The 68623-nt window shown below is 51.7% G+C and overlaps 6 protein-coding genes across 11 annotated transcripts in view; 3 read left to right on the top strand and 3 right to left on the bottom strand.

Moving 5' to 3' along the window:
* Window positions 1–1914: 1914 nt before the first annotated feature.
* LOC122373210 (serine--tRNA ligase, mitochondrial-like) lies at window positions 1915–6939 on the top strand. The gene is made up of 6 exons (XM_043351059.1): window positions 1915–2109; window positions 3006–3521; window positions 3915–4073; window positions 4996–5180; window positions 5546–5703; window positions 6007–6939. The coding sequence occupies exons 2-6, from the start codon at window positions 3009–3011 to the stop codon at window positions 6339–6341; spliced, it is 1350 nt and encodes a 449-aa protein (XP_043206994.1). The 5' UTR covers window positions 1915–2109; window positions 3006–3008; the 3' UTR covers window positions 6342–6939.
* A 182-nt stretch (window positions 6940–7121) lies between these two features.
* Window positions 7122–17308, bottom strand: LOC122373204 (ralBP1-associated Eps domain-containing protein 1-like). The gene is made up of 12 exons (XM_043351047.1): window positions 17226–17308; window positions 16665–16803; window positions 15562–15796; window positions 15185–15314; window positions 14642–14722; window positions 14419–14511; window positions 14207–14305; window positions 14125–14155; window positions 13345–13562; window positions 11908–12037; window positions 8385–8586; window positions 7122–7963 (listed from the first exon to the last, which is right to left on the bottom strand). The coding sequence occupies exons 1-12, from the start codon at window positions 17295–17297 to the stop codon at window positions 7798–7800; spliced, it is 1596 nt and encodes a 531-aa protein (XP_043206982.1). The 5' UTR covers window positions 17298–17308; the 3' UTR covers window positions 7122–7797.
* A 16763-nt stretch (window positions 17309–34071) lies between these two features.
* LOC122373212 (BEN domain-containing protein 5-like) lies at window positions 34072–42236 on the bottom strand. The gene is made up of 7 exons (XM_043351060.1): window positions 41912–42236; window positions 40450–40568; window positions 37048–37235; window positions 36139–36308; window positions 35809–35954; window positions 34938–35184; window positions 34072–34593 (listed from the first exon to the last, which is right to left on the bottom strand). The coding sequence occupies exons 1-7, from the start codon at window positions 42105–42107 to the stop codon at window positions 34457–34459; spliced, it is 1203 nt and encodes a 400-aa protein (XP_043206995.1). The 5' UTR covers window positions 42108–42236; the 3' UTR covers window positions 34072–34456.
* Window positions 42237–42671: 435 nt separating this feature from the next.
* Window positions 42672–48925, top strand: LOC122373208. The gene is made up of 3 exons (XM_043351054.1): window positions 42672–42918; window positions 44094–44283; window positions 46365–48925. Exons 1-3 carry the CDS (start codon window positions 42725–42727, stop codon window positions 48564–48566), a joined length of 2586 nt encoding a protein of 861 aa, XP_043206989.1. The 5' UTR covers window positions 42672–42724; the 3' UTR covers window positions 48567–48925.
* An 8272-nt stretch (window positions 48926–57197) lies between these two features.
* On the bottom strand, window positions 57198–67753 carry LOC122373209 (protein Son-like). 5 transcript variants are annotated; one of them, XR_006255000.1, is made up of 14 exons: window positions 66014–67213; window positions 65479–65670; window positions 64916–65105; window positions 64456–64584; window positions 63895–64178; window positions 63432–63571; window positions 63096–63201; window positions 62691–62902; window positions 62197–62310; window positions 60832–60945; window positions 60331–60395; window positions 59877–60102; window positions 58602–58717; window positions 57198–58082 (listed from the first exon to the last, which is right to left on the bottom strand). XR_006255000.1 is itself a non-coding variant. In XM_043351057.1 (14 exons), the coding sequence occupies exons 2-14, from the start codon at window positions 67143–67145 to the stop codon at window positions 57963–57965; spliced, it is 3075 nt and encodes a 1024-aa protein (XP_043206992.1). In that variant the 5' UTR covers window positions 67146–67213; window positions 67636–67753; the 3' UTR covers window positions 57198–57962. The 5 variants fall into 5 exon arrangements, 4 of the variants coding, with proteins under 4 accessions (XP_043206992.1, XP_043206991.1, XP_043206990.1 ...); XM_043351057.1 differs by lacking the exon at window positions 60331–60395 and adding an exon at window positions 67636–67753; XM_043351056.1 differs by lacking the exon at window positions 60331–60395 and adding an exon at window positions 67566–67597.
* Window positions 67754–67973: 220 nt separating this feature from the next.
* The window catches only part of LOC122373205 (unconventional myosin-IXAa-like), a 63702-nt gene continuing 63052 nt past the window's right edge, over window positions 67974–68623 (top strand). Inside the window, exons 1-2 of one of the 2 annotated variants that reach the window (XM_043351048.1) lie at window positions 67974–67987; window positions 68018–68130. The gene's annotated coding sequence lies outside the window, so the exon portion shown is untranslated. The other variant, XM_043351049.1, reaches the window with a different exon arrangement.

Below are 68623 nucleotides of genomic sequence, written 5' to 3' on the forward strand. Positions count from 1 at the left end.
TGTCTCGGACTAACTGGTAGATCCTAAATCAGCCCCACCCTGCCGTCACACTGCTGAGCTGGCCGACAAGAATTACATCATAAAATGGTGAGTGTGTCGGTCGGCGGAGGGCGGCAGTGGTGGGCGGACTGGGCCGCAGAGGACGGGGCGGGAGCCGTGGGCGGACTGGGCCGCGGCGGACAGTGTGGGAGGGGCGGCCGGGTGCAGCCGATCATTAGGCGCACGGCGGAGGGCGCCGCGCGGCAGTCCATCAGCCCGTCTGACACTCACGACCTCCGACACGGCCGAGACCCTCCGGCGGCCCGACACGGCCCGGAACCTCACCTCACCGCGCGAGCAGCTGTCCCGAGAGACCGGACCCCGCGGCGCTGCCACCGTCTGCGGCCTCTGCCGTGTGCGCCCGGTCGGCACCCCACCCCGGCCGCAGCACCCGTATACCTACGTCGCCGGACCCGACCCGGCCACCTTCCAGGCACGGTGACTCAGCGAGCCCCAGATTGTAGGAGAGCTGCGGTCGTCGGACGTTTCGGGAACGCCGCTCATAATTTCTGAGCTCACGTCTCATGTGAGCGGAATGCTCTTTCACAACATTTCCGCCTTTATTCATCACATAATTGCTGAATGTTGAAGTATAATGTAGTGGTGTGGGACATATATTTATTATTTGATGTGAGGCAGTGTAAGAAGATGCAATTTTCTTCTGTTTGACATCCTGGGTTGATAAAGAGCGCCTATAGACATTAGACATGTTGGTCTCCTTATTCTAAAAGGATGATGAACCGCATGCCTACCTACGGTGGATCGACTGGCGGCGTTTCGGTCTCGATCAGTGAAGTTGAGTTATAGGATGACTGTAAAAGCTTCTGTAAGAATCTTGGTTAAAGCAACAACGTCAAGAAGAAGAAGAAGAAGAAGAAGAAGAAGAAGAAGAAGAAGAAGAAGAAGAAGAAGAAGAAGAAGAAGAAGAAGAAGAAGAAGAAGAAGAAGAAGAAGAAGAAGAAGAAGAAGAAGAAGAAGAAGAAGAAGAAGAAGAAGAAGAAGAAAGAAGAAGAAGAAGAAGAAGAAGAAGAAGAAGAAGAAGAAGAAGAAGAAGAAGAAGAAGAAGAAGAAGAAGAAGAAGAAGAAGAAGAAGAAGAAGAAGAAGAAGAAGAAGAAGAAGAAGAAGAAGAAGAAGAAGAAGAAGAAGAAGAAGAAGAAGAAGAAGAAGAAGAAGAAGAAGAAGAAGAAGAAGAAGAAGAGAAGAAGAAGAAGAAGAAGAAGAAGAAGAAGAAGAAGAAGAAGAAGAAGAAGAAGAAGAAGAAGAAGAAGAAGAAGAAGAAGAAGAAGAAGAAGAAGAAGAAGAAGAGAAGAAGAAGAAGAAGAAGAAGAAGAAGAAGAAGAAGAAGAAGAAGAAGAAGAAGAAGAAGAAGAAGAAAGAAGAAGAAGAAGAAGAAGAAGAAGAAGAAGAAGAAGAAGAAGAAGAAGAAGAAGAAGAAGAAGAAGAAGAAGAAGAAGAAGAAGAAGAAGAAGAAGAAGAAGAAGAAGAAAAGAAGAAGAAGAAGAAGAAGAAGAAGAAGAAGAAGAAGAAGAAGAAGAAGAAGAAGAAGAAGAAGAAGAAGAAGAAGAAGAAGAAGAAGAAGAAGAAGAAGAAGAAGAAGAAGAAGAAGAAGAAGAAGAATTCCTGTGTATAATGGCCGCAGAGGTGGTGGTTCAAAAGTTTTCAGTTTTGTCCCTGTATGAATGGATGTTAAAGCGTACCACATTGCTTACTTGCTCTTTACGGCTTAGCAATGCCAAGTAAGTTCACCGCATTGCAATACAGAGACAAATTGAAATGAATAAATGAGCTATTGTAAAATAAACTCCGCCCATTCAAGCGTCTTGCAGTGGAATAGAGCAGAATAGTGCTGCATTTATTGCGCCTATGCTTCAAACATGACGCGATGGCCTTTCTTGCGGGCTGCGCGCCTGCAATTTTTGAGCTTATTTGATTTTTTTAAAGGGATACCATTTTTTTCGTTTTTCAGTTTGAAACTTAACGACACCATTTTCCTGAAAATCGGGTTGAAAAGCAACCAATATTGATATCGCTGCATAAGCTGAGGTTGAGCTGAGGGAACCAGGAAGCAAGTAAGAAAACAATCTGATTATAGTAGGCAACCTTAATTTCAATATTGACATAACAGATCTCCTGTTTCTCTATGTCCTGCTGAACATTTCAGTATTAGTAGAGCAGATGTCACATGAAAGTTTTCTAACCAAGGAGACTACAACCTACGAACCTACAGCGCCTCTTCTCTTCTCATTGGAAAACCTTTGTGTGATGTTTGCTCTACTAATGCCAATATTTCTTAATTCATGGTCACTTTGAGCTGTTAAAATAGACTTAAAGTGCTTAGCTTTTGGCATGCCTACCTATCAATATTTGGTCACATTTCCCATCTGTCCCAGTTCAGACATTACTCACATTAGTGTTAATTCATCTACCTATAGCTATTGTAAATATTTTAATATTTATAGCAAAAATAGTATATCACTTATCAGCAGTTCAGCACACATCAATGTGTTCTTGATTGTACGAAGGCCATTCTGAAATTATGGTAGCCAGGTAAGTATATTTCATGGTAAATATGGAGATATTCAGAGTAGATAAAATCAATATTTGGAGGTAGTGAAAGTGAAGATTGCACGATGTTGAGAGCTGAGACTCGTAATTCATAAACCTTGCTTGGAAAACGCCCAATAAGCATTGGGAATTTTGATGTTCCCTGGCCAGGCGAGGGTTAGATAAAAGATTCTCACTGATGATGCCCACATAAAGACATTATATTCTATGAAACGCTGGAATGGTAGGCAGTTTCCAGATGCTGATCTAAGTCATTTTCCTAAACCATCTGTCCTGCATCTGTGCACCTGACTGTAGTCTGTGGGTGACCTGTCTGGTGGCTCTCCCTGCAGGTGATGACGTGGCTGCACGTGGCGGGGCTGTGGTCTGTGGGTGACCTGTCTGGTGGCTCTCCCTGCAGGTGATGACGTGGCCGCTGCGCTTGGCGGTGCTCCGCCCGCAGGGCCCAGTGCCGGCTGGCTGGCTGGGCCGCCGCTGGTGGCGCCGCTGCTGCACCGCCGCCTCTGCGGCCGCCGCCGACAGCGAGCTGTTCCACCCGGGCGAGCGGCCGGCCGCCGACCTCGACTGGCCCTACCTGCTCTGCGCCCAGAACGCCGCCGCCATCGCCGCCGACGTGCAGCGCCGCAAGGGCGTCGGCGACGTGCGCCGCGTGCAGCAGCTGCACGCGCAGTACCGTGCCGCGCCGCCGGCCGGCCGGGCCGAGCTGCTGCGCCAGCTCAGTGAGGAGGCGCTGCGGCTGCCCAACCACACCCGGCCCGACCGGCCCGGCGCCGAGCCACAGCAGATGGTCCCTGTCAAAACCGTCGGCCAGAAGCCCCACTTCGACTTCCCCGTGAAGGACTTCCGGCACCGCGCCGAGAAGCTCAACATGTTCAGGATGGAGAACCTGGGCCTGCTGACCGGCAGCAGGACGTATGTAAGTGGCAGAGGATGGAAGAGGCGCTGGGAGTAATGAGGTGTTAGGACGACATACATAGATTACATGGGCACATCTTTTGTGCCCTGAGTGTCTTGAGTCAACTGTGCTATCGGGTGTAGATATTCAAGCAGAGCACCTCTTGCATTTGGCACGGTTTAACACACAACTCGTTATTACTTATTGCCAATTATGTATTGGAAAAATCACGATGCCTGGTGGAAAAGCCGGTGTGCAGGCTTCTATCCACTAGGTGAGGACTGAATATGCTCCATCTCGTATTTATTAGGTAACCGTGGAGCACTGAAACAGACACATTAGCCTCGCCTGCCGGCCTCCCTGCGATGACTGTGACAACACCAGGTGACCGAGGTCGTCACCCCCCTCCGGCAGTACCTGAAGCACGAGCTGGCCGAGCTGGAGGCGGCGCTGGTCCGGTTCGCGCTGCGCCGGCTGCTCTCCGCCGGCTTCCAGCTGGTGTCGGTGCCGGACCTGCTCAACAGCTCCGTCCTGGAGGCGTGCGGTGTGTCCGTGCACGGCGACAGGACCATGGTGAGCCCTTCCCCCACGACACCAGATGGCTGTCCTCCCCACACTGACCAAGCAGCTCCGTGCTACCTCGGTGTCTCTGTGCACGGCGATAGGACTATGATAAGCGTTGGCATCCGTCTGAACTCCGAACCAGTTGGCACCATTACTGCTGCAGATTTTCAACCACCACGAACATCGATGTTAACCGTTTTCCCAGCGCCCCCTGTGATGTCTGCCGAGTGGCTGTCGCCATCCCGTATGTCTGCACTCGTCCCGGCAGGCGTACTCTCTGGACGAGCCACAGCACGGCGAGGTGTGTTCCCGATCCACTGACCCCTCTCCCCTTTGTCCCCCTGACCGTCTCCCTCCCCGGCAGGTAATAGGTATGCTCTCTGGACGAGGTGCAGTACGGCGACGTGTCTCCACTCTTCGTGTCACTGACCCCCTCTCCTCCTAATCTGTCCCTCTGACTGTCTCCCTCCCCGGCAGGTAATAGGTATGCTCTCTGGACGAGGTGCAGTACGGCGACGTGTCTCCACTCTTCGTGTCACTGACCCCCTCTCCTCCTAATCTGTCCCTCTGACTGTCTCCCTCCCCGGCAGGTAATAGGTATGCTCTCTGGACGAGGTGCAGTGCGGCGACGTGTCTCCACTCTTCGTGTCACTGACCCCCTCTCCTCCTAATCTGTCCCTCTGACTGTCTCCCTCCCCGGCAGGTAATAGGTATGCTATCTGGACGAGGTGCAGTGCGGCGACGTGTCTCCACTCTTCGTGTCACTGACCCCCTCTCCTCCTAATCTGTCCCTCTGACTGTCTCCCTCCCCGGCAGGTAATAGGTATGCTCTCTGGACGAGTCACATCACGGCGACGTGTGCCTGTGCTCCACTAACCCTCCTCTTCCCCTCCGTTCCACTGACCACACCTTCTCCCCCCCCCCCCGGCAGGTATACTCTCTGGACGAATCACATCACGGCGACGTGTGTCTGTCTGGGACGGCCGAGATGGCGCTGGGCGCTCTGGTGGCCGGCCGCCGACTGCCTGCTGACCGGCTGCCGCTCCGGCTAGCCGCCGTCTCGCGCTGTTTCCGACCAGAGGTCTCCAACCTGGAGAGCGAGTCGGGCATCTACAGGTAACGGCGAGCGCACTGTGAGGCGAGGGCTCTGGAAACCGCACCAACACTGGTCGGCTGTGCTTGCCTTCATATTTTCTGAAGTTCCTCGTATTTTTTTTTTTTTCAGAAAGAGTTGACGGCCACTCTTGATTTACTTTTATTGCTGTTTATTGTATGTCAATATTTTGTTTATTTATTCGTGTCCCATGAGAAGAGGCAAACGCAATTTTTTAAAACTTCCCTTCTTTACATAACTGTTTCGTGCATCAAATTATTTATTTCCTTGCGCTGTTCATTTTCGAGCGCACCACACTGGCGACTCGCCGCTGTGCCAGGCACCTGTGTGTCAGTCTCTGACCGGTGTCCGTCTCTGTGTTCCGCAGGGTCCACCAGTTCACTAAGGTGGAGATGTTCGGCGTGTGCGCGGCAGATACGGCCGTGTCCGGCGCCCTGCTCGACGAGTTTGTCGCCATCCAGGAGAGCATCTTCACCGACCTCGGACTGCACTTTATCGTCTACGATATGCCGCCACACGAACTGGGTTAGTGGTTTCACAGCGGTGATGAATAACGATTCCATGAACGCAGCTTGTAGTTTGCTTTGCAATTGCTGCTGGTTTCATTGAATGTGGTGAGCCCGTTATTGGTTGCCAAACAATCGTGATTGTGAAATTCTTTAGAAAGCCGCTGGTGCTATAACGTCTGACAAGTTTTCGCGGTAACTCACCGTGGACAATCAACACAGGCGTTCACATTTATATTTTAGCAATTGTGCAATTACAATATGTAGTTCCCGTGCAACTCCCTGTCCCTCTGCCACTGACCGACTGATTTTCCTTCTGCAGGCGCGCCGGCCTACCGCAAGTACGACATCGAGGCGTGGATGCCGGGCCGGCGGATGTACGGCGAGGTGAGCAGCGCCAGCGACTGTACCGACTACCAGAGCCGGCGGCTGGCCGTGCGCGACTGCGCCGGCCGCCGGCTGCACACCGTCAACGGCACGGCCTGCGCGGCGCCGCGCACCCTGCTCGCTCTGGTCGAGACCGGACAGCAGCGGGACGGCACGGTGGCCGTGCCGCCGGCCCTGCGGCCCCTCCTCGGCGGGAAAGAGGTGCTGCGACCGCGCGCCGGCCGTGCCCAGTGGCTCAAAGGTCACCAGCTGCGACTGGCCGCCGACTGACGCGTCAGCCCTGACCGGCCGCGCACGGCTCAGTCGCTACCAGCCCACTGGCTGCCCAGTGACGGGTCAGGTCACCGGCCGCGCTCAGTGGCTCCAAGGCCATCAGCTGCGACTGGCCGCCGACTGACATGTCATATCACCGGCCACGTCTGGTCAGCAACCAGCCGCTGAGTGACGGATCAGCTCACCGGCCTTTGACAGGTCAGGTCACTAACTGCGGCTGGTTGCCGAGTGACGGTTCAGGTCACCGGCTGCGCTCAGTGGCTCCAAGGTCACCAGCTGCGACTGGCCGCCAACTGACCAGAGTGATAGGTTAGGTCACCGGCCGCGCTCAGTGGATCAAGGGCCGCCAGTTGCCGGCTGTCGAGCGAGATGCGCTGCGGCACTGGGCAGGGACGGATGAGTGTCTCTAGTTGGCTTGTAATGTTTCGCAATATGATGCATGGATACGCAATGGATGCAATAGTGATGTTTGTGATGTATTCATAGTCACCGTGAGTGATGTGACTGTGATCCTGGCGTGTTTTATGTCCGTTTCTGGCCATGTGGCTTGTTGCCTCAGTACCACGTTATTACGGCATAAAAATTGTATACGGTATGCTAGTGGTTTTTGGACTGTCCCGATACATGCATTTCTGTCACTTTTTCGGAAGCCTTCCGGCTGCTCGTGCATCATTGATACAACGCCTTACGAAGTAAAAGCCAATGTGCGATTGGCTGCGATCGCCTGACATGAAACACACGCCACACGTGTACCAAAGGATGGATCAAACACCGATATCTTGTCATTGTGTATATTTTTCACTTAGCAGCGACGTGGGAACAACTCTAAAAATATTGACCCAGTAGTGTGCAAAGGGTACGTCGCACCCAGGCCACGCACGGCACCACTGACGCTACCACGCATGATATTCACGGCAATCACCGCCGGTACCAGACATATATCGTATTAAATAAAAGCGTCATCTGACAAAATATCCATCATTCGCCGTATAGCTGAATAATGTAGATATATTTGGTTCGACCATATTAACATAGCTGGACGAGCGTCCAAGCGGTAAACAAACGGCGACTGGCGACACGCGGCGAGAGCTCCCGGCGCCAGCCGCGAGCGGCCAACCCTCGGCCGGCCTAGGCGCACCCCGAGGCTGGCTCACCGTCACTGGGCAGCGGCAGTCGACTGCCCACAGCGACCCCACTGAGTCCCACCGGCTGACTGGCCACCACCGCCCGCCCAGGAAGCATCCCGACATGACAACGTCGAATAAACACTCCGAAAAAATGCGCCCACAACAGCCCGCTGTCCTCTCCAGTACACACACATACACCAGCGACACGCAGTCCCCTGCCGCCACTCCGCCTGTCTGGAATGGACCGACGCGTCCCACTGCCGTCGGTCGCTGTCGGGCGGCGCGCCGCGGCCGGCCGGGCCTCCTCAGACGGCGCGGCGGCCCGGTCAGTCATTGTCGGGCCGCATGTGGTCGAGCTGCAGCTCCAGCGAGGTGCGCTCCTCCACCGTCTCTGCCAGCTCCTGATTCAGCTCGGCGGTGACGGCCGCCAGCGTGGCAGTCCGCTCCCGCTGCGCGCGCAGTACCAGCAGCAGAGACTCGCGGCTCCACGAGCTGCGGGGGACGGGAAGGAGGGTCAGAGACACAGCACCGCAGCACCAACGACTCGCGGCTCCACGAGCTGCGGGAGACGGGGCGGGTCAGAGACACAGCACCGCAGCACCAGCACCAGCGCCTCGCGGCTCCACGAGCCTGGGGGGACGGGGCGGGTCAGACCGGTCACTGAGTCGGCAGACCGATAGGATATCACGGGACCAAAACACGGTGGGAACGTGGCAGCAAATAACCGAACTGACGACTTCACGAACACAACCATCAAACTTGACCAAGATAGAGCATAAGAATGTCTGCATGACAATCTAGAGAATCTAAATTAATTTCGGTTCGGCATGTTCAACCGAAAGATTGTGCATCCGACAAATCGTCCAAAAATCCACTGCTACCGAAGAGAGCACTGCCCGATAAGTTTGTTCACCTGACTGCCATCAGCTCCTGCGGCGTCATTTTGGCGAGTCGGCCCGGGCTGATGACGGGCGACTCGAGGTGCGGGTGTGGCGCCGGCCGCGAGGGGCGTGGCTCGGTGGCAGAGGGGGCGTGGTCGCCGCCGGAGCCGTGTCGACTGCCGGCCGGACTGGCGCCGCCCGTCGCCCCCGCCGCCGCCGCTGCTGCTGCTGCCGCTATCGGAGACAGGGCGCCGCACGGTCAGACTCGGGAGGCGTTACGGGGGACTGGACAGTGGACACGTTACGGGGGGCACTTCACAGTCCACGGCACTGGGGGGTAAGTGAGCGGCATGAGTGGGGTGAGACGCGCCACGGATGAGTGTTCAACACAATTATAAGACACGAGGGAGACTGAGAGCGACAAAGCTACCGTCTGTCACACCCCGGATGTGATCCGACACTGCTGCGGTTCGATCATCGACCGGAGCGTGGCTTTCAGTCATCCAAGACCCAGTGGAACTGTCCCGTACCTAATCATTTCACAAAACCTCGATGGACATAAATATGCGACCGTCGAATTAATAAAAAACGATTCCAGAAAAGCAAATAGGGGATTGTTGTTGTTGTTTATTGGGGCTTTAGGGCGCGTCGACTGCAAAGGTCATTTTGCGCCCATAACGCCGCGCTAGTAAAACAAGTGTTTTAAAAGAAGAGACTTTCTAGATATCAAGACTAGAAAGTAAAAGACTTTATAAAAAAGACAGGGTAAAATAAAACAACGCAAGAGCGTGGTAATAGACAACTGACTAGACAAGGAGACTAGAGAGGATTTGGGTCAGGTAGGTCGAGTAAATCGCTTGGAATTTGACTGCACGGATAAAGGAAAAGATGTTGCCAGATAAAACCCAGGGTGACTCGTCACCCAGCAGGTGGCGGACAGTGGTACCCGGAGCGATGCGGCCGAGGTAGCGTGTCCGGTCTGGTTCTAAAAGTGGACAAGATAAGAGCACGTGAGCGACGGTAAGAGGCGCAGAACAGCCGTTGCAAATGGCCTGCTCGTCTCCGCGGAGGAGGTGGCCATGCGTGGCATATGTATGGCCGATTCGGAGCCTGCACAAGATCACCTCGTTGGACCGGTTGTCTTGCAAGCAAGACCTCCATGGCTCCAAAGTCGGCTTCACCTCACGGAGCTTTCCGCCTCCACGTAGGCTCCACTCTGCCTGCCACTCAGAGAGAATGAAAGATCGCACAGCCGAATAAAGGTCACGCGCCGGCAATGGCAGACGTCGAGTGCAGGAGGCTGCGGCCGCGCGCCTCGCGGCCGCATCTGCCAGCTCGTTGCCGTGTATGCCGACGTGGCTGGGAATCCAGCAGAACTGAACAAATTTTCCCGATTGTTCCACAAAGTAATCTTGGTTCCACTGACTGAAGTCGAGCTAAAATGTCTTGAACGATCGGGTCAACTGGATTAAAACTCCGTAACGCCAAAAGGCTACTTAAGGAGTCCGATAAAATCGAGTAAGAAAGGCCGTCCGACACCTCGATAAAACACAGAGCCTTCTCGATGGCGACTAGCTCAGACGAAAACACCGAGGCAAAAGAAGGTAGAGAGAATGAGCGGCTATCGCGACCTGCGATAAAAGCACATCCCACTCCCTCAGGCGTTTTTGATCCGTCTGTAAAAACGGTGTTAAAACCATCGTACGAGACGATGTGTTGCAAGGCCCTGACTCGCGCCTCACAAGGCAGCAGGTCATCCTTCTTAACTTCGGAGAGTGAGAGATCTACTTGAGGTTTTGCGTGTTTCCAAGGCGGAGAGGACGTACCCCAGCTACGTCGTACGACACGTAAACCTATGTTGGCTGCGGAGAAGAGACCTCTCATGCGCGCTCCAAAGCAGAGCGATTGTCGCGCTCTGTCAAGTCGAGTGTAGTAGGTGGAGAAGACGTACGGGTACGTCGGATGCGTCGGGAACTGACGCAGTTTCAGCGCGTAGCGCATCCCAAGCATCTGGCGGCGTAGGGATAGAGGCGGCTCGTGCGCCTCAGCAAGAAGGCTGCTGCTGGGCGAGGTGCGGAATGCTCCGGTGGCGACACGGATTGCAGCATGATGGACTGCGTCGAGGACCTTTTTGCTGGATTGGCTCGCTGAATCGTAGACAAAAGAAGCGTAATCCAGCTTCGACCGAACTATCGATCGGTACAGGAGAAGAAGGGTCCTGCGGTCCGCACCATAAGATGTGCGAGCAACACATTTTAAAACGTTCAGGGATTTAAAACACCGTTCCCGAAGCGTTCTAAAATGTTCCTTATACGTCGAGCGACCGTCAAAATAAATCCCAAGAAATTTCGCCACCGGCCGAGTGGGAATCAACTGTCCGCAGAGCTTGATTCCCAAAGCTAGGTCGTCACAACGTCGGCGGCAAAAGTGCATTGCCACGGTCTTCGCTGTGGAAAAACGAAGACCATTCTTACCGCTCCACCTCTCCAAACGTGTTACGGCGAGCTGCAGCTGTCTAGCCGCGTGTCGAGCGCTTGAAGCAGCAAACCAGATGGCAAAATCGTCGACAAAAAGCGATCTCCCGATGGAGACCGGGAGGTCGTCGACGATGTTATTGATTGCCACCGCGAACAACGCCACACTGAGCACCTCACCCTGGGGAACTCCGTTCTCCTGGGTAAAACTGCTCGAGAAATCACTGCCAACTCGGACTTTAAACCGACGACCCGATAAAAAATTCTTGATAAAGAGGCCCATCCGGCCGCGTATGCCGTACTTATATACTTTGGAAAGTATGCTGTGTCGTAAGACTGTATCATAGGCCGCCTCAATATCAAAGAAAAGTGCTCCAAGGTGCTTCTTTTCAGTAAACAGGTGCGTATCTCGGTGTCAAGGGCTAAAATGTGGTCAACAGGGCTGCGGTGCTTTCTAAAACCGCACTGGGCGTTTGTAAAAACACCATGATGTTCCAGAAACCAGCTAAGACGCACATTGACCATCTTCTCCATCAGCTTTGATAGCGAAGATGTGAGAGAGATGGGCCGATAATGGAGAGGGTCATGTCCCGACTTGCCAGCCTTCAAGATAGGAATGATAGTGGCTTCCCGCCAGGTCTCAGGGAAAGTGCCAGTCTCCCAAAGCGAATTGAAGGTTGCTAGCAGCGCCTCGAGGGCAACTGCTGGGAGATGACGGAGCATGTCGTTGTGGACAGCATCCGGACCTTCTGAGACGCTGCGCAACGAGCTGATGGCAGACGTGAGCTCAGCCATAGAGAAAGGCTCGTTGTACACCAAATTTTCAGCTGTGCTGAAGTCCACGGCGGCTGGTGCAGGTCGTGAGGACGGCTCTCCTCGGCAGCGCTGATAAAGTGCACGGCCTATCGTCTCTGCGACGTCTGAAGGGTGAGATATGTCCGTGTGGCTAGAAAAAGCTCATTCATTTAGCATTAAGTCGGACTGCTTTGTTATAATTGTTATTGCACAAGTAGGCTGTTCTATCCTATGCCTGGCATTTTATTGAGTCCTGGATCAACACATCCCGCCCACGCGCACGGACCTGGCTTTTTGTAGACCTCGAAGGCGCCCTGTCTGACGCGGCTGATGTCGGGCGCTGAGGGCTCCTCGAACTGACTGAAGTCGGCAAACCCTGCCGAAGGGTCGGCTGTGGCCGGCGCCGGCCTCTGGCTGCCCCGCGCCGCCGCCGCCGCCGCCGCCTGCGGGACACACGATACGGGATATCGGGTCAGAATATGTCATAACGCCCCACCATGCTCAGCAACCGTACACCAAGACAGCATAACAACGCAAACAATTGAGCCACTTTTTCATATAAATGCACGATACGTCAGATTAACCCTCGCCCGCACATGGGGGGGGGGGGTGGTTGCCACCCCCCCCCCCCAGGCAGTCTTTCTGCTCTGCACTCAACATTTTTAGAGCTAGAAGGCTGATTTTTCGTATAGCTGCTTGTCTATCCTTTCTTGATGTCCACTGAAAATTTCAAGTTTCTGTGATTTTTGGTTTTGGAGATATGACCTTGTTTTTCAGGTCATGTCATGACCCAAATGGCCAATTCTCAACATCTTGCGTTTGCCATGGGCCTTGTGAGCTTTTGACACCCTGATTTCGGCCTTTTTTGCCAGTCTTACCTCCCACCTATCATGGAACATGTTGTTCGACGATGTACAGGGGTCAAGGTCAGGGTCAAGGTCAACCTAGGTCATCTAAGATAATTGCGTTTTAGGCAAGCTGAATTTACTTTTTGTGAAGTTTTTTGACTGCATTTTTGGTAAAAGCTTCTCAGATCATGATTTCATGTGATATGGACCCAAAAACAATCGGTGCACACATCAGTATACACACAGACACACACAGACATACAAACACATATAATTGACCTTGACCTAACTTGACCTGAAATGACCTCAGCAGCAAAATTCTGGTCGGATAGTGTGACAAAGAGGTTCTAGCTGGCTTGGCACCAGAAAACAGCATCGTCATCGGTATTTGATAAGCAGCGCACTTGATATCCAACGGTGACCCAAAACAGCAACATTTTTTAGTTTGACCTGACCTGGAAGGTCAATGACTGACCTGAGAAGGTAAAACTGGGTATCATTGGATTCGTCTCTTCCCAAAGAATCTTTTTGGTCTTTACTGCTAAGCTCTATCTCCAACAGGAACGAAATGGCGCGGGGGTGGTGGCAACCACCCCCCCCCCCCCCATGTGCGTTCTAGGATGGGAAAATGGCATGTGCGGGCGAGGGTTAAGTGTCCCTGGCATGTAACAATCTTCAACCATACCAGTCAAACCAAATCATGAAACCAAGCGTTTACGGGGCGGACCACAGTGCCTTGGTGGCTGCTCATAAAGGGTTCGATATGAAAAAAAAAACACTTTTGCTGTTCAGTGCTCGCGCTGGTCGATCGACAATGACGACACCCCTCACCACTGCAGACCACCCCGCTATCCCCCCAGTGCGGCACCACTCACGTCGGCCGGTGAGCTACGCGGCGGCACCACGGGCGGCACGCAGCTCAGGTCCAGGGAGCTGCTGCGCGCGTGGCCGGTGTGGCCGGGCCGCGGCGGCGGCGGCGGCGGCGCCGGCTGTGCCAGCCGACTGGGCAGCGTGGGCGCCGTCTGCGCCAGCACCGGCAGACTGGTGGGGCCTGAGGAGGCCGAGTCGCCCAGCGCGTGCGGACCCGAGCTGCCTGCCGACGGACGGACAGCGGGGCAGGGGTCAGTGAGGGTGAATGGGGTCGGGCCGTCGAGCTGGTGAAACGACATAGGGGTGAGCAGCGCACAAGTATCGCTTACTCATAATATAAACACGTCGCTGAATGTAGTGATACAGATATATAAATAAACAAGACGCAATTATAAACACCGTAGACGCGAGGCACCCCATTCGAAAAGCGTGTAGTTTTGCCCAAGTGTCCAATACAGCGGGGCTGTTCCTGAAACAGTACCCCCCTCCCTTGGACGGCCACGCCCGGTGCCGTGTTGGACGGCCATTGACCCAGCTGACCCCTCGGCGACCGACAGACGGACACACACACCGGGCGCCGCCCCCTCGCCGGCCGACCCACGCCATAACGGCCACGGCCGGGCCACCGCTCCGCCCGGGGTCCATCAAACGGCACCTTTAATAGGATAATCAATAACAGTGAGACCTGGGCCGGACGGCCGCTGGCCTGTCTGCACCCTCGACCGTCACTGCCCTGCTCGGCAGTCCCCGCTGACCGCCCGCCAGCCCCTCTGTGCCCCACTCACAGTGTCTGAGCGCCTTCCGCGCGGTGGGCCGCCCGGCGAGCGCGGCCGGCGGCGGCGGGGGCGGCGGCGCCGGGGCGTCTACACCGTCAGAGAGCTCGGAGTCGGAGTCGGCCGTCGGCCGGCCGGCCGGGTGCTCCTCTCGCGTGCCCTTCACCGCCACCGGGTGGAGGATCTGCGGGTTCTGAGGGCACGCGACGGGCGTCAGCGCGGACAGAAACGCAGCACCAACACGAGACCAAACACAGCAGCGGAAAGACGACAACATTGCCAGTGAAAACCACAACACACAAATACCTGCTCGACAGCCGATTTGTGAAAGTCGAAGTTGACAGGCTTGATTCCCGGTGACGAGATGTTGCTCATCGGCGACTCCACAAACTTTGTCCACTGTGAAAAGGAACAGAACGGCGATGGGTCTCTGTCCACGACAAAGTCCGCAAGAGTAAATACAACAGAGGCATTGCGGAGAATATGCACTATGAGAGAGTCAGAGATGCAGCAGATAATGCGTTCTCACCTCCTTGCCCTTTGGTGACGTGAGCTGGCCGGGCGCGGCGGTGGCGACTGGCGGAGGAGGAGCGGCGGCAGGGGCGGCGGGGGCGGCAGGCGCGGGGGCAGGGGCGGGGGCGGGGGCGGTGGTGACGGGCGCGGGCGGAGGCGCCTCGGCTGTCCGCGGGACCGCCGCCACCGCCGCAGCAGCCGGCGATATCTGGCAAATAACCACCGAGTCAGTACACCAGCGGTCACACGCTGGCAGCAAACATGTACAATTGTTCATCGTAGAGTATCGGAAGTTACCGACTTGCGTATGCTTTTGTGAACAATGCATGGCAATGCTTACCACAATACAATTCAACAGCACAACGTTGCTCGACACGACACAAAACATGGCATTATCAATCATCATTGGGCAGAAAGAAATCACAGCACAGTGCACCCCCCCCCCCACTACCATCATTACGGGTGTCCACACACAATGAGACACTGGTGAGAAGCTCGCCTACACAGAACTGGCCACCACAACCTACAGGTGAGCGGGGAGCCTGGAGCTGGGACGGACCTTTGGCACCAGCTGGGGCGGCAGCTGGTCGGGCACCTCGATCCGGTTCCGTCGCAGCACCACCAGGTGCATGGCGGTGACGAACTCCTCCAGACACAGGCAGCCGTCCCGGGTGACGTCCGACAGGTTCCTGAGCAGCCGAGGAGCGGTGGCAAAGGACTGTCAGTGAGGCCAGCGGCGGCAGGGGACAGCTACTGCTGCCCAGTGGCCGCACAGAACCGCGTCAGTGAGCAATGCACGTCTATCGGTAAAGAAAGTGACCAAATTGCCAGACTTTGGCGTCTCTACGTCGCACAGCTAACCAGCCAGCCCAGGCAGTCGCTGGGTGTCGAACCACACCCACCATGCCCTACAGTACACCACGCTCCCCTACACACCATATTTTGCTGAGCGCCGTGACGGGCAGTTTGCTCTTCTCGAAGAAGGCCTTGGCGGTGTGTCCGGGCAGCAGGGCGGTGGTGTCGGGCTGCAGAGTGACGAACTGCTGCACGTAGTACTGGCGCTGCTCGGCTGTCACCGTCCACACGTCCACCTCGTCCTCCTCGTCCTCGGACGAGTGCCGGTCGGACGACTCGCCCTCGGTGGCCAGCAGCTGGCGGTGCTCGTCAGAGTCTGAGGAGTCAGAGGAGGGGGGGGGGGAGGTTACGTCAGAATCTGAGGAGTCAGAGAAGGGGGAGGTTACGTCAGAGTCTGAGGAGTCAGAGAAGGGGGGAGGTTACGTCAGAGTCTGAGGAGTCAGAGAAGGGGGGAGGTTACGTCAGAGTCTGAGGAGTCAGAGAAGGGGGCGGGGAGGTTACGTCAGAGTCTGAGGAGTCAGAGAAGGGGGAGGAGGTTACGTCAGAGTCTGAGGAGTCAGAGAAGGGGGGGGGGAGCAGCTGGCCACCGAGCACCCTCAGTGGCCAGCAGCTGGCGGTGCTCGTCAGAGTCTGAGGAGTCAGAGAAGGAGGAGAGGAGGTTACGTCAGAATCTGAGGAGTCAGAGTACGTCAGAGTCTGACCCGAAGACGAGGGGAACGTCAGCTGGCGGTGCTCGTCAGAGTCTGACCGATTGAGGGCAATGCCCGTTAGAGTCTTACCGGAGTTGAGGGGGGGGGGGGGAGAGAAGGGGACGTCAGCTGATGGTGCTCGTCAGAGTCTGAACCAGCGACGGACCGGGGGGTCAGCAGTGCAAGGGTTGTAACAGCAACTGGCATCACATCAGCTACTAGACATTATAATCACCATTTATGAAAGACGATATTCACGATATCACAAATGTTCTAGAGGTCGGTTGGCAAGAACCAGTATCTAGGTGCTCACTCAAGCGAGCCGTTTCAGTTGATTATTTTTCACGGGCCGAGAAGCCGGAACAAAGACGAAACCCTTTTTTCACCCCGCATTACCAGGCGTGCATCTCACGCCAAAAACGGTCTTTGGGTCCGGATGGTCGGGAAATGAGCACTGCGCCCTCCCCTGCCCCGGCGGGTCGCCGTCCCACTCACGGGCGGTCCTCCAGTGCACGTGTCCCTGTCGGGACGGCTTGGGCGAGTCGCTGGCCGGGGAAGAGGCCGAGGGCGAGTCGCCCGAGAGCCGCGGCTCGTCCGTGTCCGCCGTGGCGTCCCCATTGGTGGCGTCCAGACTCTGCGGAAACGGGGAATACTAGTCAGGTACGGGTGAGGGGGCGGCCCCGTTGTTCGCGTCCAGACTCGGCAGCGGACGGAGAAGGGGACGATCCATCTGTTTGCGCCCCGCTAATTCGTCGCCCTAGCGCGAGAGACCCTGCTGTCAATTGTGGCCCTAGAGTTAAGCCAGTGCTTTGGGGCAGCGGATTTGCGGTGTCTGAACATCCACAGTTCCTTACCATTCTCCAACCATGCTGATGTAAACTATTTTGTGTGGACGAGAATGCCTTGGAAAAAAAGCATTGCAGCTCTCCATCGAGACAGTGGCGGGGGTTGTCTTGTGACTTATGCTCTGATTCAGCTTCTAGCACCTACTTGAACAAATAGGATAGGAATGAACATTTGAGCAAATGACAGCTACAAATCTGCTGTGCTGCTTACCTTGTACTGTATTTCAGCATCTGTATCTGTGTCATTTAGGTTAATCAAGTCTGGTGACTTGATCAGATTCATGTCTTTGTCCATCTGAAAAGGCAAGGCGAGTTAAATGACCATGAAATACACCCTTTATAGAGTTAAAGTTGACAAAGTACATTGCTGGCAAACAACTGCAAAACAGTGCTTGCAGTCATTACCAGGTTTGACTTCAATGCAATGTGATTGATGGTGAGTTGGTAAGGTAGGTACTGAATTCAGCAGAAGAAGTAAAACCTTGTGCCATTGCTGAAAAATATAAATTAGGTACTGTGATAACATCACAATAATTTGTTATTATTTATTATTTTTCATATTTTTACAACTTCTTGGGAAAAAACCTTCACTAGTTTGCCATTCTATATCATTTATAATGATCAGTCAGGCACGTAGCCAGATTCTTGCCCAGGGAGGGGCCACAGGTTGCGGCCTAGTGTTGTAGGTACCCCCTCCAAAAAAGGAAAACTCCTCCGATTTGGTCCACTATTTTTGGTTGTGTGTGTGGTCCTGCTGTTTTTAGTAATTACTTCTACTTTATTTTATTTTTCACCTTCAATGGGGGGGGGGGCATGGTCCTGTGGCCCCACCTTGGCTGTGCCTGTGTCCCTGCTGATAAGTGGCAGATTTAAAATGGTGTGTACCTTTTTAAAGTGATCGGGATATGTAAGGCACTAAAGCCTTGAGGTCAAGCTCTCATCGAACTCATGTGTTCCGTTCTGACTCAACTCAGTCGGTGACAGGCACCAGATACTGAAGCGGAGCCCAGTGGGCATCCAGACGGCTTTCGAATATGGGCCTGTTCCAGCGCCTCCAGAAACCTCCAGAAAGCTCCAGAAAGCTCTAGAATCCTCCAGAGAGCGTTCCAGCGCCTCCAGAAAGCTCCAGAAAGCTCTCGCCAAAGCTCCAGAAACCTCCAGTAGCCTCCAGAGATTTGTGAGGTCCAAATTTCTCTGGAGGCTCTGGTCTACAATTATGGCGCACATGTGACAATCACGAATGTAAACAAAGGACTGATTATTTTACAACTTGAATATAAATAAAATTATATTGCTATAATTTTGTTAATCTTTCTTAATAAAATTGAAAACAAATTTTGCGTTTCAAGAGAGAACAATCGTCATTCTTTGGGTATCTGTGATGCAGTGCTGCCAGATTTGGAGGATTTCCGCAAATCTGGAGGATTTTGAACTCTATTTGCGGACAAATTTCGCATTTGGAGGATTTTTGATTCTGGAGGAAAATCTGGAGGATTTGTCACCCGATTAATATATTCAATTTCATGGAAAAATACAACGCGTTCAAGACTCAAAAGACATTTTCCTGCCCAGCTTCACCCTACCCGTTAGGATATATCACTGCCCTTTATCACCGTGAGACTGGAATGTCTCAGTCTGTAGCTATATCCACGAATATCATGGTGACTATTTGTTCCTATTTCGTGTACGATTGTACCATATGTTTTTGAAGGTACCGAACTACTGGCGGATCAAAGGGGGACATTTGGCGCAAATTCCCCCCCCCCCTCCTGCAGCGTCCAAAATCGAAGAAAATTTTCGTTTTTTTTTTCAAGGATAAAACGAAAACTAAACAACTTTTATTATAAAAAAAGCATCTTTTAAACTACACAGCAGTGCGAAAGGAATCGAAATCCGATGAGTTTTTAGAATTTGGAGAAACCTTTTCGGAGATATGCCCTCCCGCAGCGTCCAAGACCGCCTATCTGGATCCGCCAATGGGATTTGGAGGAATCTGGAGGATTTTTGTAACTGATCTGGAGGATTACAGCCTTCTCCATCTGGCAGCACTGCTGTGATGCCAATCTCCAGAAATCTCCAGATTGCGTTCCAGCGCCTCCAGTGAAACCTCTGGTAGAGCCTCCAGTCAAGAATTTCTACTGGAGGTGCTGGAACAGGCCCTATGTTCAGCGAAGGAGAGTCTACAATCCAGCCGACAGTCCATTCCAGTCGTTAACCACACGAATGGCAAAAGCTGACCTGACTGCTTGAAGCTGGGGCTTTCCGTGAGATTACCAGTGGATCTGACATTTGCAGCGCCTTAACTCATGATTTAAACTAACTGACCCACCTTGACATGACTGAATATTACAGAAATACAAAAATTTAAGCAATACGCTAAAATGAAATCAAAATGGGTGTAACATGATGAACTCAGGAATTTACATGATGCTGAAAAATTGTGTTGAATAAAATATCAATATCCACAGCTTGTTCTAAATACAAATTGTATGCACTGTAGTAATCCCAGCAAAACCAAACCCACGTTTTTCAGTTTGAATTGATATTGATGTAGAATTGAAATTCAACGCCGCCCCCCCACACACACTATGGGCCTGTTCCCGTCGCTCCTCCCAAAAAATCTCGGATGAGGTTGGATGAGCTTGGAGGAGAGCCGTTTCATGTAACGGAAGTTAGCAGGGATTCAGCAGGGGTTCAGCAGGGATTCAGCAGGGATCGACGGCCCCTACGATTTCGCTGAATTTTGGTGGAGAGGTGCAGAATGGTGTCCTCTATCGAAAATCCTAGTGCCAAAATGCGGGGAATCCATCAGGGGGGCCACAAATCCCAAAAAACAGTATGCCCTCAGGGCACAATCGACGAACTTTGAAAACCCTACTTCTAGCCGTCAAAACAGCTAAAAATGCACGTCATTCGAAAGAGGACAAAATTTTACGTGCAACGGTACCAAATTTAGGGGGCTAGCGCCCCCCTGAACCGAACAAAACAGCTTCAAATATATGGGCCCGGGAGTATGCCCTCGGGGCATAAATAAACGTTTGCAACAATTTCAGGCCTATAACATCGACAAAATCCAGCAATATGCACATCATTGGAAAGAGCGTAATTTCCCAAACAAAAAACCCAAGTAACATTTTTCGATGGGGCCCACCTGGGGCCCACGGGACCCAATTGAAATTTGGGGCCCAATGGGGCGGCCCCTACGATTTTCTTCAAAATTTGCGCAGACACTCTCCTGGGCCCCCTCTTCAATCTGGCTGAAGAAACCTACCGGGGAATCCAAAGGAAGGGGCCCAAAGAGGGCCCCAAAGAGGCCCTTTCTAAGTATTGCCCCTAATTTCGCGACCAACCCCGGCAATATGCACATCATTGGAAAGAGCGTAATTTCCCAAACAAAAAACCCATGTAACATTTTTCGATGGGGCCCACCTGGGGCCCACGGGACCCAATTGAAATTTGGGGCCCAATGGGGCGGCCCCTACGATTTTCTTCAAAATTTGCACAGACACTCTCCTGGGCCCCCTCTTTAATCTGGCTGAAGAAACCTACCGGGGAATCCAAAGGAAGGGGCCCAAAGAGGGCCCCAAAGAGGCCCTTTCTAAGTATTGCCCCTAATTTCGCGACCAACCCCGGCAATATGCACATCATTGGAAAGAGCGTAATTTCCCAAACAAAAAACACAAGTAACATTTTTCGATGGGGCCCACCTGGGGCCCACGGGACCCAATTGAAATTTGGGGCCCAATGGGGCGGCCCCTACGATTTTCTTCAAAATTTGCACAGACACTCTCCTGGGCCCCCTCTTCAATCTGGCTGAAGAAAACTACCGGGGAATCCAAAGGAAGGGGCCCAAAGAGGGCCCCAAAGAGGCCCTTTCTAAGTATTGCCTCTAATTTCGCGACCAACCCCGGCAATATGCACATCATTGGAAAGAGCGTAATTTTCCAAACAAAAAACCCAAGTAACATTTTTCGATGGGGCCCACCTGGGGCCCACGGGACCCAATTGAAATTTGGGGCCCAATGGGGCGGCCCCTACGATTTTCTTCAAAATTTGCACAGACACTCTCCTGGGCCCCCTCTTCAATCTGGCTGAAGAAACCTACCGGGGAATCCAAAGGGAGTGGCCCAAAGAGGGCCCCAAAGAGGCCCTTTCTAAGTATTGCCCCTAATTTCGCGACCAACCCCGGCAATATGCACATCATTGGAAAGAGCGTAATTTCCCAAACAAAAAACCTAAGTAACATTTTTCGATGGGGCCCACCTGGGGCCTACGGGACCCAATTGAAATTTGGGGCCCAATGGGGCGGCCCCTACGATTTTCTTCAAAATTTGCACAGACACTCTCCTGGGCCCCCTCTTCAATCTGGCTGAAGAAACCTACCGGGGAATCCAAAGGAAGGGGCCCAAAGAGGGCCCCAAAGAGGCCCTTTCTAAGTATTGCCCCTAATTTCGCGACCAACCCCAGCAATATGCACATCATTGGAAAGAGCGTAATTTCCCAAACAAAAAACCCAAGTAACATTTTTCGATGGGGCCCACCTGGGGCCCACGGGACCCAATTGAAATTTGGGGCCCAATGGGGCGGCCCCTACGATTTTCTTCAAAATTTGCACAGACACTCTCCTGGGCCCCCTCTTCAATCTGGCTGAAGAAACCTACCGGGGAATCCAAAGGAAGGGGCCCAAAGAGGGCCCCAAAGAGGCCCTTTCTAAGTATTGCCCCTAATTTCGCGACCAACCCCGGCAATATGCACAACATTGGAAAGAGCGTAATTTCCCAAACAAAAAACCCAAGTAACATTTTTCGATGGGGCCCACCTGGGGCCCACGGGACCCAATTGAAATTTGGGGCCCAATGGGGCGGCCCCTACGATTTTCTTCAAAATTTGCGCAGACACTCTCCTGGCCCCCTCTTCAATCTGGCTGAAGAAACCTACCGGGGAATCCAAAGGAAGGGGCCCAAAGAGGGCCCCAAAGAGGCCCTTTCTAAGTATTGCCCCTAATTTCGCGACCAACCCCGGCAATATGCACATCATTGGAAAGAGCGTAATTTCCCAAACAAAAAACCCAAGTAACATTTTTCGATGGGGCCCACCTGGGGCCCACGGGACCCAATTGAAATTTGGGGCCCAATGGGGCGGCCCCTACGATTTTCTTCAAAATTTGCACAGACACTCTCCTGGGCCCCCTCTTTAATCTGGCTGAAGAAACCTACCGGGGAATCCAAAGGAAGGGGCCCAAAGAGGGCCCCAAAGAGGCCCTTTCTAAGTATTGCCCCTAATTTCGCGACCAACCCCGGCAATATGCACATCATTGGAAAGAGCGTAATTTCCCAAACAAAAAACACAAGTAACATTTTTCGATGGGGCCCACCTGGGGCCCACGGGACCCAATTGAAATTTGGGGCCCAATGGGGCGGCCCCTACGATTTTCTTCAAAATTTGCACAGACACTCTCCTGGGCCCCCTCTTCAATCTGGCTGAAGAAAACTACCGGGGAATCCAAAGGAAGGGGCCCAAAGAGGGCCCCAAAGAGGCCCTTTCTAAGTATTGCCTCTAATTTCGCGACCAACCCCGGCAATATGCACATCATTGGAAAGAGCGTAATTTCCCAAACAAAAAACCCAAGTAACATTTTTCGATGGGGCCCACCTGGGGCCCACGGGACCCAATTGAAATTTGGGGCCCAATGGGGCGGCCCCTACGATTTTCTTCAAAATTTGCACAGACACTCTCCTGGGCCCCCTCTTCAATCTGGCTGAAGAAACCTACCGGGGAATCCAAAGGAAGGGGCCCAAAGAGGGCCCCAAAGAGGCCCTTTCTAAGTATTGCCCCTAATTTCGCCACCAACCCCAGCAATATGCACATCATTGGAAAGAGCGTAATTTCCCAAACAAAAAACCCAAGTAACATTTTTCGATGGGGCCCACCTGGGGCCAACGGGACCCAATTGAAATTTGGGGCCCAATGGGGCGGCCCTTACGATTTTCTTCAAAATTTGCACAGACACTCTCCTGGGCCCCCTCTTCAATCTGGCTGAAGAAACCTACCGGGGAATCCAAAGGAAGGGGCCCAAAGAGGGCCCCAAAGAGGCCCTTTCTAAGTATTGCCCCTAATTTCGCGACCAACCCCGGCAATATGCACATCATTGGAAAGAGCGTAATTTCCCAAACAAAAAACACAAGTAACATTTTTCGATGGGGCCCACCTGGGGCCCACGGGACCCAATTGAAATTTGGGGCCCAATGGGGCGGCCCCTACGATTTTCTTCAAAATTTGCGCAGACACTCTCCTGGGCCCCCTCTTCAATCTGGCTGAAGAAACCTACCGGGGAATCCAAAGGAAGGGGCCCAAAGAGGGCCCCAAAGAGGCCCTTTCTAAGTATTGCCCCTAATTTCGCGACCAACCCCGGCAATATGCACAACATTGGAAAGAGCGTAATTTCCCAAACAAAAAACCCAAGTAACATTTTTCGATGGGGCCCACCTGGGGCCCACGGGACCCAATTGAAATTTGGGGCCCAATGGGGCGGCCCCTACGATTTTCTTCAAAATTTGCGCAGACACTCTCCTGGGCCCCCTCTTCAATCTGGCTGAAGAAACCTACCGGGGAATCCAAAGGAAGGGGCCCAAAGAGGGCCCCAAAGAGGCCCTTTCTAAGTATTGCCCCTAATTTCGCGACCAACCCCGGCAATATGCACATCATTGGAAAGAGCGTAATTTCCCAAACAAAAAACCCAAGTAACATTTTTCGATGGGGCCCACCTGGGGCCCACGGGACCCAATTGAAATTTAGGGCCCAATGGGGCGGCCCCTACGATTTTCTTCAAAATTTGCACAGACACTCTCCTGGGCCCCCTCTTCAATCTGGCTGAAGAAACCTACCGGGGAATCCAAAGGAAGGGGCCCAAAGAGGGCCCCAAAGAGGCCCTTTCTAAGTATTGCCCCTAATTTCGCGACCAACCCCGGCAATATGCACATCATTGGAAAGAGCGTAATTTCCCAAACAAAAAACCCAAGTAACATTTTTCGATGGGGCCCACCTGGGGCCCACGGGACCCAATTGAAATTTGGGGCCCAATTGGGCGGCCCCTACGATTTTCTTCAAAATTTGCACAGACACTCTCCTGGGCCCCTTCTTCAATCTGGCTGAAGAAACCTACCGGGGAATCCAGAGGAAGGGGCCCAAAGAGGGCCCCAAAGAGGCCCTTTCTAAGTATTGCCTCTAATTTCGCGACCAACCCCGGCAATATGCACATCATTGGAAAGAGCGTAATTTCCCAAACAAAAAACCCAAGTAACATTTTTCGATGGGGCCCACCTGGGGCCCACGGGACCCAATTGAAATTTGGGGCCCAATGGGGCGGCCCCTACGATTTTCTTCAAAATTTGCGCAGACACTCTCCTGGGCCCCCTCTTCAATCTGGCTGAAGAAACCTACCGGGGAATCCAAAGGAAGGGGCCCAAAGAGGGCCCCAAAGAGGCCCTTTCTAAGTATTGCCCCTAATTCGCGACCAACCCCGGCAATATGCACATCATTGGAAAGAGCGTAATTTCCCAAACAAAAAACCCAAGTAACATTTTTCGATGGGGCCCACCTGGGGCCCACGGGACCCAATTGAAATTTGGGGCCCAATGGGGCGGCCCCTACGATTTTCTTCAAAATTTGCACAGACACTCTCCTGGGCCCCCTCTTTAATCTGGCTGAAGAAACCTACCGGGGAATCCAAAGGAAGGGGCCCAAAGAGGGCCCCAAAGAGGCCCTTTCTAAGTATTGCCCCTAATTTCGCGACCAACCCCGGCAATATGCACATCATTGGAAAGAGCGTAATTTCCCAAACAAAAAACACAAGTAACATTTTTCGATGGGGCCCACCTGGGGCCCACGGGACCCAATTGAAATTTGGGGCCCAATGGGGCGGCCCCTACGATTTTCTTCAAAATTTGCACAGACACTCTCCTGGGCCCCCTCTTCAATCTGGCTGAAGAAAACTACCGGGGAATCCAAAGGAAGGGGCCCAAAGAGGGCCCCAAAGAGGCCCTTTCTAAGTATTGCCTCTAATTTCGCGACCAACCCCGGCAATATGCACATCATTGGAAAGAGCGTAATTTCCCAAACAAAAAACCCAAGTAACATTTTTCGATGGGGCCCACCTGGGGCCCACGGGACCCAATTGAAATTTGGGGCCCAATGGGGCGGCCCCTACGATTTTCTTCAAAATTTGCACAGACACTCTCCTGGGCCCCCTCTTCAATCTGGCTGAAGAAACCTACCGGGGAATCCAAAGGGAGTGGCCCAAAGAGGGCCCCAAAGAGGCCCTTTCTAAGTATTGCCCCTAATTTCGCGACCAACCCCGGCAATATGCACATCATTGGAAAGAGCGTAATTTCCCAAACAAAAAACCTAAGTAACATTTTTCGATGGGGCCCACCTGGGGCCCACGGGACCCAATTGAAATTTGGGGCCCAATGGGGCGGCCCCTACGATTTTCTTCAAAATTTGCACAGACACTCTCCTGGGCCCCCTCTTCAATCTGGCTGAAGAAACCTACCGGGGAATCCAAAGGAAGGGGCCCAAAGAGGGCCCCAAAGAGGCCCTTTCTAAGTATTGCCCCTAATTTCGCGACCAACCCCAGCAATATGCACATCATTGGAAAGAGCGTAATTTCCCAAACAAAAAACCCAAGTAACATTTTTCGATGGGGCCCACCTGGGGCCCACGGGACCCAATTGAAATTTGGGGCCCAATGGGGCGGCCCCTACGATTTTCTTCAAAATTTGCACAGACACTCTCCTGGGCCCCCTCTTCAATCTGGCTGAAGAAACCTACCGGGGAATCCAAAGGAAGGGGCCCAAAGAGGGCCCCAAAGAGGCCCTTTCTAAGTATTGCCCCTAATTTCGCGACCAACCCCGGCAATATGCACAACATTGGAAAGAGCGTAATTTCCCAAACAAAAAACCCAAGTAACATTTTTCGATGGGGCCCACCTGGGGCCCACGGGACCCAATTGAAATTTGGGGCCCAATGGGGCGGCCCCTACGATTTTCTTCAAAATTTGCGCAGACACTCTCCTGGCCCCCTCTTCAATCTGGCTGAAGAAACCTACCGGGGAATCCAAAGGAAGGGGCCCAAAGAGGGCCCCAAAGAGGCCCTTTCTAAGTATTGCCCCTAATTTCGCGACCAACCCCGGCAATATGCACATCATTGGAAAGAGCGTAATTTCCCAAACAAAAAACCCAAGTAACATTTTTCGATGGGGCCCACCTGGGGCCCACGGGACCCAATTGAAATTTGGGGCCCAATGGGGCGGCCCTACGATTTTCTTCAAAATTTGCACAGACACTCTCCTGGGCCCCCTCTTTAATCTGGCTGAAGAAACCTACCGGGGAATCCAAAGGAAGGGGCCCAAAGAGGGCCCCAAAGAGGCCCTTTCTAAGTATTGCCCCTAATTTCGCGACCAACCCCGGCAATATGCACATCATTGGAAAGAGCGTAATTTCCCAAACAAAAAACACAAGTAACATTTTTCGATGGGGCCCACCTGGGGCCCACGGGACCCAATTGAAATTTGGGGCCCAATGGGGCGGCCTCTACGATTTTCTTCAAAATTTGCACAGACACTCTCCTGGGCCCCCTCTTCAATCTGGCTGAAGAAAACTACCGGGGAATCCAAAGGAAGGGGCCCAAAGAGGGCCCCAAAGAGGCCCTTTCTAAGTATTGCCTCTAATTTCGCGACCAACCCCGGCAATATGCACATCATTGGAAAGAGCGTAATTTCCCAAACAAAAAACCCAAGTAACATTTTTCGATGGGGCCCACCTGGGGCCCACGGGACCCAATTGAAATTTGGGGCCCAATGGGGCGGCCCCTACGATTTTCTTCAAAATTTGCACAGACACTCTCCTGGGCCCCCTCTTCAATCTGGCTGAAGAAACCTACCGGGGAATCCAAAGGAAGGGGCCCAAAGAGGGCCCCAAAGAGGCCCTTTCTAAGTATTGCCCCTAATTTCGCCACCAACCCCAGCAATATGCACATCATTGGAAAGAGCGTAATTTCCCAAACAAAAAACCCAAGTAACATTTTTCGATGGGGCCCACCTGGGGCCCACGGGACCCAATTGAAATTTGGGGCCCAATGGGGCGGCCCTTACGATTTTCTTCAAAATTTGCACAGACACTCTCCTGGGCCCCCTCTTCAATCTGGCTGAAGAAACCTACCGGGGAATCCAGAGGAAGGGGCCCAAAGAGGGCCCCAAAGAGGCCCTTTCTAAGTATTGCCTCTAATTTCGCGACCAACCCCGGCAATATGCACATCATTGGAAAGAGCGTAATTTCCCAAACAAAAAACCCAAGTAACATTTTTCGATGGGGCCCACCTGGGGCCCACGGGACCCAATTGAAATTTGGGGCCCAATGGGGCGGCCCCTACGATTTTCTTCAAAATTTGCGCAGACACTCTCCTGGGCCCCCTCTTCAATCTGGCTGAAGAAACCTACCGGGGAATCCAAAGGAAGGGGCCCAAAGAGGGCCCCAAAGAGGCCCTTTCTAAGTATTGCCCCTAATTTCGCGACCAACCCCGGCAATATGCACATCATTGGAAAGAGCGTAATTTCCCAAACAAAAAACCCAAGTAACATTTTTCGATGGGGCCCACCTGGGGCCCACGGGACCCAATTGAAATTTGGGGCCCATTGGGGCGGCCCCTACGATTTTCTTCAAAATTTGCACAGACACTCTCCTGGGCCCCCTCTTTAATCTGGCTGAAGAAACCTACCGGGGAATCCAAAGGAAGGGGCCCAAAGAGGGCCCCAAAGAGGCCCTTTCTAAGTATTGCCCCTAATTTCGCGACCAACCCCGGCAATATGCACATCATTGGAAAGAGCGTAATTTCCCAAACAAAAAACACAAGTAACATTTTTCGATGGGGCCCACCTGGGGCCCACGGGACCCAATTGAAATTTGGGGCCCAATGGGGCGGGCCCTACGATTTTCTTCAAAATTTGCACAGACACTCTCCTGGGCCCCCTCTTCAATCTGGCTGAAGAAAACTACCGGGGAATCCAAAGGAAGGGGCCCAAAGAGGGCCCCAAAGAGGCCCTTTCTAAGTAATGCCTCTAATTTCGCGACCAACCCCGGCAATATGCACATCATTGGAAAGAGCGTAATTTCCCAAACAAAAAACCCAAGTATAATTTTTCGATGGGGCCCACCTGGGGCCCACGGGACCCAATTGAAATTTGGGGCCCAATGGGGCGGCCCCTACGATTTTCTTCAAAATTTGCACAGACACTCTCCTGGGCCCCCTCTTCAATCTGGCTGAAGAAACCTACCGGGGAATCCAAAGGAAGGGGCCCAAAGAGGGCCCCAAAGAGGCCCTTTCTAAGTATTGCCCCTAATTTCGCAACCAACCCCGGCAATATGCACATCATTGGAAAGAGCGTAATTTCCCAAACAAAAACCCAAGTAACATTTTTCGATGGGGCCCACCTGGGGCCCACGGGACCCAATTGAAATTTGGGGCCCAATGGGGCGGCCCCTACGATTTTCTTCAAAATTTGCACAGACACTCTCCTGGGCCCCCTCTTCAATCTGGCTGAAGAAACCTACCGGGGAATCCAAAGGAAGGGGCCCAAAGAGGGCCCCAAAGAGGCCCTTTCTAAGTATTGCCCCTAATTTCGCGACCAACCCCGGCAATATGCACATCATTGGAAAGAGCGTAATTTCCCAAACAAAAAACCCAAGTAACATTTTTCGATGGGGCCCTTCTGGGGCCCACGGGACCCAATTGAAATTTGGGGCCCAATGGGGCGGCCCCTACGATTTTCTTCAAAATTTGCGCAGACACTCTCCTGGGCCCCCTCTTCAATCTGGCTGAAGAAACCTACCGGGGAATCCAAAGGAAGGGGCCCAAAGAGGGCCCCAAAGAGGCCCTTTCTAAGTATTGCCCCTAATTTCGCGACCAACCCCGGCAATATGCACATCATTGGAAAGAGCGTAATTTCCCAAACAAAAAACCCAAGTAACATTTTTCGATGGGGCCCACCTGGGGCCCACGGGACCCAATTGAAATTTGGGGCCCAATGGGGCGGCCCCTACGATTTTCTTCAAAATTTGCACAGACACTCTCCTGGGCCCCCTCTTCAATCTGGCTGAAGAAACCTACCGGGGAATCCAAAGGAAGGGGCCCAGAGAGGGCCCCAAAGAGGCCCTTTCTAAGTATTGCCCCTAATTTCGCGACCAACCCCGGCAATATGCACATCATTGGAAAGAGCGTAATTTCCCAAACAAAAAACCCAAGTAACATTTTTCGATGGGGCCCACCTGGGGCCCACGGGACCCAATTGAAATTTGGGGCCCAATGGGGCGGCCCCTACGATTTTCTTCAAAATCTGCACAGACACTCTCCTGGGCCCCCTCTTCAATCTGGCTGAAGAAACCTACCGGGGAATCCAAAGGAAGGGGCCCAAAGAGGGCCCCAAAGAGGCCCTTTCTAAGTATTGCCCCTAATTTCGCGACCAACCCCGGCAATATGCACATCATTGGAAAGAGCGTAATTTCCCAAACAAAAAACCCAAGTAACATTTTTCGATGGGGCCCACCTGGGGCCCACGGGACCCAATTGAAATTTGGGGCCCAATGGGGCGGCCCCTACGATTTTCTTCAAAATTTGCACAGACACTCACCTGGGCCCCCTCTTCAATCTGGCTGAAGAAACCTACCGGGGAATCCAAAGGAAGGGGCCCAAAGAGGGCCCCAAAGAGGCCCTTTATAAGTATTGCCCCTAATTTCGCGAAGGGGCCCAAAGAGGGCCCCTTCCTTTGGATTCCCCGGTAGTTTTCTTCAGCCAGATTGAAGAGGGGGCCCAGGAGAGTGTCTGTGCAAATTTTGAAGAAAATCGTAGGGGCCGCCCCATTGGGCCCCAAATTTCAATTGGGTCCCGTGGGCCCCAGGTGGGCCCCATCGAAAAATGTTACTTGGGTTTTTTGTTTGGGAAATTACGCTCTTTCCAATGATGTGCATATTGCCGGGGTTGGTTGCGAAATTAGGGGCAATACTTAGAAAGGGCCTCTTTGGGGCCCTCTTTGGGCCCCTTCCTTTGGATTCCCCGGTAGGTTTCTTCAGCCAGATTGAAGAGGGGGCCCAGGAGAGTGTCTATGCAGATTTTGAAGAAAATCGTAGGGGCCGCCCCATTCGGCCCCAAATTTCAATTGGGTCCCGTGGGCCCCAGGTGGGCCCCATCGAAAAATGTTACTTGGGTTTTTTGTTTGGGAAATTACGCTCTTTCCAATGATGTGCATATTGCCGGGGTTGGTCGCGAAATTAGGGGCAATACTTAGAAAGGGCCTCTTTGGGGCCCTCTTTGGGCCCCTTCCTTTGGATTCCCCGGTAGGTTTCTTCAGCCAGATTGAAGAGGGGGCCCAGGAGAGTGTCTGTGCAAATTTTGAAGAAAATCGTAGGGCCGCCCCATTGGGCCCCAAATTTCAATTGGGTCCCGTGGGCCCCAGGTGGGCCCCATCGAAAAATGTTACTTGGGTTTTTTGTTTGGGAAATTATGCTCTTTCCAATGATGTGCATATTGCCGGGGTTGGTCGCGAAATTAGGGGCAATACTTAGAAAGGGCCTCTTTGGGGCCCTCTTTGGGCCCCTTCCTTTGGATTCCCCGGTAGGTTTCTTCAGCCAGATTGAAGAGGGGGCCCAGGAGAGTGTCTGTGCAAATTTTGAAGAAAATCGTAGGGGCCGCCCCATTGGAACCCAAATTTCAATTGGGTCCCGTGGGCCCCAGGTGGGCCCCATCGAAAAATGTTACTTGTGTTTTTTGTTTGGGAAATTACGCTCTTTCCAATGATGTGCATATTGCCGGGGTTGGTCGCGAAATTAGGGGCAATACTTAGAAAGGGCCTCTTTGGGGCCCTCTTTGGGCCCCTTCCTTTGGATTCCCCGGTAGGTTTCTTCAGCCAGATTGAAGAGGGGGCCCAGGAGAGTGTCTGTGCAAATTTTGAAGAAAATCGTAGGGGCCGCCCCATTGGGCCCCAAATTTCAATTGGGTCCCGTGGGCCCCAGGTGGGCCCCATCGAAAAATGTTACCTGGATTTTTTGTTTGGGAAATTACGCTCTTTCCAATGATGTGCATATTGCTGGGGTTGGTCGCGAAATTAGGGGCAATACTTAGAAAGGGCCTCTTTGGGGCCCTCTTTGGGCCCCTTCCTTTGGATTCCCCGGTAGGTTTCTTCAGCCAGATTGAAGAGGGGGCCCAGGAGAGTGTCTGTGCAAATTTTGAAGAAAATCGTAGGGGCCGCCCTATTGGGCCCCAAATTTCAATTGGGTCCCGTGGGCCCCAGGTGGGCCCCATCGAAAAATGTTACTTGGGTTTTTTGTTTGGGAAATTACGCTCTTTCCAATGATGTGCATATTGCCGGGGTTGGTCGCGAAATTAGGGGCAATACTTAGAAAGGGCCTCTTTGGGGCCCTCTTTGGGCCCCTTCCTTTGGATTCCCCGGTAGGTTTCTTCAGCCAGATTGAAGAGGGGGCCCAGGAGAGTGTCTGTGCAAATTTTGAAGAAAATCGTAGGGGCCGCCCCATTGGGCCCCAAATTTCAATTGGGTCCCGTGGGCACCAGGTGGGCCCCATCGAAAAATGTTACTTGGGTTTTTTGTTTGGGAAATTACGCTCTTTCCAATGATGTGCATATTGCCGGGGTTGGTCGCGAAATTAGGGGCAATACTTAGAAAGGGCCTCTTTGGGGCCCTCTTTGGGCCCCTTCCTTTGGATTCCCCGGTACGTTTCTTCAGCCAGATTGAAGAGGGGGCCCAGGAGAGTGTCTGCGCAAATTTTGAAGAAAATCGTAGGGGCCGCCCCATTGGGCCCCAAATTTCAATTGGGTCCCGTGGGCCCCAGGTGGGCCCCATCGAAAAATGTTACTTGGGTTTTTTGTTTGGGAAATTACGCTCTTTCCAATGATGTGCATATTGCCGGGGTTGGTCGCGAAATTAGGGGCAATACTTAGAAAGGGCCTCTTTGGGGCCCTCTTTGGGCCCCTTCCTTTGGATTCCCCGGTAGGTTTCTTCAGCCAGATTGAAGAGGGGGCCCAGGAGAGTGTCTGTGCAAATTTTGAAGAAAATCGTAGGGGCCGCCCAATTGGGCACCAAATTTCAATTGGGTCCCGTGGGCCCCAGGTGGGCCCCATCGAAAAATGTTACTTGGGTTTTTTGTTTGGGAAATTACGCTCTTTCCAATGATGATCATATTGCCGGGGTTGGTCGCGAAATTAGGGGCAATACTTAGAAAGGGCCTCTTTGGGGCCCTCTTTGGGCATCTTCCTTTGGATTCCCCGGTAGGTTTCTTCAGCCAGATTGAAGAGGGGGCCCAGGAGAGTGTCTGCGCAAATTTTGAAGAAAATCGTAGGGGCCGCCCCATTGGGCCCCAAATTTCAATTGGGTCCCGTGGGCCCCAGGTGGGCCCCATCGAAAAATGTTACTTGGGTTTTTTGTTTGGGAAATTACGCTCTTTCCAATGATGTGCATATTGCCGGGGTTGGTCGCGAAATTAGGGGCAATACTTAGAAAGGGCCTCTTTGGGGCCCTCTTTGGGCCCCTTCCTTTGGATTCCCCGGTAGGTTTCTTCAGCCAGATTGAAGAGGGGGCCCAGGAGAGTGTCTGTGCAAATTTTGAAGAAAATCGTAGGGGCCGCCCCATTGGGCCCCAAATTTCAATTGGGTCCCGTGGGCCCCAGGTGGGCCCCATCGAAAAATGTTACTTGGGTTTTTTGTTTGGGAAATTACGCTCTTTCCAATGATGTGCATATTGCCGGGGTTGGTCGCGAAATTAGGGGCAATACTTAGAAAGGGCCTCTTTGGGGCCCTCTTTGGGCCCCTTCCTTTGGATTCCCCGGTAGGTTTCTTCAGCCAGATTGAAGAGGGGGCCCAGGAGAGTGTCTGTGCAAATTTTGAAGAAAATCGTAGGGGCCGCCCCATTGGGCCCCAAATTTCAATTGGGTCCCGTGGGCCCCAGGTGGGCCCCATCGAAAAATGTTACTTGGGTTTTTTGTTTGGGAAATTACGCTCTTTCCAATGATGTGCATATTGCTGGATTTTGTCGATGTTATAGGCCTGAAATTGTTGCAAACGTTTATTTATGCCCCGAGGGCATACTCCCGGGCCCATATATTTGAAGCTGTTATGTTCGGTTCAGGGGGCGCTAGCCCCCTAAATTTGGTACCGTTGCACGTAAAATTTTGTCCTCTTTCGAATGACGTGCATTTTTAGCTGTTTTGACGGCTAGAAGTAGGGTTTTCAAAGTTCGTCGATTGTGCCCTGAGGGCATACTGTTTTTTGGGATTTGTGGCCCCCCTGATGGATTCCCCGCATTTTGGCACTAGGATTTTCGATAGAGGACACCATTCTGCACCTATCCACCAAAATTCAGCGAAATCGTAGGGGCCGTCGATCCCTGCTGAATCCCTGCTGAACCCCTGCTGAATCCCTGCTAACTTCCGTTACATAGCCGTTTCAGAGGAGCCACGGGAACATTTTCGCGAGGAAATCAGCTGTTTGCGGGCTGTAACGGTCGGCGATTTATGGCGCGCAAACATAAATCAAGAGATAATAATCGTTTTCGAATAAAATAACCTTAGATTAATATCAAACATTGCTATTCCCTAGAGAAAAAACCATTAGCGATGGTCTAATGGTCTAATGGTCTATATGGAAATTGAAACCCTAATGGTCTAATGGTCTAATGGTATGGTGGTGTAGTGGTCTAATGGTTTGATGCTCTAATGGTCTAATGGTTTGATGGCCTAATGGTCTAATGGCTTGATGGTCTAATGGTCTAATGGTTTCTTATGGTCTAATGGTTTCTTATGGTCTAATGGTTTCTTATGGTCTAATGGTTTCTCATGGTCTAATGGTTTCTCATGGTCTAATGGTTTCTTATGGTCTAATGGTTTCTTATGGTCTAATGGTTTCTTATGGTCTAATGGTTTCTTATGGTCTAATGGTTTCTTATGGTCTAAAGGTTTCTTATGGTGTGCGTACCATCAGAAAACAGTTGAAACATGTTCTTAAAAGGAGCAAATAATGTATTACTATTTTACAGAAAATGGTTATTTCACATCAGAACAACACAGGTGCATAAGCTATTCCTTCATTTATAATTCACGTAGTATATATACAAGTGGCTCTTGCTGGCACCACCTCTGCCCCCGCCCGCGCCGCCTCGCACCTGAGTGCGACTAAAGTGCCACTATACTTGCGAGGCGGCGCCCCCTGACCACCGACCCGTTCAGCGCGAGCCACAGGCGGTCCGCGCGACGGGCCGGCGGCCCGGCCCGCCCAGCACATGCTGGAGGGGGCCGGGCACGGGTTAGCCCGGATGGGGTAGGGCGGGGGCCTTTTGCCTCTAAGGAAGGCGTGTGTGCGGGTCACACGGTCGCCTTTTTGTCACAATCAGTCCTGCTGCGTCGTCTTGGTTTTCCGACGGATATCCTGAATTTTTTCGTTGATGAAGCGCGGGACCTTTTTGAGGGTGTTCTGTACCTCCGCATCGTCGGCACCCCGCTTGGTCATTTGTGACCGTAGTTCACCTGTAGCAAAAGTGCACATTGACATTGACATGGATGTCTTTTACTTATTGTTAGTTGAGTTACATCTTTTTTTACTTTTTATGCTTTTCATTATTTAATTCATATGTTAATTTAATCTTCTATAAAAAGAGCACTAGTACGTATTAGTATTGTACGCATTATTGATAGAAATTTTATGCGTGCTTTCCTTACTGCCTATAACCTTAATGATCGAATGCTCGTGTCTCATAGCATTCTACAGGAAACGGTGTGCAATGCTTGGTGAGTCAAAATGCATGTAAATTGATGCAGCGAGTCGTACAGTAGTGCATGCAATACTTGACCACTACCTATATATTACTTACTTTTGATAGCCTCAAGTTTCTTGGGGGTGAGCCTCTGTTTTGGCTCACGCCCTTGAGTCCGGTTGGAGGCTGACCCGGTAACGGACCGGTTGGCGAGGCCCTCCGTGCCCCAGAGAGCGACAGCCATATTTTTTACCATCAGCGAAGCCGTGCGCTGGCCTCGAATGGTTTCCAACACATCCGGTCTTATGCTTACCGGGCTCCCCGGATCACCGGCTGGGCCCGGCTGCTCCTCTGTGCTGAATAGCTGCAAAAAGGTGCTGGAATAAGAATGACGGCACCATGACCAAAATGTTGATAATGTTTCCCTTGACCTGACCTGTGACATCATCGATAACCTCTAGGTTAATGAAATTAGATTTCGTTCAACAGTTTGTCCAGGGCTATCAGACGCCGTGTGAATTTTGACGCTCGGCCTAGTAATAACGTAGCCCCAGTCAGCCGCATAATGTAAAATAAAACCCAAGTCATGCGCGGGTTAACCTGCGCCCTCCTCAGCTGGGGAGGGGGAAAGGGGAGGGGTTTGAACATCCTCCCTTGTGGTTTTTGGCACACCTTATCATACATCTTTTCTGCACGTGTTATGAAAATCCATCTCACTTAAGGTCAGGTCGCCAGGTCTGGTCAAGTGACCTTACTACATTAAGTTTCAATGGTCAACACGTGCATTATTGCCTCAACAAGCAAAGTATGTTTCGGTGTTCAGTCACCCTCGGGCTACGCTACACTCTACAGTGATCTCACATCGGGCAATAATTTAACGATCGCCCGCCCCCTCACACAGCATTCATCTGTTAATGCATTGGACCATTCTACAAGTGTCCATTTGAAAGAAAATTGAAGCATTTTCGTATCTAAAAACGGCTCTTACCTCAGGCTGGGAAAGTGGTCGTGGTGGATTTTCCGGGCGACACGGGCGTGGCTGGGGGGTCGAACTGCTTTTACCGCTTTCGCACCGTTGCGGCGCGCACCCACCCCCGTTGCTGGCGCTTGACCGGCTGGGCTGCTCCTGAATGCCTGAAATAAACAAAGGATCAGTTAAAGGCAAGTTGAAGACAGCTTCTAATCTTCATCACAGATGTGAGTGATGTCTCTTTACTTATTCATCATTATCGAATTTCTTAATCATTGTCCCGTTATGAATAAACGGTATTGTTATTTGTTAATTAGTTTTTTGTGTTCAAAAATGTTGTCTGCTTACATCGCATCTGCGTCTCGACAGCTTTGACTATCCGAACTTGATATTTTGCATTGAGGAGACGAAGCATCTTCATCTCCTTTTTCGTGTCCTCCAGCTCGCCTTCCAGCTCTGACAGAGCTGATTTGGTCTCGCTCAGCTGCTTTTGCAGGTCGTCACACCTGGTTTTGTACCTTTGAAAAAAATTGTCGATTTGCTCGGGATATGCAGTATGGTTTAAGTCATATGTAGCTATTACATGATTTCCGGTGCATTTATTGCAAAATCATCAGTCAGTAAATTTTGTGGATGCCGTGCCTTGCGCAAGCGTGTTTTAAACCACCAGCCGCAAACGTATACGGGGGGGATACCTGGTTTCTGAAAAATGGGGGGGGGAGACCGCCCTTGTCGTTTGGCCCCTGATCGAGCTAGAGCTTCGCGGAAAAAACGAGCGTGTTGCCCGTGACAAGAGGAAGCCGATGATACCAAATTTTTAGGTCCCAGGTCATTGGTTGACCTTTCAGGTCAGGTCAATGACCCAAAAGTCGGGAGAATCAGTACCTGTTCGAACGCTGGCTACCATTAGGTTTTTCGGGATGCTGATCACGAATATCATGTTAGTTTTGATCACAAATGCTGTCTTCATGCATTTAGGCCAGGTCGGATCAGGTCAGGTCAGATCAACCAGTAGGGGCATTCGTAGTAGGTGTCAACCGCCTCTGACTGCTTTGTGACATATGTTACGAAGACACCAACACTACTTCGTAAATGTTCAAATGGTTGCTAAATTCGAATTCAGCTCCAAAGACTAGCCTAGAAAAATGTAAAACTCGAAAAAGTGGACCGAGGTCATCAAAGGTTAAAGAAAAAAAAAAACATTGCTGGCATGATACACGCATGCCGCATACGGACTTTTCTCATCGCTGGGCTTACCTGTCCCTCTGCTCCACTACTTCCCGATAAACAGTTTCGGATCTTGCGGATGGTTCTCCACATGACGTGTCTGCATCGTTGTCTGGACTTCCGTCCATAGCGTTGGCGTGGTGTCGGTTCACTATGTCTCTCAGACGTTGTCTTTCGGCGTCTTGAGCGGGAGTCCTTGTGCTCGCTGGCTTTTGTGTCTGTGAGTGCAAAACAATCTTAACCCCCGCATGACAGAGGTATTTCCCACAACGCGGCTGGTGGGAAGGGGGTGGGGGCCTACAGAGTGACCCCTGCTACTTTGGAAACTACTGGGCCGACCCGATCACCCGATCACTAGTATCGACCGAACTGCAATGTATCATATCAACATCATCATTGTATCACTCATCATTTTGCTCCTTGATAATGTCATAAGTTTGACGAAACGTTGGAATAAAATGTCGACTTCTGAAGAGGTGCTGAGTCAACTTGACCCGGATACGAAAAGCATAGTGCGAAGTATCGAGCAAAACCACAAGAAGATCACTAACGCTCATTACGCTATCGTGTTTGACAAAAAAAGTATTGAAGATGGACTGCTCCCTAACTTCACAAAAATATATATATATATATATATATATATATATATATATATATATATATATATATATATATATATATATATATATATTAGGGTGGCACTTAAAAATCAATTTTTGATTTTTAATGCGTGCGGGTGGTTTTCCGGTTCCATTCCCGTAAAAAATAAGGGAGGCAAATTTTTATGGGAAAATATTGATGTTTAGAGGTCGCGAATCAAGGTAAAAATTGAGATTTTGGTAGCATATTTCAATATCATTAAAATCGCTTCTGAGTTTCCTATTACGCTATAATCGGATGATAATAAGGCATTTCTTAGTCATTTTCATATTGTTTATTGATATTCCATGCAGCTTCGGCCACGCCAGAACGCTGGTATATGTACTCCACTACTCCAGTTCCTCCTCTTTAGTAGATTATTGGCGCCTCATTGGAGGGAGGGGTATCATGGGCAACGGGCACCCAGATCACTTTGTGTGTAGCCTGGTTAGCAATTGCAGTCGATCTTCGGGTGTCAGGTTAGCGTTTTCTGTGATCTTTTCAACGACATGGAGGAAGAACTGGCGCTAATCTTTGTCTTCCATGAGTGCCAGTCCTACATCAGCGCCATACCGCGCCTGGTGAAGTCATTCACCACCCGCAGCTCCCGGACTACACGAGCTGCGGCTTGGTAGCCGCTGTCCTCCCAGTGGCCTTGGTCATTGATGATGAGCATTGAGCCCCGCGTCCAGGTCGTGTATCCTTGAGAGCTTTTTGAACGATGGTGTGAGGAAGCTCGCCAACGTCTCGGTCGCGAGAGCGGCGTTCATAGTGTCCACTAAGGACTTACGGGGCGGGTCCCCTCTCCTACAAGTCTATTGCCCGCACCATGTCTTGATTGAGCCCGAGGGTCGGGGTCTAAAAGCTCCAGAGTCACCAGCCGATCACTCAATTACTACAGGTGACGGCCGAAGACCGGGACTGTCGCCTTCGACAGCTCCTTGTCGGGGTAGGTGCAGAACGAGTTCACGAAGGTCAGGTCCAGAGCCGGCGCAGTGGCAGTAGAGTCCCAGACCAGGCGGCGGCGGCGGCGGCGAACTTGCAGGCAACGAACAGCGCACAGCGTCTGATGACCTGGGCCTCGGCCGCCGTCAGCCGGAGCCGCTCCCTGAAGAGGAAGGCATCCACGGTACGGATGGTCTTTGCCATCCACCTAACTCAGTGGAGTACTCTGAGGCGGAGAAACGGATGCCGTGCTTGGAACTCCACCGAGAGCAGTTACGCAGAGCTCCAGAAGTTTTCGGTAGTCTTCCCGGAGCTAGGCATAGTCCAGCGATGGAAGCGATGGAAGCTTACCAGCAGCTTGTCCCACTCCGGAACGTCGTCGACGGCGAACGCCACCGGTGTGATCCTGTCAATGAAGCATGAACTCCCACCCGCCTTTGAACCTCTTAAACAGCCGGATGTAGAGGCCGCTCGAGATTCTACGGCAGGTGGAGAAGGCCTTCTCTAGGACCAGCTCTTACACGTGGTGCCGGCAGGCCAGCTGGAGGACGGGCCGATCCAGCTTCTGCTCGATAAGGGCAAGGCCCTAAATGATAAGGGCTAAAGTACCGTTCACCAGCATGCTGTTCGCCGTCGTGGCGTCGAAGCAAAAGGCCGCAGTTCCGCTTCTCCAGTTCCTAGCCTCCCAGCGCTGTGAGCATGGCCTCCTGTGCTTGGATGGAGGGGAGTTTGGGAACGGCGAGGAGCTTGGCCACCCTAATCCCCCCCCCATCACCAGGACCTAGAATCGGTCGACGCTCCTTCTCTCGCGGTTCAGGATTCGCGGTTCATCCGGAGTCGTATCAGAAGTTCCGTGCCGCAGTTGATAACAGGCTCACGTGTTCTTCACACATTACGGTTGGGCAGTTTGGCCCGGTCGAGGCCAGTTCACTGTTGGGGACGTCCGCTCGCCCGCATGCGCTTGGGAGTGTGAGTCGACGTTTCTCTCTCATGGTCGCCATCGTCAAAGACGTTCCCTCCGTGTGCGCGCCGCAACGGCCGGGTAAGTCTGTTGCTGGCACTGGCACTATGTAGAGTCGGAAGAAGCGCCCACGGAAGAACATCCCGAAAGCACAATAAACCAGCGCAGCTCAATGCCCACTCTCGCCTCTGCTTTCCCCCGCCGGCGATAGGCTGGCTCCAACTTCTTCACATTCTCTTTGACAGAAAAGGAGCATGTCTCAAGAACCGATAGAACTGTGGGGCTCGTCCTCCCTTTGGAACAGGAGAGACCGTTCACTCCTCACACTCATAAGAGGATATGACCTCCACTGTGAGAGAGAAGGCACCGGTCGCAGGCCAAAAACAGGCCTGACATGGGTAAAACAGCCCAGATCAGACCTGTCTTGGCGTGACCTGGACTGGCTACGATCGACCGGAAGTGATGGGATAAGCAATTGTTATACAAATAAAGGTCAAAATACGTCGGATATGACGCTTAATGACCACATATGTCATTCCAAATAGGTTTAAAGTAGTTTCCAAAAAGTTGATTTTTTTCCCCAAAACTGCCAACTTTGACCTCAATTCGCGACCCCTAAATATCAATATTTTTCAAAATTATTTTGCACACATTATTTTTTACGGGAATGGAACCAGAAAACTACCCGCACGCCTAAAAATCGGATAACATAAAATTCACCCTATTGCTAAGTGCCACCCTAATATATATATATATATATATATATATATATATATATATATATATATATATATATATATATATATATATATATATATATATATATATATATATATATATATATATTTGTGGAAGTGAATGTGCACATAAATTACGTTACTCCTCACCTCTTGTTCGAAATCCGTTTCCTCTTCACTGGACATGGATGTGACGTCGGTGGCTGGCACTATTTTGGGCTGATGCACTCTTTTTGCCGCTATGGTGGTTGCGATGCTCTCCCTGGTTTCTGAAAAATGCACAACATTGATGTTTTAAATGAATTTGATCTACTTAAAACAATTTTGAATAAAAACTTATCATGAATCGATTGAATGACAAAAATGAATGCCAAAGAAACTTTCCATTAACTACTAATTACATTCAAACATATTGGGAACTACCCCGGGGAATAGATAATATAATTAAGCAAACAAAGGGCTGAAAAGGTTCGAGGCTGAAAAACCATTTAAATTTAAATTAATGAAGGTGTAAGCCAGTGCTACCGCTACCAATTCTGGTTTAAATATCCATTTGAGTAGGATTTCGGGTTTTTTGAAGCGGTCAGTTTTTGCAGCGAGCTTTTCCTGTTAGGGCTTGCGAGATACCCGCGGAAACACATATCTCTTCAGCATTGCGCGCCACACAGGAATGCGGCTGATTCACGTGCTTTTGTGAGCGAGGTGCTTCCCTCCGGGAGAAATTCGCCGTCCCCATATGCTTAACACAGAGCCGAGCGGCGGCTGACAGGTGGCCGGCTCTCGGGAGATCGGCAGCCGACACTCGAAAAATCGACAAGCCGCCGCTGAATGCGCGTGCGGCAGTGCTGAGCCGAGTCGTTCCCACGGTCTGAGGTACCCCCAGTTGGAAGATTCGGCTGTAGAATATGTAGTTTTAAATACGTAGTTTGACGTACATCTCGGAAAAGTGAGATACGGCCAGAAATGAGTGTGGGTCCCTCCGTTCTGAAGATTCTGATCGACGCCGATTGAAATAATTCGCCGTGCATATCTCGGCTTATTGACGACCGATTGACACGGGATAAACACCGATCGATACCAAATGGCTCTGTGGGGGGGGGGGGGGGAGTAGAGTGGCAAGTTTTCCTACCCGACGAACCCGGAATTATCCCGAGGGGTAGGTGTGGGAGTAGAGTCGGGGGAACGGGGGGGGCGAGTGCAAGTACCAAGTACTTTCGCAAGTACCAAGCAAGTACCAAGTACTTTTACAAGTACCAAGCAAGTACCAAGTACTTATGGAAATACCAAGCAAGTACCAAGTACTTTGGCAAGTACCGAGTACTTATGCAAATACCAAGCAAGTACCAAGTACTTTGGCAAGTACCGAGTACTTTGGCAAGTACCAAGCAAGTACCAAGTACTTTTGCAAGTTCAACAAGTTTTTCGTGAATATCTAAGCTTCTAGACGTCCGATTAACACGGGACGAACACCAATCGATCCCAAATTTTCTCCCTCATACTTTGATTGCCAAAGCGACGCGGAGCGAGCCAAGATATCTTGTAGGTACCTATTTGAACACGCCATAGATAAATGCTGTCATTAATAGATAACGCAATGTAATGTGGTACATACCTCCGAGCTTCAGTACTTGGGCGTTGTATCTTCGAGCTTCTTCATATGGGATGTCGTCTTTCAGGCCGCGCCAGTAAGCCCTTACAATGACCGTTGGGTCAAAATCGCGGACGGTTCGAGGATGGAAATCTTTTATATCTTTAATCGGGACGACTCGTTTGACATTGTCGCGTAAATAGCATATGTATGCAAACATCCCTATATAAATGAAGGGTCAAGACCAAAAAAAAAAATATACTAATATATACCTATGCAAGTTTTAAGTGATAAGATCAATAAGTGCAGTTATTGAATGAGTGCTTAGGCAATGTTGTACGAGTAGCCGAAACAAAATTACGTTTATCACAATGCACGTGATGCTATTTGTTGAACAAGTTCACAACTCGTGATTAGTGTAAGTTACATACTTCTTCCCCGACACTCTTACGTGCATCATGAATGAATAAGATAAGATAATAATCAAAATAAATTAATTTTGATGAGCACGAAGTAGTCTGATTGGAAACTTTTTTTTAGCAAATTTGTAAAAAAACTGAATGGTTTGCGTGCATTAAGACGGTTTAAGTTATATACCTTTATTGCCTTGTACTGGAGGCCGCTTTTTTGAGGCGCGGAACCAATAAAATCTCGAGTGTTATTCTCCAAATAATGGAAAGAAATGGCACACCACGACGCTGGTTGACGGCTGACCCATGTTGACCTTTCGTTGTTGCGAGAGGCTTAGGCCGCTTTGCTGAGAACTATAAGCATTTTGATTCATTTTAAAGCACCGCAGTTTTTATCACATTTTGTCAGTTTTAAATCGTATTAAGTATGGCAGAAAATAATAACAGAAGGTACAAGAGGTTTTTGGAGCCAGATTTTGAGGGCAACATCCCGAAAGCTACCAAATGGAGGCTGTCAGCGTCATCGAGCGCTGGATGTTCTGTTACCGGCTATGAGAGACCAGACACAACTGAAAGCCATCCGAGTGACCAACAACAAGATGACAGCGTAACAGTCGGCGGGTGAGTAACCTTTTAGTAGCATGTTGCTTATTGTGTTATTTCATAGAATATTAACCCGCGCCGGGCCGGGGGAGCACCCCCATGCGGTTTTGATTACGGTGATAATTTTGATAACGGTGACCTAAGGTCAGGTCAGTTATGCAACCACCCCCTTTAAGTCAATGGAGAAAAAACTGATAAGCGCCTCTTTTGGACAAACGTCATTCCAAATCCTTTCAAATGTCGGGTTCAAGGTAAAATTGACACGATGAACCGAAAATAGCACCCGTGACCTCTCATATTGTCGCTGAGGTCATCTTAGGTCATAAAAGGTCTCAAGCAGTTTTTCAATGGGTTTTGACCATTTCATATTGACAGAGACATGCTAGAGCGATGAAAACACCTCAGATGCGTTCAGCTCGCCGATACGGATGGACTGATATGAAGCATTAACTTTTCCGGTCTGGACCTTAGGCCTAGTTTTCAAAATAACGTTTGGGGTCGGACGCGACTTGTCTAAAGGAACACGATTCTGGCAACATAAATGTCACTTCTTTCTTGAGTCAAAAATTATTGCAGAAAAACCATTGTTCATAAAAACGTCTATTTTTCCGGTTCTGCCCTCTGAAGGGGAAGGCTATAAACCGTTGAGCTGAGGTCAAATCTGAGGACTTTTTACAGAAAGAGCGCCAAGAAAGAGGGCTATCAAATGAGTTTCAAATGCATTTGAAATGCATTTCGGAAAATGTTGAAATAGTCAACATTTTACCTTTGATGACCTCTGGTGACCTGACCTTTGACCTTACTACTCCCCGGCCCGGCGCGGTTAGCGCTGAGCATCAGCCTGGCGCGGGTAACATTGGTTTGGTAATGTTGTTTATCCCGTTATGAAACTTTTTGTCATTGTACACCTTTTTGCACTCAAAATAGGCATCTTTTCATTCAATTTCGGCGAATTGCATTCAATTTTAGCGATCTCTCATTTGCTTCGAATAGAGAGATCGCTAAAATTGAATGCAATTCGCCGAAATTGAATGAAAAGATGCCTATTTTGAGTGCAAAAAGGTGTATTAGGTTTTGACGTATTCACGGTACCTACCTACTGGAAAATTAATGAAATGCACAAAATATGTATGCATCTGCGATGTTAATGTTTATGTACACGAGGTATGTTTATGCACATATACCTTTTCCAGACAAACCATAGACGAAGTGGAAGATGCTCCCGTTGACATTGACAATGAATCGGATCACGCCGAACCACCACGAATGGAGCCATCAGACGACCACCTGGACACGGTCCAAGATGGCAGCGCTCCTACCCCAGAGGAGAGTGAATTGCCGGAGGATGAAGACAATACAGATGAATGGTTTTCTGCTAGCGAGGTGGGTCACGTCTATGTTTTGATACTCCCGTCTTTCGCTCTTCCTATCTCCCGCGCCTTTCATGCCTTGTAGATAATTTAGTACCCGTCTTTATGTGTTCGCGCATTGTGGTACACTATACGGCATCTATGAGAAGGAAAAACGAACACTTGTCATACGACTCTCTCTCTCCCCCCCTCTCTCTCTCTCTCTCTCTCTCTCTCTCTCTCTCTCTCTCTCTCTCTCTCTCTCTCTCATCACTCAATCAACCAATATCGCAATCAATCACTCACTCTCGCGATTTTTGTTTTGCGGTACAGCATACTTTCAGGCGCGGATCACTAACGCCATCTAGGAATGGCGAAAGCAAGCATCTATCATTCTAATCGGTTACCAGTCATTGCGCCCTACTACAACACTCACTCATTTTTGTCCGTAGGGGGAGAGTGCCTAATGTTAAGTCGTATGCTACCATGGCGCAAGATATGGAATCATTCGTTTCATCTAAAAAATAAGGCAGCTGTTTTTCCCCTATTAACCCGCGCCCCAGTGGCGGTCTCAGCCAACTTCGCCCTAGTGGAGGGGGGGAGGGGCATATGTTACCACCCACCTCTAACTCAAAAACTAAGAGGGCTAGAAAGACGCGGTAAAAAGCACTCAATAGCTCTTGATGCGTACGTTTGAAAGTATTCGGTCATTTTCATCTTAGAGCAATATTGGGGTCACCAGAGGTCATCAAAGGTCAAAATTTGCGAATTGTCATTATATTTTTCAGAAAAACATGCCATTATCTCAGGAACTATGATAGCTAGAAGAACGCTGGGAAAACAATCGATAGCTTTTGAACTCTTCTTTTGATAACGTAATCATCAAAGATGACCTCAGGTCAACGGTTTAGCCTCCAGAGGGCAAAAACTCCAAAAATAGCTGTTTTTTACGAAAAGTGTTTTTCGACAATAACTTTCGACTACAAAAAGCCACGACATTTTTATTGCCAGAATCGTGTTCCTCTCGCCGAGACGCGTCGAATGAACTATAATTTGACCTTGAAAGGTCAAGTTCAAAATTTGACCTCAGGTCAAGGTCATGACCTGACCGGAAAAGGTCATGTTGCATATCAGTCGATGCGTCTCGGCAAGACAAACACAATGAGGCCAACTCCAGCGTTCTATCTCTTTCCAATCGAGAGTTATTGGCAAAAAGCTGTTTGTAGCCTCAAATGACCTCGGATGACCTTTCTAGAGGCTATAAGCAAAAAAGACACCTTGGTCGTCACGGGTGGCCCAAATCATTGTGATTCTGAAATATTTGGACTGTTTCTATGCGTACACATGGATCTAGAGGCATTTTCGTTTTTCTCCATTGACTTATACCTAATGGAAAGGTCACGCCACTGACCTGACCTTAGGTCACGCATATAAAAAATCCGAGATATACAAATTGTAGGCACCCATAAAATCATGCAATCCACCAAGTTTAAAACCTCTATGACAAACACTGCAGGCTGGACATGATTGCAAACTTTTTTAGGCTTGGTCAGTTAACTTGACCTGGTGACCTGACCTGACATGACCTCAGACCTGGGGTAAAAAATTTCACACATTGTCCAAAATTGATGTGCAAAAAGCTACCCCAAGCGGCGCGCCAAAAGCAAAAAACGCGACAGGGTGGTAACATATGCGCCCCCCCCCCCCCCCCACTGGGGCGAAGGTTAACATAATGAAGAGGTGAAGAAATTGACATAACCTTAGGCCATCGATATCAAAATTGCAAGATATTCAAATCATAGCGAACAGTGGTCTTATTACATTCTGCAACTTTCAGAGGACCTTAGAACTCGGCCATAATTGTAGCTCAGACACGGCGACGAAGTTGCAAAAACAAGTCATTGGAGATCGAGTCATTCAAAGTGACATGGTCACCTGACCTTAAAAAATATAGGAGTTTGAAACTTGAACATCACGCATAAATTTAAGTGGAAATAGTTGCGTAAAATTTCGTAGCGCTACGATCTGTCAAGTCGGTTTCCAGTTCTTACGCCTACATTTCCTTCAATCCTATCACCTCTGTCTGATCATCCATTTGTGGCATTGTCATTACAGGACTGGGAAGATTGGCTGGAGGATGGAGACAAAAAACTCGCTACAGCTGGCACTGTTACAAGGGCAGAAGCGATCCTCCTCATCTTAGTCTTCTACTACAAGCATGGACTGAATCTGGGCGCGCTCGGTGATCTCATGGTCCTCATCAACACACTATTTGGCTATGAAGCAGTACCACGTTCGCTACATCTTCTGCAGAAAATGGTTAAAGGCTACTCATCCCTAGCCCGGTTCCACTTCTTCTGCCCTTCATGCATGACATTGCTGTGTACAACCAGTGAGGGATCCAGTCGTAAAAGAAAGTTGTGGTGTGAATTATGTAAGGAGTGGTGTACCGCCTCAATCGGAAAAGGGAACAACTATTTCATAACTATGTCTGTCGCAGAGCAGCTCAAGCGAATTCTTAGGAAGTATGCATCTTTTTTGTGCTTCACTAGCAGTCGTGAAGGCATCATCAGAGATATATGTGATGGGGTCAGGAACAAGGCACTCAGGGCAAAAACGGGTACCTCACACATGATCTCGCTGCTATTCAGTACTGACGGAAGTCCCGTTTTCAAATCGAATGGTAAGTCCATATGGCCCATTACAGCCTTTGTCAACGAAATTGCACCTAAGATGAGGTATAGGCTCCCAATTTTGGCTGGCATTTGGTGCGGTATTGGACATGTACCAATGACGATGTTTTTCCGAGCATTTGTTACCGAGATGGATCAGCTGGGAAAATTGGGGGTTCGCTGGATGCATGACGGGAGACAAATAGTTTCGAAAGTATTTGCGGTATGTGCTTGCCCGGACACTTTAGGGAGGTCAGCACTGCAAAATCACATCAGATTTAATGGTTTCTATGGCTGTTCTTGGTGTCTGCATCCCGGAAAATTTCTACAAAATCAGGTGCGGTACGTCACCCAAGATGTGCAGAGCCCATTTAGGACGGACAGAGAAATTCGAAGAGACGCAAAAGCCGCTTTAGAATCTGGCAATGCAGTGCGTGGTGTAAAGGGACCATCGTGTCTTTACAATCTCCCTGCTTTTGACCTAGTGTCGGGCTACGTACCCGATTATATGCACTGCGTCTGTCTCGGTGTTGTTAAAATGATGACAGAACTCTGGTTCTCAACCAAAAACCACGCCGAGGCATATTATATCGGTCAAAAGAAAAACGTTCTCGCTATCAATGCCCGCTTGCTGGGGATCAGACCACCAAAGGTGGTCACACGCCTTCCACGGGTTATAACTACCAGAAAGGATTGGAAGGCGTCAGAATGGAGGGCTTGGCTTCTTTTTTACGCCGTTCCGTGCTTGTCAGGTATCATAGAGAGCCAGTTCCTGAAGCATTTCTCTTTGCTGTCATCCGCTATCTTTATCCTGCTGCAAGATAAAATCATGACAGAAGAAGTGCGAAGGGCAGAGGCGATGCTTTTCGAATATGTCGTTACATGCGAAATTTTGTACGGCACGAAAATAATGACCTCGAACGTCCACCAACTGCTGCATTTGGCGGAGAGTGTTAAGCGCTGGGGCCCCTTATGGGCTCACTCTGCCTTTCCCTTTGAAGACTGGAATGGGCGACTCTTAAAGTACGTTCACGGGACCCGATCAGCAGCCAACCAAATTCTAAATCATTTTTCCGTATCCAAAACGATTGACGCTATGCTAAACACGATTGAACTATCGCCACAGACAAATGCATTTTGCCGAAAGATTTTGGGTCACAAATCTTTCAGTCAGTGTTCTGCCTCTGGTCATGTTTCTGTGGGTCTCGGCTGCGGAACCACAGGGCACCTCGGCGCTGCAGTCAGAAGCGCATTGCAAAATTGTTTGACTGTCCTACCAGAAGGCGGTACATTCTTCAAACGTATGCTGCATATGGGAATGATCTTGGATGTCTCAGAGCGGCAATACAAACATTCAGACTGCTACATTATGACTCACGAAGGACTTTGCTTAGAACTACGGAACATTATTCAGTTGACTGTCGAGAACGAGCGCATCTTTTTCCTCGTTGGAGTTCCATTGAAATCAATCGGCTCATCTACTTCCCGCCACTACCCCATGCATACACGCATCATGGAGCGAGGCTCCGATGATGATATAGTTGCAGTCAGAGCGGCAACCCAGGTGGAGAAATGTGTGGCTGTTACACTTCACACCAACCACTTGGCGATAAGCAGAATCCCAAGCACAGCCTGGGGGGACTGAACTCGATTCGCTAACGTCGATGTGGTCTCTGATGATGTTCAAGCCTCAAGAGCAGTCATGTAAATTGTAAGCTCACATCGGCTTACTTTCATAGGTACTTGACATCTGTAGGGTGTATTGGGATACCAATTTGCATATTGTTGCTGTTGGCATAGGTGTACCTAATGCTGTGTTGTTTAAGTGTCTGAGTTTGCACCATGAATGTCAGCTAGTCACTGTTTGTTGGTTTCAAGTTGGCAAGTGCAGACACCATCGTGTTGTTCAACGGACGATAACTGTTACTTCTGAACGATTGGAATCGTCCGTTTGAGCATGTTGATGAACAATTATGCGTGCCTATGATACATATGAATACAGGCGCGTGCATATATCTTTCTTCTGTAAGAGGGACGAACTGCAAACAGCGGCCCTCATGCTGAGCCGAAAAATTGTCCTGCGCATGGTCGTATTTCGGTTGGCTTTAAGCTTGAACGGTTGCCAATGCACGGTTAAACAATTTATTTTGGTACCGGCTTAATCGCGATTCGGCGTGTAAATTTACACGCCGAATCGCGATTCCGGCCAAACATAGTCTCGAGAAAAAATCACAGCTCACAGGTCAAAGGTCATTTGGATCAGGGTCATGCCATTCTCAGGGGAATACAATTGGTCAATTCGAATGTACGATTCGATTTCAAAGCGATCGGCCGCTTTTTGCGGGAGTTTATCGTGAGAAAAAAACGGGGGGGGGGGACGTTTGACTCCCTCTTCCGATAAGTGCGGGGATCAACACAAAGAGAGGAAGCTCGGCTCTTATTTAAGAATCGTTTACTGCAGTATACTCAAGTATGCTGGCACACAGAGGAATTGCTTCGTCCTCGCGCGTAACCACTCTACGCAAAGTTAAAAACCTTGCATAATAAAACACAATTAGCCATTAGGGTTTTAAAACATATGTCTAAAGACCAGTAGGGACTTTAAAAAGGCCATTAGGTACATGACAATTAAAAACCATTAGAACACCATAAGAGTAGTACCTATACAACATTAGAATCATATCATAAGTAATGAAGGTTTTCAGAAAACCACTAGAAACCATAAAAATGCCCGTTTGGAGCCCAACATCAAAACCATTGAAAACCATTAGGAAACCATTAGACCACCAAGTGTACCATTTGAAACCATTAGCGACCATAAGAAACCATAGCAATACCATTAGAGACCATTAGACCATTAGACTATCAGATCAAATTCCATTAGAAACCATCAAGCACCATTGGATACCATAAGGAACCATTAGGACACCATTAGAGACCATAAGAGCGCCATCAATTTCCATTAGAAAACCATCAGAAACCATTAGACCATTAGACCATCAGATCAAATTCCATTAGAAACCATCAAACACCATTGGAGACCATCAGAAACCATTAGGACACCATTAGAGACCATTAGAGCACCATCAATTTCCATTAGAAAACCATCAGAAACCATTAGAATACCATTAGAGACCATCAAAAACCATTAGAGACCATTCAAGACCATTAGAAACCATTAGAAACCATTAGAAAATCCTAATGGTTTCTAATGGTTTTTTCTCTAGGGTTTAAAGATATGCAATCGTCATCAATCACTAAAATCATTTCCACTTCCCTCAAATCTCATTTATAAACAATTCACATTTGTATTACGTGCGCCAAATATGTCTACGCAAGAACCTCCTCCAAAAAACCAACTTTCGTTTGGGATGAGGGAGGAGGCAAATAGTGGTGGTGAGATGTGAAATCAAGATGAGCTTGGAGGAGCTTGGAGGAGCGACGGGAACGATTTTTTGAAACGAGAGGAGGTTAGAGGAGCTTGGAGGAGGTTAGAGGAGCGACGGGAACAAACCCTATTATCGCAAACCGCAAAGCAAGCCACATTTGTCAGGGTGAGACTAAATGCTTACTTCGAAATCTAAGCTGTGTTGCGGCATTGGCGGTTATGTGCGGCGTGTATGCCGCATGATTAGTAAGCGGCGACCACTAAATTAAAGACTTAAACGCTCAAACCTGTTTTCAATGAATAACACTGCATACCAAAAATGCCAATCACTCTCGTCATAAGATATTTAAATTTAAATAACTAAGTTAACTGCATCATCATTTTGAACCAAATTAATGCCTTCAACTTAGTAGGTACTCACTCATTCCTTCCTTCGTTGGCTCCAAACAGTCTTTCGATTGTCTGGAAATCGTATGCCAAATCCCGCACCTGTATACGACTGGTGCATATAAAGGCCGATGTAAGAATTTCAATAGGCTCTCGCATGCGATTTCCTGGCTACCCAAAAAGTCTGTTTCAGTCATGCTATCAAAACATGGTATGTCAGCCCTGTCACCAGCTTATGACTGCTCTACCTGTAGTGCCCTTGACCGTCACCGACTCCCTTCCCTCCTTAAAAGCCTAGTTTCCCACCATCATCTCTACTAGATTTAGGTGATGCTCCGACAAATTCACAAACAAGACCGAACTTGTTCGGAGTTCGGACTGTGAGTTAACCCGCGCCCCGTTGGGCTCTGCCGAGCAACGCGCCCGGTTGGGGGGGCCATTTTGCCCCCCCCCCCCCCTAAGATCTCGAGAACCACGCGGCACGCAACATAGCGACAAGCGGTAAACGGCGTTGGATAGCCCCAACGGGGAACTACCTTGTGACCCAATTTTATTGACCTAGGTCAAACCGATGACGTCACAGGTCAGGTCAAAGGTCCAATTTTCACCGTTTACAGGCACTTCAAGAAATGCGTTGTAAAATCGAGTAAAATGCATTTCATTGAAAATCATCGATGGGGAAATGTTCTTCAAACACATATTTTGCTATTTGAGGTCACTGATACCAGGTCAGGTCACAGAGGTCAGGTCACGGGTGGGTCACAATATGAAAGTGTCGTGTGATACATGTTTTATGGTCCATTTTACATGACAAATGCGATCATATGGGTCAGGCAGCCTTTGTGGCCAGCTTAGATCACGTTTTGGTCAAGGTCAGGTCAAGGTCAGGTCAAGGTCAGGTCAAGGTCAGGTCAAATTAGGTCAAATTTTAAAGTTAATATTTTTGCATAAAATGGGTATCGAATCGATGCAGCTCGTCACGGGGAGTTCAATGGTGGTCTTTGTTTTGCCGTACGTGGTCTAGAATTGCTAAAAATTGAGTTAAAAAATTTGACGTCATCATTTTTGAGCAGTTTTTTTCGCTATAACTTGGCCAAAAAACGAGAAATCGATCTGAAATTTGGTATGTATATAGAAGAGCGCTGGGACTATCACATATATTCCGGTTTTTTTCGAAATTCGGAAAAATTTTGGATTTTTTCAAAGTTTTTCTAAAAAAATCAATTTTTTGATTTTTTTTTGTCAAAAGCCAAAAATTTTGAAAATCCGAGATAACAGTTTTGTAGCGCCGCTTTTTGTCTACTAGACCATATAAAGAACTTTGAAATTGCTTGATAACTGTAGATTTGGTGAGCGTTTCAAGATTGCATGTTTTTTGCTCATTTTTGCTCGAACATGACCTCAGTTTGACCTCAATAACTCCTGACCTAAGGTGACCTAAGACTTGAAATTTGGTGTGAAGGTGTCAAATTGATGCCCGGGAAGGTACTGAAAATTTGGCGGCGCTGCGCGCCGCCGTTTTCTTGCTATTCAGGAAAAACCACAGGGGGGGGGGGGCCAAAATGCCCCCCCCCCCAACGGGGCGAGGGTTAACCCTCGCCCTTTGGGGGGGGGGGGGTCGAACGGACTTCCCTCGGTTTTTCGCGAATAACTCGCGTAAAAAGCGGCCGATCACGACGTAACGTTTAGTACCCTCGCGTTGATCAATTTTACACCTACCCTGAAAATTTCATGACCCTGACGCAAATAACCTTTGACCTGTGACCTACCTACTTTTCGAGACCATGTTTGGCCGGAACCGCGATTCAGCGTATGTCGGCTCGCATTAGCAGCGCGTTTGCAGTCTTTTCGTGGTTTCAAGCGTTCAAACATGTGATATGATGTTGCCCCCATGCATTAGGGTGGGTGTCAAGGTCACCTGAAGGTCAGGTCAGGTCATTGACCTTTGGTGACCTCGGTTCACTTTTTCGAGTTTGACATGTTTCTAGGCCAGTTTTTCGAGCTGAATTCGAATTTAGCAACCACATGAACGTTTACAAAGTAGTTTTGGTGCCTTCGTAACATGTTACGAGGCTGTCAGAGGCGGTTGACACCTACTACAAATACCCGGCAGGACCTCTACTGGTTGACCTGACCTGACCTGACCCGACCTGGCCTAAATGAATGAAGACATCATCTGTGATCAAAACTAGCATGATATTCGTGATCAGCATCCCGGAAAACCCCATAGCAGCCACACTACGACGTTCTAACAGGTCCCAATTTTCCGCCTTTTGGGTCATTGACCTGACCTGGAAGGTCAACCGATGACCTAGGACCTTAAAATTGGGTATCATCGGCTTCCTCTCGTCACGGGCAACACGCTCGTTTTTTTCCGCCAAGCTCTAGCTTGATCAGGAGCGAAACGGCAAGGGGTTATACCTTATACGTTCGCGGCTGGAAAAACACCAATAGGGGCGAGGGTCAAGTTGAAAGTATTAATTTGGTTCAAAACGATGATGTAGATAAGTTAGTTATTTAAATCTAAATATCCTATGACGAGAGCGATTGACATTTTTGGTATGCAGTGTTATCCATTGAAAACAGGTCAAAGCTATTGAGTTTTTAATTTAGTGGTCGCCGCTTACTAATCATGCGGCATACACGCCGCACATAACCGCCAATGCCGCAACGCAGCTTAGATTTCGAAGTAAGCATTTAGTCTCACCCCATTTGTCATGTTTTGCTTCATATTGATATAAACGAAAACTTTTTCTGTTATTGTTCTAATGACGTCATTGAAAGAACGAAAGAAAGAAAAAGGAAACAATATTCACACAACACTGCACAAGTTACACAAATTCTATGAAGATAGAAATTGACCTACAATTCTTTGAAGGCTGAATATGGGACCATTTGATTTTCTACCTTCTTCATCAACCTTCTTTCTTTACGAGCTGATGACGTAATATTAAGCACTGCTGTTTCGAATGCATCTTCTATAGTGACCTTGACCTCGCACCATTGCATTGTTTAGACCCATTTTGACCCGCGGGCGGTTCGAAACGGGAGCATTGAAGATACAGAGGAATTAACACACCACGCGGGTTTTCATTTGAATTCATTTATTTGGATTTCGGCGGATCTCCATGTGATCGAGAATCGCCAATGGCCACCGATATGTACCCAGCTGGGTCTCTCAACCCCTTGGAGAGTGAAGGCAGTGAAAATAATTTTGTCACGAACCCATCAAGACCAATACATGCTACTCCAGAAGCAAATAAATCCGTGGAAGCGTCCTCAAATAAGGCTGGACGCGCTAAGCGCAAAAATAAACAATCCCAACCTTCCCTGGATGAGTTGGGCACGCCTCCGGCAGATGAAGGGAGTCATAATGCCTCCGGGCGCAAGAAAAGTTCTACCAAGAAAAGAGGCCGAACTCTCTTTCCGTCTGCAACAAGAGTAACATATCCTGAGGATGCTGCTACCGCTAAGCGTGCTGCTTATGCTGACGATTTTGAGGGCGGGGCAGATCGAGATCTTCGGCCTTCACCAGCTCTGCCCTCGCCGGCTGATAGCGGCTTGCAGGTACCCCATAAAACACCGGCCAAACACGCTGGAGAGGTCCAGAAGACGGCTCCTATAGCTTCTGACAAGAAGTCCGGTTCCAAGCGGCGCCGCCTTTACTCGCAGCCAGTGGGCGTGATCGAGCCGGCCAGTTCTATGAGCGGCTCGCAGAGCGGCGATCATCCCCCAGCACCGCCCTTCCGCGGACTGACGGCACCGGACGCGTCCAGCCGCGCCAACGAGTCCGTCTACGACCACCTGATCGAGCACAGCGCCCGCAGAGCGACCTTCAGCGGGCGCGCCGGCATCGGCGCCGCCAAGGTGCCCTGCGGCCGTAAGTCGGCGCCCGCGCGGGCGCGGAGCATCACCGGCGCGCCGTCCGTCTCCGACCCCGCGCCGGCCGCCAGCCGCCCCCCTCGGCGCCAGGCCGCTGCCGCCGCCGTCGGCCGGCTGCGGGACGCCCCCAGTGAAGACGAGGCCGGTCCGGGACTGACGGAGCACCAGTCGCCGGAGGAGACCCGCCAGTCGCACAGCGGCGGGTCCCAGTCCGCGGAGCGCGCTCCTGAACGGGAGGGAGACAGCCCTGCCGACCCCACGGCATCGGGAGGCAGCCCCGTACCGTCTCCGGGCGCTGCTGTGCCGGCCACAGAGGCCAGTCCGCCGGACGACGACTCGGAGCAGGAGCTGGAGCGCGGCGGCGGCGAGGTATTCTTCCTGCCGACGGTGGTACACTCAGACGACGAGAGCGACGACGAGTTCGCCGAGGAGCGCGCCGGACCGCCGGTGGGGCGGGCAGACCCGACAGACGGCGCGCGCACCTCGGACAGCCCGGCGCCCGACTGTGCAGAGGTCAGCCGCGGTCAGACGTTCGGCGCCGCGGGTCCGTCGGGAGCGCCCGGAGCCGCCCAGCGGAGGGCGCGGCGCCAGAGCCCGCCGGTGGAGCCAGACGAAGGGGACTCCAGCGAGGGTTTCTGTGACGAGCCGGCGCCGCGGCGCGGGTCCGGCGGCCAGCGCCGCTCGGAGCCGGACCGTAAACGCCCCCGGAGCAGCTCCGGTCCCAGCTGGATGGGCAGTGAGAGGCGCGCCTCGGCCAGGCCCAAACACTACTCGCGCCCCCGGGCGCCGTCCCCCGACAGAAGTCTGCGGCGCTACTCGTACGTCTGGGGCACCAGGCCGCCGCCGAGACACGACCACACCACCGCTGGTACCAAGAGTCGCAGCCGCAGCGGCAGCCGCGACCGGGGCCGGGGCCGAGACAGCTCCGGGCCCCGGCTCAGCTACAGTCGGAGCGACAGGCCGGCCACGCGCGGCAGAGCGTCCTCGCAACGCACGGCGCGCCGGTTCTTCACCGTGGACCCGGAGACGGAGACCACGCCTGCCGAGGACCCCAGTCCGGACGGCACCAGTCCCAGCCCGGTGGTGACCAGCGCCAGTGACTCGGTGTCGCGACACGTGCTGGTAGTGGAGCCGGACCCGTGCTCGTACCGACACCGGCCCTGCGAGATCGGCCCCAACATCTCGTCCGAGTCGTCGTCGACGCGGCGGCAGCAGGCGCGCAGCCCGCCGTCGCCGCCGCCGCGCGGCCCGGCGGGTCGGCAGCCCGCCGCCTCCCGTCCGTGGAGCCGCCCCGCCGCGGGAGCCGACCGGAGTCGGCAGCGGACGCCGCCGGAGCCGGACCGCAGCCGCTCCCGTCGGCATCTGGACGTGGAGCGTGCCGCCGCTCCGGGAGCGTATGGAGAATACGCGGACGATGGCGCGGACTGGGCGGAGCCGGAGCTAGAACCGGAGTCGGAGCCGGAGCCAATGGACACGACACCTCCGGCGGCCTCCCACAGAGGACACCCGGAGCAGGGCGTCTCCCCGCAGCCTTGTCGCCCTGTGCAGAGCTCCGCCGTGCGGCCAGGACACCCGGAACAGGGCGTCTCCCCGCAGCCTTATCGCCCTGTGCAGAGCGCCGCCCTGCGGCCTGAGCACCCTGAGGAGAACGCCGCCCGGCAGCCATACCACCGTGAGCAGACCGCTTCCCCGCAGTGCGACCAGCCACCGCGTCCTCAGCGGGAGCGGTCCGACGCCCGGCCGGTCCCGGTCAGATCCCAGGTCACGCCGCCAGCACAGACCCCTGCACCTGTCACAGTTGACCCCGCGACTGTCCGGCCCGAGCCTGCTGCCCGTCCGCCCGTCCCCCAGCAGCCTCAGCCGGCGCCGCGGGCCGTCCCGCCCACTCCGCAGCACGGCGCGGGCACGGCTCCGCTCGGCCGTCAGTCCGCGCCCCAGGAGCGGCGGCCCGCGGCGCTGCCGCCGGGGCGTCACAGCGCGCCCGGCGGCGCGAACGGCGCGCCCATCGGCTCGGAGCTGGCTCGGCTGGTGGCGCGCTGGCGGCAGCTGGCGCGGCTCGAGCGGCAGACGTTCGAGGCGGTGCACGCGGCCCAGCGCCGCCAGCGGGAGGTGCTGGGCACGCAGCAGCGGCTGCACGGCGCCCGCCTGCAGGAGGGCAGGCGCGCCCGGGCCGGCATCCTGGCCGCCTGCGACGTGCTGGAGCGGCTGATCGCCAGCGCCTGACGCGCCGCCGCGGAGAGCTGAGTCGGGGCAGAGTTCGGCGCCCGGCTGAGCTCGATCTCGTCGGAATCGCTCAGTTACTGAGCGCGGCTGTGAGGCCTGGAAATCAATTGGGTGCGTTACTCCACACGATCGTATGTATATGATGGACCTATGCAACCTACGGCGGACAATTGTTCGGTTGACGCTTTGTTTTGTTGATGAATTTATTTATGTTACAGCATTTGCATTGATTTCTACATATATTGTCTACCGTTTGATTGATATTCTTTCAAATAAACTTCATTTTTGTCATGTGTCTTTTTGTTCCTCTTGCCTACGATGTGGAACACCAAACCTGTTTTCAAGCAAAGAAAAAAAAAGCGAACTCGTGGGATACGCAGCGATCAACAGACATCATACATACAAACGGTATATATTTATCACAATGCGGCACTGGCAGCCGACCACCGGCCGCGCGAGGAAATTGATACCCTGAGCCGCTTTCGATCGAAACAGCGCACCGTTTGTTCGTGCGCTTCATGGCAGGCATTCGTTTAACGCCCTTGAACCCACATAGAGCCAGGGAGACGGGCTTGACCCTCCAAGCTCTCGAAACGCTTCGTACAGCCACGGAAGAAAACTCGCAGCGAATGTCGGTGTCTGCCCGCAGACATGAATGAAACAACTTCCTCCTGCAACACATCTCTGGGCAACTTGGGGCGGGCAGATGGGCTACGAAATAACAGCCCGAACATAATACATTATCATCGCTCCTGAATCTCGAGTCTGGTGTGCGCGGCGCTGCGTCCTCTTATCAGCGCTGTTCGAACGATTCTCGCGCGCGTGGAGATCCCACACGATTACGCCGCGCTACACACCGCATACAAATCGTCAATAGCTCTCCGGGGCCTGGTATGCAACACCGTCCACTACCACACACAGTCACACAGGTCAGCAGCAGCGCCAGGTCGAACGGGGTTCCACTGTACCCAAGAGAGCCCACCCCGGTCAGCGGGCCGGGTTATTGTTGTTTGGGTCGGTCGGCCTCCTCAGTGCGCGACTGACCATCCTATTGGCTGCCGGCACCGCCAGCCGCATCGGTCGCCGCTCCTCCACTACCACCGGCGGCACGGGCGGGGGCGGGGGCGGAGGCGGCGGCGGGGGCGGCTGCCGGCCCGCCAGTCACGCGTCCGAAGGCAGCAGACCCAGCGCTTGCAGACAGGCCGCGGCGGCGCTCGCCTTGGCCACCTTCTTGGTCGAGCTGTCCATACTGGGCTGATAGGTGACGGAGTTCACAGTCACCTGAGGAGCGCAGGGAGGGTCAGTGGTAGCTCCACAGTCACCTGAGGAGCACAGGGACGGGATAAAGTGTAGACGAGGCGAGGTGAGGCCGGGGTCACCGATTGGCGTCGCCAGCTATCTTCGGGTAGTTAGTGAGCGCAGATGCTTCAACCGTAGCATGACAGGGCAAATGCTACGTGAATGCGTGGGCTTGACATTGACTGAATAGATGACTAGAAATATAAACACCAAGATTTACAATATTGGTGATCCATGCCGCTTTACCTAAGAACTGGCATTTGCAACACAGCTCGTCCGTAACACCACTGACCACACAGTCAATTAGAAGGTGGCTGGCCCGTTGCCCACCTTATATAAGAGAAAGTGTTTCTGTGCTCCTACATTGTAGAGGAAGTATTTGCTGGTTACCTACCTTGTAGAGGAAGTGTTTGCTGTGCGCCTACCTCGTAGAGGAAGTGTTTACTGTGCACCTGCCGCCTACTTGTACAGGAAGTGGTTTCTGTGCAGTTGTGCACCTACCTTGTAGAGGAAGTGTTTGTTGTGCGCCGGGCCGCGGTCCATGCAGAGCTGGAAGTCGGGCGGCCCCCAGCGCCGCTTCGTGCACAGCTCCATCAGCGCAGAGATAGGGTGTTTGCCTGACAAGGGAACACAAACATCGGCCGTCATTCACCGTCAGCGGAAACGTCAGCCGAGCGACAGGATGGATGTATTCAGCGGTGAAATTTTAGGTAGCATTTATAACAACAAGGAGCTAGTACACATGCAATCAACACTTGAATCATAGCAACTGTTCGGTTTTATCCAGTCTTTTTTGGGGGACCATCAAAGCGTCCAAAACCGCAGCATCCAAAGTACGCAACATCCAAAACCGCAGCGTCCAAAGTACGCAACGTCCAAAATACGTCCAAAATCGGGTATATAGGGAGCATTCACAACGTCCAAAACCGAAACATCCAAAACCGCAACATCCAAAACGTATCATCCAAAAACGCAACATCCAAGGACGCATCAACCAAAGTACGCAACATCCAAAGTACGCAACATCCAAAACCGTTTGGTTAGGTTAGGCTAGGTTAGGTTAGGTTAGGTTTCCTTATCCCCGGTAGGCATAAATCAGTAGGTTAGGTTAGGTTAGGTTAGGTTAGGTTAGGTTAGGATTCCTTATCCCCGGTAGGCAAAAATCAGTAGGTTAGGTTAGGTTAGGTTAAGTTAGGTTAGGGATAGGCAAAAATCAGTAGGTTAGGTTAGGTTCGGTTAGGTTAGGTTAGGTTAGGTTAGGTTAGGTTAGGTTAGGTTAGGTTGGTTTTGGATGTTGCGTGCCTTGGATGTCGTGGTCTTGGACGTTGTGGCTTTGGAGGTTACGTACTTTGGATGTTGCGTCTTTGGATGTTGCGTTTTTTGGATGATACGTTTTTGGACGTTGCGGTTTTGGATGTTTCGGTTTTGGACTTTGTGAATGCCCCCTATAAACCCGATTTTGGACGTATTTTGGACGTTGCGTACTTTGGACGCTGCGGTTTTGGATGTTGCGTACTTTGGGTGCTGCGGTTTTGGACGCTTTGATACGGACCCTCTTTTTTATCCACATTGTGAGGACTGTATAAAATTTAAAAGCCCGACTATAGTTCATACAGCGGATAACACAGCAGAGAGTTCGCCGTGCTCCACCGGTCGCTCCGACTGCGGGCCGGCCGATGGCCGCCCACCCGACAGGTCCTCCACTACTCCCCCATAGGAGTCAGTGTCCACCCATCACCTGCGACTAAGGTCAGCCGTTGTCCCTCCGCCACCTACCGGACAGGTCCTTGACGGTGGTCATGGTGACGGGCGCCTGCCGCTTGGCGCCGGGCCGCTCATCCTCCGACACCAGGCCCTTCTTGTCCATCTTGACATCGAGCAGCAGCGGCGTCAGCGAGCCGTCCTGGTTCTTGCCCAGGCCCTGGCCCGGCCTCCAGCCCATCTTCTTGAGCAGCAGCTCTCCGACGCCGCCCTTCACCGGCGCAGACGTCTTCAGCTGGTTCTGCGGCGGGTGTGCCGGGGAGGGCGATCAGCGGCCGCGGACCGACGGCATGGGGAGTGGGGAGGGCACAGCAGACACAGGCAGACACAGACATGATCAAGTGTGTACAGTCGAGCTACCGTACCGGCGGCGGCGGCGGAGGCAGAGTGGTCGCCGGGTCTGCCGCGCCCCGGCCGGCCGGCGGCGGGCGGTCCCCCGGCGCGTCCGGCCGGCCCGGGCGCCACTTACCACCAGACGAGCGGCGGCGCGGCACGCCCGGTCCCGTCGGCGCGGCGCAATCCTGCTAGACGGCACTGTCGGCAGCGGCGGCGGTCAGTTCAGCTTGGTGCGCCGGCGGCCGGCCGACGCCCCCGGTCCGCCGGTCCACGGACCGGGGAGGTCGGCCCCTGACTGACAGCAGACGGGCAGCCCGGCAGGCGGCCCGGCCCCGCGCGACACGGGCCGGGCCGGCTGCCGGCCCCGCCGCACTAACACGCAGCCAAGCTCAACTGACCACCGCCACGCAGCGAACACAATGACAGGTGGCAACGGGACTGAGACCCCTCCTGATGGACATGTGTGTACTCGACCCAAATGAAGAACAAATCGTATTCCCATTGTAAAGAGATATTACTGCTGAGTATCTCCCAGAGTTGGTATAACTGTTCTGTACTGTGGGTGTATCTGAGCCGGGGGACGGCTGCAGCCTATGGGGGCGGTGGCCGGGGCGGCGGGGAGGGCGCAGTCCACCTTTTTGGCCCAGGCCTGCTGGCCGGCGCTAAGCTCAGCTGCGCTCAGCACCCGCGCGCCCGTCGAGCCGTGGAACACGCCCGGACGCTGCTGGGACGCCGCCCAGTTCTGCATCTGAAAGCACAGGGCGGAAATGAGTCAGTGACGCAAACAAACATCAGCAAATGCATGCAGATAGATGCTTAGAAATTTCGCAAACAAGCTGGCTTACAAACTGGGGACCTAGCGACAAAACAATCCTAAAATCTAGAAGTTTATAGTTTTAACCCTCGCACGACCAGGCCATTTCTCATAACACGAACGACCGGGGGGGGGGGGGGGGTTGTTACGACCCCCCCTGGCGTTTCGAAACGGAAGGTCGTAGAGCTTAGCGGAAAAAACCAACGGATTGCTCTCAACGAGATCTCGCGATTGGTGGTATATTTTTTGGTCCTAGGTCAACATTTGACCTACTTATGACCGGTCAAAGGTCAAATTTTCGGAAAAATAGACTTTTTTCAACTTTCCGCGGCGATTGCGACAAAACGGTGGGAGATATCGACTTGAAACCTTCACTATCGTGTTCCTTGATCAATTCTCTATCGTTTGGTATGTATTTCGTTTCCCTAGCTCTAAAAATGGCGCGTTGGGAGCTCCGGAAATCGGCAAGGTCACAGTCGGCGGCAGAAATTCGAAAAATCAAAATTCAAATTTTTTTAAATCTGATTGTATTTTTGGATTTGGGAGGTCCATTTGCTCCCTATAGAAGCTAATATTGCTGCATATTCCCATTGAGGTGACAAGAATTAGCAAAATAGTGGTTCGGGCGCTTTTCAAAAATAGTACCGGACGCTGTTCCTCTTGTGACGTCATAGCTCCGTGACCTGACCCGGTCAATTTTCTTGCACCACACGATAGCCAATGCTTGCCCCAACATGCATGGGAAGTTTCATCATGATCCATCAAACAATGTGGGTATCACCGGCAGAAAACCTAGGGATTCGGCGCACACGTTTGGTAACTGTCGGCCGGAGGCTGTACCTCATATGACGTCATAACTCCGTGACCTGACATGACCCGATCAATTTTTTTCGGCAAAAGATGCGCAAAGGTTGCCCCAGAGGGTATTGAAAATTTCAGCCCGCTACGACAAGCCGTTTAGCGTGCACTTCGAAAAAACCTCAGGGGGGGGGGGGGTTGATACAACCCCCCCCCCTAGGCGTTCTAGGGTTAAGGATAATTTGTTACTATCTTCACTCGGATAGATCGAACTGGGGACCGAGGACGCCCATTTACCGTCCACGGGCCGTTTAACCACAAAATGCCTGAGCGCCGCGGGGGACCACCTGCGCGGCCCGGTCAACCCTCGGCGGGGTTCCGACTCACGTCCTGGTGCGCGCTGTCCATGAGGTGCTGCGCCTGACGACTGTGTGGGTTCTGCTGCAGCTCACGGATGGCCGTCAGCCGCCGACTGACTATCGTGTTCAGGTCCACCTCCGGCTGCCGGCACAGGCAGACGGGCGGAGAAGGTTACCAGAGGGTCGGCGGTACACGTCATGCGGATACGGTAAGAAGGTTATGACAGACTGGCGGCACAGAAAGACAAACAACTATAAAACAGACGGACAAAAGGGGACTGCCAAGGGGTGGTACTCATTAACAGACAGGGGATGGTTATCAACGGGACAGCTTAACAGGCTGAAATGCTCCACAGCCCAAAATACACCGTCAACTGCCATTTCCGTGTGTACTGACCTCAGTCGTTCCACGCACGTCCCGCCCCCAAAGCCCAAAGTGCCCCGGTTCAGTTGGCTCCCCTGTTCCCCACTCATCCCAGTAGCTGCCCGGGTCCCACAGTCCCCAGCGCCCCGCTCTCGTACCGGCGGCGGCGGCGTGGGGAACACGCTGTCCGCCGGAGCAGGGGCAGCGGCCGGGGTCGTCGCCGGAGGGGGTACCGGCGCCGGAACCGGAGTCGGCGCCGCCGCGGCGGTGTTCGCGGGCTCGGCGGCCGCCGGCGGAGCCTCAATGGCCTTCGGAACGGTGGAGGACGACTTGGTCTTGTTCTCCGGCTCCACCGGCACCCACTCCAGCTCTGGAGAAAGAGAGGGAGAGAGTGGGGGAGGGGTAAGCCTGTGACGACAGCGGCCCACGCTCACACGGACGCCTCAGTGGAACACAGACGCTACTGAGACGTCATGCATTTTTTGAATAGCTAATCCCAGAGTGGAGTGCATGCAATATGCATCTGTGCGCCTGAGCCTCCCCGGTCGTTCTGCCGACCTCACCTTTGGTCCTGTGCTGCTCGCCGCTAGAGACCGGGAAGCTGGAGCTCAGTTTGGCCACGGTCGCCTGCCGCTCGGCGTGCGTCTTCACCGGCAGCTGCGGCGCGTTCTGCGGCACAGGAAAAACGTTCAGTGGGCCAAAAGGGGTGTCAAACTAGCATAAACAGCGCCACTCCTTGATAACCATGGCCAGGCGCAGTTTTAAAGCCGCTGTTTCTATCCACGATTGCTGGCTGTAATAAGATGAAACGAGAAGCAAGACGAAAACGATGCAAAAATGAAGTTTCTGACTCTAGCCCGCTGAATCAGTCCAAGAATGGAAGCCAGCCGGTCCCGTACCCGGATGTTCATGACGATGTGCGAGGGCCGCTCTTTGACGGCAAACGGGTGGTGGAAAGGCGCCTCGTCGTCCGAGGCTCGGCGCCCGCCCGGCCGACCGCCGCCGTCGCTCTCCTCGTCCCGGAGACGGCGGCACATCTCTGAGGGCGGGAGGGATGGGCGTAAATACGGGACAGGGACGGCGGCACATTTCTGAAGGACGACGAGGGATGGGTGTAAGACAGTGACACGGGAAGAACACTGAACAGCTGACAAGACACACGGGAATAGAGTGGGTGCTTTTATCTCTATCACTTGGATACAGCATACACTCAACCGTGAGCTCGTAGCCTATTCCAGCCACGGGAGTCAACCCCTGTCCCAAGGGTGAAACTAACCCCTATCCCCACAACAACCCACCGCTAGAGACCCGAGCCCCTCCCCAGTGCCCCGCCGGTCCGTCCCGCAGCCGTGCCGCACTGACCGGTCAGCTGGTGGAGGTTTTTGGCGTTGGCGCGCCGCGGATCGGGCAGCGCCGCCTCCAGCCCGGCCGGCAGCAGACCTTCCTCGCCGAGCCGCAGCGCGTTCCGGCGCGCCACCTCGAGTAGCCGACGCTTGTCGATCCGCTCGCGCAGGTCGCCCCGGTCCCGGTCCCGCCGGTCTCCTCGGTCCCGGTCCCGGTGGTCGTGCTGGTCCCAGTCGCGGTCCCGGCGGCTCGACCGCTCCCGACTCCGGTGCCGCTCCCGGGAGGCCGAGCGAGAGCTGCGTCTGCGGGAACGGAACGCCAGCGGGTGAGGCGGAGCAGAATGAACACGAAAGGACGAGGAAAAACACATTTGCTTAAATGAAATCCTTGCTGCTGATGCAGCCTTTAGCATGTTGTGATGTAGACAAGGCAACTGACGCCCACGGATCATTTAGAGGAGCAATAGTATGTAGAACTGATCAAAAACATTGGCAGCACCATTATCCGCAAAACGGTAAATAATATTCGGTGTTACCCATGTAACACGTATCTCCCCAGCCATGTACCGGTCGGACCCACCTGCGGCGCGATGAGCGGTGCCTCTCGCGGTGGCTGTGCCGCCCGGAGTCCCTCGGCGAGCGGTCCCGCTCCCCGTCCCTCTCCGAGTCCCGGTCCCTGGTCCGAGAGGAGGAGCCGCTCCGGCGCCGGCTGGGGACGAAGCAAACACGGTGCGTACAGGGATGACCAGTGGTTACACATTGATGGACACAATACAGAGGAGCTACATGAATACATTTATGGCCAGGACGTGACTGGTAGATAAGGTACAGAGGATACACTCTGGGGACCTCGGCTACAATTGCCATCTGATGAGGTGGGATTTAGAGACACATGGGGTGCTAAAGACAACAAATCAAGGAAAAGACAACAATTCACTGAAGTTATTCTCGAACAGCCTAAATCAGCAGTGAGCTCAGCAAGCTAAAAAAGGAAGCGGTGGACAAGACTCTTGCCACGAAAAAGTCAGACACATGCATACCGTTTGTGGCGACTGGATGATCTGTCTCGTTCTTTCTTGTGTGCTTTCTTCGACTTCTTTTTACTATCTTGGTCAGTTTTGTCCTTTTTCTTACCAGATTCCTCATTTTCGTCGCTGGAAATCTCTCCATCGTCAGCATTGGAATGCTCCGTCTTGTCCGCCGCATCCTCCTCGGCGTCGGCCTTATCGGCTAGAAAACATAAATGTTGAGCAGGTAAGCAAACCTCCACAAACGTGTTCGGTGGGGTATGGGGACGTGGAGTGTAAGCACTTTATATTGTGTGCAGTGCCCAGAGTTCCTATACTGCAACCCAATCAGCACCAGTCACTGTTCCCCCAGTAACTCTACCAGCGCTCTCTCCATTTACCGGGACGTCCCGTCGAACAATGGTCGAAAACCGAGCCTCCAAATGGGGCCCGGTAGGTCACCACCGTCCAGTGTGCCCACTAGCCGTCCCGCAGTCCACCCCCGCTGCCCCGTAGTCTCCCCACCCCCACCCGCCCGCCGTCTCCTCTACAGTCTCTCCTACCACCATCCCGCAGTCTCCCACCGTCCGCCGCACCTGGCGTATCGGCCGGCCCGGCGGCGTCGGAGGACGAGTCGCTGATCTCGCCGTCCTCGTAGCGCGCCTGCCGCTCCGCCTCTCGGCGGCGAGCCTCCTCCTCTGCCTGTTCAAACACCGCAGAGTGCTTGAGCGAGCGGATCACGATGGTGGCACCGCGCCGCGCCTGCCGACCGGCCGGCTCCGCGGCCGCTGAAAGGGACAGTGAGTTATCAGAGACGCGCCTGGCAGCTGCCAGCTGGCCGGATCCGGGGCCGCTGATGGGATGGGGTAAGGGGGCACCATACGCCAGCCCCAGAACGGGGGATGGGCAGGCGGAATGAGCACGTCGCCATCGAGGTTGAGGGAATGTTAAACAATATTTGCACGCGTAAATATAGCACTTTCTCCAAAACATGCATCAACACTGTATTAGTCTTCGTTCAACCCAGAAAAGATCAGAATTTGAGCTTTCTGGCATCGGCCATTGTTATGACGTACCATGTGACGATTAACTGAATCTTTACGTTGCACCACAGCCGGCGTACGACGTTACCTTTCTGAGGTGGGGGCTGCTCCTCCGATCCGGTATCGGTCGCTGCCGGCGCACCCGCTGGTTCCGGAGGCAGCGGCAACGACTCCACCGGTGCAGCCGACTCCCGCGGAGCGGCGGCTGTCGGCGGCGACACCGTCTCGGGGGCAGGCGCCGGGTCCGCGGCGCCCTCCGAGGTCTCGCGGCGCTCGGTCGGTTCGGCGGCCGGAAGGGTGGTCCAGCCGCCGGTGCGGGCCGGCGGGGCGGCGGCCGGACTGCTCGGCGACTCCGCGGACCCGGCCGGTGGCGGACTCGGACTGGACACCGTCTTCCACCCGCCGCCGGAGTCCACGACCGGCTCCTCCACCGACCCGCACCGCTCCGCCTCCGACCTCCGCCGGCTGGAGCGGCTGCGGCGCCGGCGCTCCGTCAGAGTCCCGCCGCAGCTGCCGCTCCGACTCCGACTCCGACTCCGACTGCGGGCCGAGCGGTGCCGGCGCCGCTCCTTGCCGTCCGCACCGCCCGAGGACCGGTGTCGGCGTTTGGCGCGCGGAGAGCGGTCGGCACGTGGCGCCGAGCGGCCTGTCGACACGTCCTCGGCGACGGCAGGCTTACTGGGACTGACCAGTCTGGCCTTCGGCGAACGAGACCGCGACCTCTTTGTTTTGGACTTTTCACAATCCTCAGTGGAAAGACTGGAGTGCTTCCTCTTTTTTGGCTTTTGAGGAGCACCAGGACTTTCATCCTTGGTCTTCTTTTTATCTTTTTTCTTTTTCTTCTTCTTCTTTTCGTTGGAGTCATTATCAGCTATTTTTGAGTCATTGGACTTGTGCTTATGCTTCTTTTTCTTTTTCTTGTGTTTATGCTTATGTTTGTGCTTGCTCTTCTTTTTATCTTTCTTTTTCTTTTCTGTTGTTTTTGACTCATCCTGCTCAACATTATCTGTCTCTGCTAGCTTAAGCATAGGTGGCTCAGATGCATCAGATGCTTGTTCTGTATTGGATGAATCAGAATCACTGCCCGATTCTGATGAGCCATTTTTATCAGATTCATTTAATGGAGGGTCCTCATTAACAAACATATCAAACAGCTCAGATAGAATTTCAGTTGATGACTTATTTGGCTCATCCTTGTCTGCTACTGATTCAGATGTCATCGTAAAATGCTTTCTTCTTGCCAAATAACTTCAAGCACTGCTACCACTTTCTTCATATACCTGAAATACTGTAACAGCATGGAAGTATTTTATCACACATCAGGCATCAATCATACAAACCAAATGAAATCCCACGATAAACACATAATTAATTGCATGCATGTATTATTGTGCAGAGGTTTAACGTCTGCACCACGGTAGGTTATATCAATATAGAACTGTGAGAAAAGTTCTCTCCCTGTGATAACTTGAACTGCCTGCAGTGCACCAGGCCTGCACAGTGCATTGGTAAATATCGGTAAATATTTAAACTACACGCTCACTACACCCAATCCCCAAATACCACGCCAAATACCATAGATGTATGGGGTACATGCGCATGCAATTTACACGGTGTTCTATATACTCTGATTTACACACCAACAGCACACCAACAGTTACTAAGAACGGGTATATACTGCCTTGCTAAGAACCGAAAAAGAACTCAAACCTCAACTGTGTTGCGCCACCTTTATATTATGACGTATAAACTCAGTTGTTTTTGTAATCACAACAAAGGGAATGGTGCTTCATTCTTCCTTTTTTGTAAGAATTAAATTAAATTCAACAGAAAATACACAAAGCAATAGTTTAAGTTTACAAAAATGCATCTAAACAGAAAGCAAAAATTTGCGGCTCAAATGCTCACTTTAAATCTGCCTATTTGATTGGTTCAGAAACGACCTTGATGATTGCGTCACAGATTTTAAAATTACACAATGAAAATATTGTGCCTTGATCGCTCACGATTTTACGGCTAATTATGGCGCGCGTGTAATATACACACTGCTGGGAGTTCATATGTGTCGTAGTTCCCGCATTTTATTTGCGAGCTTTGAGGTTAAAGATTGTGTCAATAATCCTAAGCAGTTATTCCCACCAGTATGTCTGAGTCGCTGAAGGTAGAAAGATTCATTCGGTGTTTATAATATATTTGAAATCCACGGTAAGTCGCTTTTGTCTACAATTCGTTTTAGTGCTTTTAGATGGCTTTGATCCGTTCACTGAACACCTTAATCATTATTTGGCTGATGCACCTGTTTGAGCCTGTCCTGTAGCTCAGATGGTAAGAGCATTGGGCTTTCAGTAGTGAGACGAGAGCCTGGGCTGGGGCTGGGCTTGAGTTGCCTCAGCACTAGATATTTGAAACTCCCGATTTGGATGGCCTGCGGTTGGTAGGAGCCGCCTCTGCCAGTTTAAGTCAGTTGAGCGGGACAGGCCATAGCATGATAGCTACTTTTGAAGGGCAGGTTAAACTTTGGCATCTAAATTCTTCTGTTACCTTGGAATTATGAGTTTGGATGGTAGGTAGGGGTTGGGGGTCTATGCAACAAGTACGTGCTAGCTTAGACTCCTGAGTCCGGCTATGTAAATCCATCCATTCAAAGGTTTGAGTTTAAGTAAATATGTGTTTTTTGTTTTAGGTAGCAACTAGCAGG

The sequence above is a fragment of the Amphibalanus amphitrite genome, unplaced genomic scaffold (genome assembly GCF_019059575.1).
Source record: "Amphibalanus amphitrite isolate SeventyFive unplaced genomic scaffold, NRLGWU_Aamphi_draft 001459F_arrow, whole genome shotgun sequence".
Taxonomy (NCBI): domain Eukaryota; kingdom Metazoa; phylum Arthropoda; class Thecostraca; order Balanomorpha; family Balanidae; genus Amphibalanus; species Amphibalanus amphitrite.

Bases quoted from the DNA above. Each gene is read 5' to 3' on its own strand.
- LOC122373210 (XM_043351059.1), top strand. From the start codon at position 3,009: ATGACGTGGCCGCTGCGCTTGGCGGTGCTCCGCCCGCAGGGCCCAGTG. The intron at 4,074-4,995 runs GTGAGCCCTTCC...CCCCCCCGGCAG, and splicing joins TGCACGGCGACAGGACCATG to GTATACTCTCTGGACGAATC. The intron at 5,704-6,006 runs GTTAGTGGTTTC...TTCCTTCTGCAG, and splicing joins TATGCCGCCACACGAACTGG to GCGCGCCGGCCTACCGCAAG.
- LOC122373204 (XM_043351047.1), bottom strand. From the start codon at position 17,297: ATGAATCTGATCAAGTCACCAGACTTGATTAACCTAAATGACACAGAT. The intron at 13,563-14,124 runs GTGAGTGGGGCA...GTCCGTCGGCAG, and splicing joins GCGGAAGGCGCTCAGACACT to GCAGCTCGGGTCCGCACGCG. The intron at 7,964-8,384 runs GTGAACAAACTT...CGTCCCCCGCAG, and splicing joins CAGGAGCTGATGGCAGTCAG to CTCGTGGAGCCGCGAGTCTC.
- LOC122373212 (XM_043351060.1), bottom strand. From the start codon at position 42,107: ATGTTTGCATACATATGCTATTTACGCGACAATGTCAAACGAGTCGTC. The intron at 40,569-41,911 runs GTATGTACCACA...TGCATTTTTCAG, and splicing joins CCAAGTACTGAAGCTCGGAG to AAACCAGGGAGAGCATCGCA. The intron at 37,236-40,449 runs GTGAGGAGTAAC...TTGCACTCACAG, and splicing joins AAACGGATTTCGAACAAGAG to ACACAAAAGCCAGCGAGCAC.
- LOC122373208 (XM_043351054.1), top strand. From the start codon at position 42,725: ATGGCAGAAAATAATAACAGAAGGTACAAGAGGTTTTTGGAGCCAGAT. The intron at 42,919-44,093 runs GTGAGTAACCTT...TACCTTTTCCAG, and splicing joins GACAGCGTAACAGTCGGCGG to ACAAACCATAGACGAAGTGG. The intron at 44,284-46,364 runs GTGGGTCACGTC...TTGTCATTACAG, and splicing joins AATGGTTTTCTGCTAGCGAG to GACTGGGAAGATTGGCTGGA.
- LOC122373209 (XM_043351057.1), bottom strand. From the start codon at position 67,145: ATGACATCTGAATCAGTAGCAGACAAGGATGAGCCAAATAAGTCATCA. The intron at 63,202-63,431 runs GTACGGGACCGG...CCTGTGCCGCAG, and splicing joins ACATCGTCATGAACATCCGG to AACGCGCCGCAGCTGCCGGT. The intron at 62,903-63,095 runs GTGAGGTCGGCA...CTCTTTCTCCAG, and splicing joins CGAGCAGCACAGGACCAAAG to AGCTGGAGTGGGTGCCGGTG.